The following is a 72,089-nucleotide window of genomic DNA, read 5'->3' as shown; positions in this document are numbered from 1 at the left end:
CTGGGGATCAGAAATGGGATCCTTCTTGCCCAAGCTTTGATCCATTCTTACCTAAACACCATTGAAAGGATAATCTTGAGGATTTCTTGAGAAATCGAGCTTCAATTCTGATTTTGTTTTAGAAGTGAAACTCCAAGAGTCCAAGTTTTTTAACCATGCAAATCATCTCATGCAAGCTTCTAGAGTCAAGCCAAGCCAAATTGGAAACAAGATCAAGATAATTTGAAGCTCCTCGAAGGTGAGATTTCATAAACTTTTCATCTTCGATTCTCCCTCATTTCTCATCCATTTTGATTGATTGTTGGTTTATTGAAGTCCTACCAATATAGGCAACAAGATTGAGTTGTTTTGAGGTCAAATCGAAGTAACTCAGTTCATGATCCTCAAAATTCAAATCCATGTATCTTTCAATATACTTGAAATTGGAGAAAAATTAGGCCAGATTCGAGCTCCTGAGCATTTTTTTCTTTAAAATCATGTCCTTGTTTTTCATTTTGGTGAGGGTTGGTGGTCATCTAGTCCGGTGAGGTTCACCAGAGGAGATGACCAGAGCCCTAACTCCAATGGTGTGTTTCCAACCATTTAATCCATTCAAAATGTTTTAATCTAGGCCCTTGGTTCTAATTACCATTGGTGTGACGTGTTTGACTTGGTCTATTGTGGATAGTGCACGCGTGACCATCATATCTGCCACCTCAATTAATGAGGGAGATCTGATGATCCTTGTTTTTTTTAATCTCATTTTATTTTCTGAATTTCCATTTAATCCACTTATTTTATTTTATTCATAGAAATTTCATTTTTAATCCAAAAAATATGGGATTTTCACCCAAAATCTCTAAATATTTTTATCTTCCATATTCTGAATTAAAATTATTTTTTTGGATTAATTTTGGTATTTTTCGTGAATTAAATGTTTTTTATGCATATTTTTAATTATTTAAAAATATTTCCGACTTTTTAAAAATCATGAATTTTTTTGTCTAAGGTCCTTTGACTTTGTTTGACCTAGGATAAATCCCTTGGCCATTTATTTGGTGTTTTGAAGGGATTTTAGGTTTTGACCAAAATAAAATGTATTTTAATTCATTTTTAATGTGATTTTTAATTGATTAAATGTTTAAAAATTATGTAGAGCCATTTTTATGGTCTTGTGATGTTTGACTTTCTGTTTGGGCTATGGTCAAGGTTGATTTGACTCTTGTTGGATCAAAACCAATTGATTTAGGGGATTGATTAAATGTACATTTCATCTTCCAAAATGAATGGATGGTTTTGATTTGATGAACTTTCTCTCATGATCAATTTATGTTTCTATCTCCCCCTCCCACTTCATCTTCATCCATATTCTTTCTCATTCCCTCATTGGACCAATGAAATCTGTAATGTCTAAAGGCTAATTGATTCATCAATGACCTTGTGTCAGATGAATTAATACAAGTATGACTGAGATAAGTCTCTTCCTTTTGATTTTTCTTTTAGTGTGTGGTATGTTTTAAGAGTTTGGTTCTTTGTACCAAATCTCTAGCATGCATTAACACCTATACTTTTATTGCCCGACCTCAGATAGTTGTGACTTCTACATAAGTCCAATTACGATTGCTTAACATAAAGCTAAATTTGACCCTTAAGGCGTAGCTGTCATACGGTGAACTGACTTGGGGTGTTTTGCTTTTTAACGCAATGTCGCGGATAGCAAGAGTCGCCACCGACTTTTCTTTTATCCAATAAGGAAAGGTGGAAAAGAACAGGAAAGACCTCAATAGATTTTGGGTTCGGGAGGTACATTATACAAAGGGAAGGTGTTAGCACCCTTTGTATCCATGGTTATCCATGGGCTCTTAATTGCTGGATCACTTATATTTTTGTCTGAAAAAGTGTTCGTGAATTGTTAAAAAAATGTTTCGAAAAGAGAGTTAACTTTGTAATGATTCTCGTATGAATGTATACAAAGTGTTTATCTCGTTTGATTTTGAAAACGGTTTAGAAAAATATAACTTGGTAATGATTCTAGTATGAATGTATACCAAGTGGTGATTTTCTAGGATTTGCAAAGTGTGAGGGGTGGAAAATGTTTTAGGTTATGATCCAGCAATTGAGAGTTATACCTTCCTAAGGTCATTATGAACGTTTCCTATCCTTATGAGGGTAAAACTGTCCTTACTATTGAGAAGTAAGTAATTTTACCCTTTGGATGTTTAAGGGTCATCGTAGGGTCGTCGATAGGTCATTGAAGGCAACAGTTGTAAGGATACCTTAGCATTCGAAGGGACTATCATCATTTAACCGTAGGCTACACCGAAAGGTCATCGAGGGACAAAATCGTATTTTCGAAGGCAACATCCGAGGGACCGTGATTTATTTTATGATGATTTAACCGAAGGGTCTTTGCTAAGTGTATCCCTACATTCGCGGGACATGACCGTAATACCGTAATACCGTAAGGCAGCAAAGAGAGGTCCAAGATCACTTATTTAAAGGTCATATTTTAAAGTCAATTAAGTAATTAAGTCCATACTAAAATCAATACATTAAAATTAATACATTAAAATTAACACATTAAAATTAATTAGGCAATTTAGGGTGAGTCTCCACAAGGGTATCCCACAAATAAAGTGGAAGACCTAACGGCAATCTTTTCCTGGGACATATGAACCTTTGCAAAATTCAACAAACGGGTTAGCATACCAAATCAGGGTGCAATCGAGGATTACACCGCAAAAGAAAATACAGCAGCATGAATGTCAGGCAAAACAGTGCATAATTAACATAGAATAGATCAGGTTACGCATAGAACACAACAAATATCAATGGCTGTCCCGTTCGCCTCTGCCTCGCCTAGCGAGGTCCTAGCGAATGCTCGCTACATGCTCGCTTAGCGATGTGCTAGCGAGCGGCTACGGGTTTTGAATTTCAGAACAGTATGACTTCAACCTGCGGCATGGCTTATGGCATTCAACACATAATTACATGGTTCAGCATTCACAATATTCAGGCACACTTAAATTCACATGCAAAACCTCAAATATGTTTATGAATTCAATTATAATATCACATGCAAGTTAAGAACATAAAGCGGTATCACATGCAAATTAAGAAAATAAAGCGATAATAGTAATGCAAACCTGTTTGCAATCGAATTGTAACCTTGAGTTGGCCGATCGGATCGAATCGAGTGGAAGTGACCTTGCTGCCGCCGGCTTTTCCTTCAGGGTTTCCTTTAGGGTTTTCCGTCTGTGAGCGCTAGGGTTTGCTTGATAGGGTTCTCCTTTCCTCCCTCTTTCTCGTCCTCTTTCATTACTGAAGTGCTGGTATTTATAATGCCTTTTTCCATGACCTAATGGGCTCGGAGTGAAGCCCGAAATTTTCTGTTGTCTGTCAGCTTCGCTAGGCGAGCTGGTAGCGAACCCGTAGCGAACGTTCGCTAGGCGAGCGTGTAGCGAACGTAACGTTCGCTAGGCGAGCGCGTAGCGAACAGGCCAGTTTGGGCCATTTTCTAGATTGGGCCATTCGTGAGCTGGGCCTTGGTTCTTTTAAGATCAGTGTCATAAAAATGAGTCGGAATGCCTTGAAAAATGTCTTGAAATATTAATGGGCAAATTTTGGGGTATGACAGCTGCCCCTGTTCAATATTCTTGAACCGAGAGAGTTAGAATGGTGTGTGCCGTTCGTGGTCTGGAGGTGAAAGATTATTGAACACTAGAATGCCCCAAAAATTTGCACTTGCCAATTAGTCTTGGTGGAGATGGGCTTAAAGATGCCATCCAGGGAACTTGATGATGAGAACTTCAGAGTGCGCCGTTCATTAGACGATATCTGAAGACATGGATGTCGTACCGAGTCATATGGTAGACCGGATAGTGAGTCATCCATTATGCTATCGACTTCGCTGGGGAGTCAGAGTGTGTTATACGCTGCTGGGGATAAGGGATCAGAATGGATCATATGCTGGACCGCATCTGAATACCAGAGTGAGTTGTTCATTAGGCGGATGACTTTGCCGGGGATGAAAGATCAGAACGGATCGTACGCTGGATCGGTTCTGAGTTGCAGAATGAGCCGTCCGTTAGGCTGAATCTGCTTGAAGAGGGAGTAGTCGTATACCAGACTACCATTCAGAAATGTAGCATCTGAGCCAGGGAGTAGCCGTATACCAGACTACCATTCAGGAATGTACCTGTCCGAAGGTAGCACCTGAGCAAGGGAGTAGCCGTATACCAGACTACCATTCAGGAATGTACCTGTCCGAAGGTAGCACCTGAGCAAGGGAGTAGCCGTATACCAGACTACCATTCAGGAATGTACCTGTCCGAAGGTAGCACCTGAGCAAGGGAGTAGCCGTATACCAGACTACCATTCAGGAATGTACCTGTCCGAAGGTAGCACCTGAGCAAGGGAGTAGCCGTATACCAGACTACCATTCAGGAATGTACCTGTCCGAAGGTAGCAACTGAGCAAGGGAGTAGCCGTATATCAGACTACCATTCAGGAATGTACCTGTCCGAAGGTAGCACCTGAGCAAGGGAGTAGTCGTATACCAGACTACCATTCAGGAATGTACCTGTCCGAAGGTAGCACCTGAGCAAGGGAGTAGTCGTATACTAGACTACCATTCAGGAATGTACCTGTCCGAAGGTAGCACCTGAGCAAGGGAGTAGTCGTATACTAGACTACCATTCAGGAATGTACCTGTCCGAAGGTAGCACCTGAGCAAGGGAGTAGCCGTATACCCGACTACCATTCAGGAATGTACCTGTCCGAAGGTAGCACCTGAGCAAGGGAGTAGCCGTATACCAGACTACCATTCAGGAATGTACCTGTCCGAAGGTAGCACCTGAGCAAGGGAGTAGCCGTATACCCGACTACCATTCAGGAATGTACCTGTCCGAAGGTAGCACCAGAGTAAGGAAGTGAAGGTCTAACTTGGTCGTACATTAGACCGTATCTGAGCAGACTGAGCCGTCCATTAGGCTGAATCTGATGATAAAAAGGGGGTAGTCGTACACTAGACTACACTTCAGGAATGTACCGTACACTAGGTAACATCTGAGGAGACGAAGGTCAAATTGGGTCGTACATTAGACCGTATCTGAGCAGACTGAGCCGTCCATTAGGCTGAATCTGATGATAAAAGGGGGTAGTCGTACACTAGACTACACTTCAGAAATGTACCGTACACTAGGTAGCATCTGAGGAGACGAAGGTCAAATTGGGTCGTACATTAGACCGTATCTGAGCAGAATGAGCCGTCCATTAGGCTGAATCTGATGATAAAAGGGGGTAGTCGTACACTAGACTACACTTCAGAAATGTACCATACACTAGGTAACATCTGAGGAGACGAAGGTCAAATTGGGTCGTATATTAGACCGTATCTGAGCAGACTGAGTCGTCCATTAGGCTGAATCTGATGATAAAAAGGGGGTAGTCGTACACTAGACTACACTTCAGAAATGTACCGTACACTAGGTAACATCTGATGATAAAAGGGGGTAGTCGTACACTAGACTACACTTCAGAAATGTACCGTACACTAGGTAACATCTGATGATAAAAGGGGGTAGTCGTACACTAGACTACACTTCAGAAATGTACCGTACACTAGGTAACATCTGATGATAAAAGGGGGTAGTCGTACACTAGACTACACTTCAGAAATGTACCGTACACTAGGTAACATCTGATGATAAAAGGGGGTAGTCGTACACTAGACTACACTTCAGAAATGTACCGTACACTAGGTAACATCTGATGATAAAAGGGGGTAGTCGTACACTAGACTACATTTCAGAAATGTACCGTACACTAGGTAACATCTGATGATAAAAGGGGGTAGTCGTACACTAGACTACACTTCAGAAATGTACCGTACACTAGGTAACATCTGATGATAAAAGGGGGTAGTCGTACACTAGACTACACTTCAGAAATGTACCGTACACTAGGTAACATCTGGTCTAACTTGATCGTACATTAGACTGTATCTGGGCAGAATCCGAGGACTTGACGGTCTAACTTGGTCGTACATTAGACTGTCACTGAGCAGAATCTGGTCTAACTTGATCGTACATTAGACTGTATCTGGGCAGAATCCGAGGACTTGACGGTCTAACTTGGTCATACATTAGACTGTCACTAAGCAGAATCTGGTCTAACTTGGTCGTACATTAGACTGTATCTGGGCAGAATCCGAGGACTTGACGGTCTAACTTGGTCGTACATTAGACTGTCACTAAGCAGAATCTGGTCTAACTTGGTCGTACATTAGACTATATTTGAGTGGTATTTGAAGATTTGAAGGTCAGAATGGATCGTACGTTAGATCGTATCTGAGTTGTTGAAGCTCAGAATGGATCGTACATTAGATCGTATCTGAGTTGTTGAAGGTCAGAATGGATAGTACGTTAGATCGTATCTGAGTTGTTGAAGGTCAGAATGGATCGTACGCTAGATCGTATCTGAGTTGAAAGAGTCATATGTTGAGCTGAATCAGAGTGAACCGTACGTTAGGCTGTATCTGTTGTATTTGCAATAAATTTCTGGGGATGGGCTTATAGATGCCATCGTTAGGAGGATGTCAAAATGAATATTGTCATGGAGTGTATCTGAAAGATGTAGTTGAATCCTGAATGTAATTGATAAGGATGTCCGTCTGAATGGACCTTTGTTTTGATTGTATCAAGAGGATAATTAACCTGAAAAATAAAGTTAGCTTCATGCCATGTCATGATGCATGAGATGCAAATGTTGTATGCATGCGTATGCTGTGAAATGATGTAATGAGTGAATTATGCGCCTGGAATAAATGAGAGCATTGTATACATGTATATGTTATGAAATGATGTAACGTATATGATGCGGAACGAAAATTGTATGTAGGTATGTGATGTGAAATGATGTAATGAATGCACTATGTGTCTGAAACGTTCTTCCAGGGGATTCTACTGGGGAAATAAATCTCAGTCTTCTGGTCGGAGATATTTGTATTGATGACCCTTCCTTAGCTAGGGGTATTTGACCTTTATCTGATGGCAGAGATATTCAACGGAGCCTGGCTGGGGGTAGAAGAGATGACCAGTCTAGTGATGCCCATTTCTTCTGGGGAATAACTGGCTTAGTCGGGGAATAGAATTGGCAACAGATTCATTGGAAAGCCTGGTTAGACCTTCTCCTCGATCCTGAAGTCCTTCAGTAATTGTCATTGTTATTTTATGCATGTATTTTGATAAACATTGATCATATTCAAATGCATATATCAATTCAAGTTAAATCAACGGACGTTTACGCAAACAAAACAGCAAAGTAAAAACAACAGCATCTTTTTGGAAATGAAATTGTATTGATTTTGAAAGAGGGCCTATAAATAGGCAATTCGAGTACAAGGAGACAGAAATCCTAGTAAGAGGAAATTGTCAAGAGAACAAAGAGAAGCTATGAGGAAAAAAAAACCTGTTGATTTTAACTCCACTACTGTCATTATGTCTTCAAGCATCTCATCTCCTGTTGTCGGATAGAAGTGATTGGCTTGTTCAGTCCCTTGGGCTTGGTTGAAGCAGACAGAGAACGGGGCATAGTCATACGCTTTAATCCCTAATTTTTGCCTGGACCGCCTTTTCAGGTTTTCAGTCCACCGGGATACCCTTTTTTGCTCAAGCCGCCTTTTCAGGTTTTCGACTTGCCGGGTGTACGTCTTTATATGTTTATCCCTAATTTTTGCCCGAACCCTTTTGGTTCGCCGGGATGCCCTTACTTTTGCCAAGGTACGTCGACCTAGCGGGTCTCTTTTATGCGTAGTATTTTTTAACTATGTCAGCGTCCACAGGATGCGGGAAATCCTCGCCATCCATCGTAGCAAGCATCATGGCTCCACCGGAGAATACTTTCTTAACCACAAATGGCCCTTCGTATGTGGGAGTCCATTTGCCCCTGGGATCACCTTGTGGTAGAATGATACGCTTGATACCTAAGTCGACGATTTGGTACCCTCGTCTCTTGACCTTTTTGTTGAATGCCTGGGTCATGCGCTTCTGATATATTTGCCCATGACAAATAGCCGCAAGTCTCTTCTCATCAATCAAGTTTATCTGGTCGTGTCGAGTCTGACTCCATCTAAGCCTGCATCTTTCATAATTCTTAGAGAGGGAATCTGAACTTCCACTGGTAAAACGGCTTCCATTCCATAGACTAAAGAGAACGGAGTTGCCCCCTGTCGAAGTGCGCACTGAAGTGCGATAACCATAAAAAGCAAAGGGTAACATCTCATGCCAGTCTTTGTATGTTACTGTCATTTCTTGCATGACCTTCTTGATATTGTTAGCAGTCCCCACGGCGCCGTTCATCTTTGGCCGGTACGGAGAAGAGTTGTGATGTTTTATTTTGAACTGCGTGTAGAGTTCAGTTTAGTACCATTATCAGTGATAACTCTTTCAGGAGACAGCAGGTTTCTCGAATGTATATTTGATGAGATCCATCTTAGAAATCAATAAAGTGGTATGATTCAACATATACTGTCTTAGTCGGCGAGCAGCCCAAGCCAAAGCGCAGCAAGCTTTCTCGAGCTGTGAGTATCTTGTTTCACAGTCGGCACCTTTTGCTAAGGCAGTGTATGACATGCTCTTTTCGACCAGACTCGTCATGTTGCCCCAGCACACCCTATTGAATTTTCTAACACGGTCAAATACATAGTTAGAGGTCTTCCTTCAACTGGTAGCATCAGAATTGGAGGTTCTTGGAGATATTTCCTGATTTTGTTATTCATCATTCCATGCCATCTCTTGATTTTTCCTTTTTAGTAATTTGGAGATGGGTTTGCAGGTAGCAGTCAAGTGTGGAATGAATCGGGCAATGTAATTCAAGTGTCCCAAGAAACCTCTGACTTCTTTCTTGTCTATTTCAGTACCCAGATTTACAATTTCAATTGATTCCTCATGCGGCTGTATGGTCTTTTCTTCTTATAGTACCAATCTGGCAAGTTCTCCAGGGACTTCACAATCTTCCTCACTTCCATCCTCGGCTTGGTAGATCGGATTTTCAAAGTCATAATGAACAGTAGCAGAGTTACTACCAACAGGATCCAGAGTGGATATGGATCGGTAAATTGTTACGTGAGTGTGTGCAAGAAAACATAGCTTTGTTTAAAAGATGACAGGAAAGATAAAGAGCGCAATATTTGAATGCAAAAAGTCCATTGATTCATTGAATGTGAATATGCTTATGAAAATGACAAAACCCTTGAAAAAAATTAGCTATTGTGCCCCGGGCATAGACACAATGCCTTAAAAATGCTAAAATAGCAATAACAATTACTCCTGACTAAAGGAAATCGGAATAGTGTCTTCAGCCTTCCAATTGTCGAGTCCGTCACCAATTGTTGGGAAAATCCAGTTATCCAAGTCATAATCGTTATTGGCATCTTCCACAGCATTAACAGTCTCGTCAGGATTAGACAGAGGAGCAGTGATGACATTAGGAGTCTCCGGAGGATCAGAGGTAACTGCCTGTATCTTTCCACTTCGAATGCCGCTTTCAACATGTTCACCTGTTAATATAAGTTCAGTGAAACCCAATGAGGAACTCCTCAATAGATGGCTATAGAATGGGCCAGTCAGTGTGCTCATAAACATGTCTACTAATTCTCGATCAGTCATAGGGGGTTTGACTCTGCCAGCCAAATCTCTCCATTTTTGAGCATATTCTTTGAAGCCTTCTTTAGATCCCATGGTCATATTCTGCAACTGTAGCCGAGTAGGCGCTAGTTCAGCGTTATACTGGTAGTGCTTGTAGAAAGCTGTCGCTAAATCAGTCCAGGTGCGGATGTCAGAGCTCTCGAGCTGATAGTACCATTCCAACTGTGTGCCGGACAGACTCTCTTGGAAGAAATGGATCCATAGTTTCCTATTGGTGGTATACGGCTGAATCTTTCTCACATAAGCTCTCAGATGCATCTGAGGACAAGATGCCCCATCATACTTAGTGAAAACGGGGATCTTGAATTTGCGGGGAACAACCACATCAGAGACTAGACCCAAGCTTTCGAAATCCAGACCGGGCACCTTCTGACCTTCCATAGCTAGCATACGTTCTTCCAGCAACTTGTACTTATCATCTCTTGGAGAGTACTGTTCATTCTCATAATCTTCATCGTCGTCCTCAGGGTTGAAGAGATCAACATTCTCATCCTCTGAATCTGTCCCCTCTTCTTGATCCTTCGGAATTCTTATCTTGACTCCTGCGGCTTGTCCTTTAAGCCTTCTTCCCGGGTTAATGTAACTCACAGCTTTCTTGTCTTTCTTCTGCTCGAGCAAGAGAGCCTTCAGTTCCTCCTGCCCCTTGGATAAGTTCAAGATCATCTCCTGGAGTTGAGCATTTTGAGCCTGGAGATCCTTGACAATTTGTTCGAGGTCCATTTTTCTGTTTGGAGGAAAACCGTGAGAACACTGATCCCTTTAGAGTACCTGTTATGCTATGTTATGCTATGCAATGCATGAAATGTTTTCAAGGCCTTTTGGAATTTAACTTTGCATAAACTACCGAAAAGGGAAACTTTTTTTTTGTTTTTTTTTTTTGTTTTTTTTGTTTTTTTTTTCATACAAAACAGAGCAAAGTTAAATCCCTAAGTCCTTGAAATGGTTAGTACAAGGTTATGATGTTATGATGTTAAGTAAATAACAAGCACAAGGAAGTCACACAATCGTCATTCCTAGGTTTTAAGGCTTGCATGAGTTCCATAGGTAAGTACCCTCCCCACTGAAGTTTGGTTGGTTCAACCTGTCCTAGAATAGTAACCGGGTTCTAGAAGGATCTCAAATCATCGACCTTCCTTTAAGTCCACTTCAGTGCAACACCAAGTGGTTGACCAAAGCTTCCCTAAAGTCCAATCTCAAAGAGTGTAGCATCGAGTCTCAACCAACCCCAGTCGGAACCGAAGTCAGTTATCTCACTACTTTCTAATGGCCAGGATGAGTCAATTAGGGTTCTAAAGGTCTGGTTAATGCTTTGATGACACCACGCGGAAGCCAAATTTTTCCTCAAATAACATGAGGACCATCAGGACAACCAAAGTGTCACATTAACCGTAGCCATCATTTTAACCATTCCAGTATACGCCGGATAGTCGCGATGATCTATTGCTACTTACCTAAGGTACACTAGATCCGGGTGTAGGATCTTTCACTCAAGAATACCCAAGTAATCCCTTAAAAGTAAATCAGACAATTTTAAATAAGTGATCTTGTTTTTTTAAGGTAACCTCTCTTGAGATCTATTTCCCCAGCAGAGTCGCCAGTTCTGTCATACGGTGAACTGACTTGGGGTGTTTTGCTTTTTAACGCAATGTCGCGGATAGCAAGAGTCGCCACCGACTTTTCTTTTATCCAATAAGGAAAGGTGGAAAAGAACAGGAAAGACCTCAATAGATTTTGGGTTCGGGAGGTACATTATACAAAGGGAAGGTGTTAGCACCCTTTGTATCCATGGTTATCCATGGGCTCTTAATTGCTGGATCACTTATATTTTTGTCTGAAAAAGTGTTCGTGAATTGTTAAAAAAATGTTTCGAAAAGAGAGTTAACTTTGTAATGATTCTCGTATGAATGTATACAAAGTGTTTATCTCGTTTGATTTTGAAAACGGTTTAGAAAAATATAACTTGGTAATGATTCTAGTATGAATGTATACCAAGTGGTGATTTTCTAGGATTTGCAAAGTGTGAGGGGTGGAAAATGTTTTAGGTTATGATCCAGCAATTGAGAGTTATACCTTCCTAAGGTCATTATGAACGTTTCCTATCCTTATGAGGGTAAAACTGTCCTTACTATTGAGAAGTAAGTAATTTTACCCTTTGGATGTTTAAGGGTCATCGTAGGGTCGTCGATAGGTCATTGAAGGCAACAGTTGTAAGGATACCTTAGCATTCGAAGGGACTATCATCATTTAACCGTAGGCTACACCGAAAGGTCATCGAGGGACAAAATCGTATTTTCGAAGGCAACATCCGAGGGACCGTGATTTATTTTATGATGATTTAACCGAAGGGTCTTTGCTAAGTGTATCCCTACATTCGCGGGACATGACCGTAATACCGTAATACCGTAAGGCAGCAAAGAGAGGTCCAAGATCACTTATTTAAAGGTCATATTTTAAAGTCAATTAAGTAATTAAGTCCATACTAAAATCAATACATTAAAATTAATACATTAAAATTAATACATTAAAATTAACACATTAAAATTAATTAGGCAATTTAGGGTGAGTCTCCACAAGGGTATCCCACAAATAAAGTGGAAGACCTAACGGCAATCTTTTCCTGGGACATATGAACCTTTGCAAAATTCAACAAACGGGTTAGCATACCAAATCAGGGTGCAATCGAGGATTACACCGCAAAAGAAAATACAGCAGCATGAATGTCAGGCAAAACAGTGCATAATTAACATAGAATAGATCAGGTTACGCATAGAACACAACAAATATCAATGGCTGTCCCGTTCGCCTCTGCCTCGCCTAGCGAGGTCCTAGCGAATGCTCGCTACATGCTCGCTTAGCGATGTGCTAGCGAGCGGCTGCGGGTTTTGAATTTCAGAACAGTATGACTTCAACCTGCGGCATGGCTTATGGCATTCAACACATAATTACATGGTTCAGCATTCACAATATTCAGGCACACTTAAATTCACATGCAAAACCTCAAATATGTTTATGAATTCAATTATAATATCACATGCAAGTTAAGAACATAAAGCGGTATCACATGCAAATTAAGAAAATAAAGCGATAATAGTAATGCAAACCTGTTTGCAATCGAATTGTAACCTTGAGTTGGCCGATCGGATCGAATCGAGTGGAAGTGACCTTGCTGCCGCCGGCTTTTCCTTCAGGGTTTCCTTTAGGGTTTTCCGTCTGTGAGCGCTAGGGTTTGCTTGATAGGGTTCTCCTTTCCTCCCTCTTTCTCGTCCTCTTTCATTACCGAAGTGCTGGTATTTATAATGCCTTTTTCCATGACCTAATGGGCTCGGAGTGAAGCCCGAAATTTTCTGTTGTCTGTCAGCTTCGCTAGGCGAGCTGGTAGCGAACCCGTAGCGAACGTTCGCTAGGCGAGCGTGTAGCGAACGTAACGTTCGCTAGGCGAGCGCGTAGCGAACAGGCCAGTTTGGGCCATTTTCTGGATTGGGCCATTCGTGAGCTGGGCCTTGGTTCTTTTAAGATCAGTGTCATAAAAATGAGTCGGAATGCCTTGAAAAATGTCTTGAAATATTAATGGGCAAATTTTGGGGTATGACAGTAGCATTCTAGTAAGTGAGATTGTAAGTCTCCCATTCTTCATAGAATTGTGTGGAGACTTGACCTTTTTTCCTTTTATGAGAGTTATTGGCATACTTGTTGAATTATCCAAGTTGGAGCCCTTCTCATGGAAGATGTCTAAGCGACATTCCAAGCAGAAGAAAATCCCCTCTTTCCATTCATTATAAGTTGTTTAAGGGAAGTCATGTAAATGATGTTGTCATGACATCTGCCAGAAGAGAGCCTGCATCTCAAGGAAGCTTAATTGATCAACTGAAAGATACCTGCAAGGAACTGGATAATGGAATAAGAATAGACAAGGCAAGAAAAGAAGCTATGGAAGTCCTTATCTGCAACATGGAAAAGAAAGAAATGGAGAAGGCTGTAAAAAATTCAGATGCAAAAGCACAATCCAGTGGCAGCTCTGGAAGCTCTGAGGGTTCTGAAGATGAAGATGAAGGTGAAGGTGATACTTCTTCTTCTGATTAATGGTTCCTGCCTGAATTGAAGACTGGGAGGTATGGTGAAAGCTGGGCTGCTGTTTGGAAGGTTGTTGTCTTTACTATTTTTTTAGTATGTATCTTGTGGCAGTCCCTATTGATGCCTGTTATGTAATATTTAGGGCTCTTAAAGAGTTCCTTGGATTTGTTCATTATTCCAGCTATCACAGCTGTGTTTAATGATGGTGTGTACTTCCTGAATATTTTGTTTTAACATGCTTAATATTATAACATCTGATCTAACATTCTCTGCTAGGCTAATAGACATTTATTTTGTCTAATTGGCCACCTTTGGTCAATTTTGACTAAAAAGGGGGAGAAGTGCTGATGTGGAAGTTGTATGTGGCTGGACAGAAGGATAACTATTATTGAAAGAAGTGCACAGGTGTTAAAATAGAATGGTGTTCTGTTTACAGATGTCAAAGAGGATGTCTGATATGGTGCACATGTGTTGATGTTGAAGCAGATGTCAGTATGACATTCTGGCTGGTACAGGTACTGGAGTTCAGTAGCCGTTATGATTGTTGTGTGCATAGATTTAGGGGGAGAAGGAGTACCCTTGTGCATTTGTGTGTCTTACTAGTTGCATCCATAACTAGTAATTATGTTTGTTGCATATATTTAGGGGGAGGAGAAGTACCCTTGTGCATATGTGTATTACTAGTAGCCATAGCTAGTAATTGTTTTGCTTCTGCTGCTGATTAAACTTCTGTTATGTTGTTTAATTGCTGATAGTTTACCTTGTGAACAAAAAGGACAGATATGTGTTTTAGCCAAAATTTGCCAAATGGGGAGTTTGTTGATTCTAAGTGTTGGCAACAATTTTGGTAAAACAAAGTGTGTTCACAAGATGTCATGTGTGATGTCTTAACATGAGATATCCTATGTACCTGCTGGAGTTTAAGAACATGTGCATGCAGGATTGTTTCAGAATGCCACATACAATGACAAGACTTCTGATATTGGATGTACCTGCTGGAGCTTAAATGAAAGACATGTTCATGCAGGATTGTTTCAGATGACATACACAATGTCATGACATCTGATATAGCTGTACCTGCTGGAAGTTATAAAAGGAATTATTGGATTATGCGGGATTTTTCCAGGATGTCAGACCCGATGTCATGACATCCTGTACAAAGAATATTCAGTATGAATGTCTGGTGTTTTGTGATTGCACAATTAATGGAAATCTTTGGATGATTGAAGATATGGCTAGCTGGCGCATTCAATCATGGATTACAACCAGATTTACTTATTTTCCAAGGAGATCTAAACAGCTGTTATAAAAAGATTTGATTGGAAAATAGATTTAGGGTTTTCAAGATATCCAAGCCCAACTGGATGCTTCTATAAAAAGGGACTTAGAAAACCTGTTTGAATACACAACCAAGACTGAGAGAAATATAGAGAGAGAGCTAGGGTTTGTGTCTGTTTAGTCGTAAGACTTGTAGGTCATTCAAGTCATCCATTGATGATTGAATTGGACTGATTTGTGGTTGTAATTTGTCACTCTAAAGCTGTTAAGCAAGAGTGTGTGTCTTCTTGATCAAAGCTTTGAAGCAAGATCAAGAGTGTGTCTTCTTGATTGAAACTGTGAAGTAAAATCAAGAGTGTGTAATTGAAAAGTATTTTCTTTTCACAAGGGATTGTTGTTTAAAATCACTGGTGTGTGATTGTAGGGAAGTGAGTGGGTTCTCATATCTAAGAGTGCTTAGGTAGAAATTGCACGGGTAGAGATTAGGTGAGAAAGATTGTAACTTGTTGAAGTGTACGGAGAGTCTTTGAAATAATTCTATTTTAGTGAATTTCCTTCCTGGCTTGGTAGCCCCCAGACGTAGGTGAGTTGCACCGAACTGGGTTAACAATTGCTTGTGTTATTCGCTTTACCATTCTGTTTTTGTTTATCCATTGTGTGTTAACAGATATTAGTGTCGTAACATTATCTTCGACATCTTATATCTTATACCAGAATTTCACCTACCTTGCACAATAAACTTAAGGAAATAAAACATATTCTTGCTATTTTGGTTAGTGGTTAGATAAGTAATTAATCATATAAACACAAAGGTAAAACAAATCAACAAAAAGGTGTTTGGTGATCCCTGCAAAAAAGCAAACCCAAAGATTGATAGAGGAAAGACCAAAATGTGATCTTGTTTGTGTGCAATGATGCAAATGATATGTGAGATTTTAAGGTTAAAAATTAGGGTATGACAATGTCACATTAAAATTATTGATTACAAATGATCAGACTTTTTGAATCTATGATTAATTGGTAATGTTTATTTAAAATGAAGGTTCATATATAAGCAAATCATGCAACTTGCTAAAAAATATTTGTTTAAATTCTATAATTTCAACGTGTAATTGGGGTATTTTACAAGCTCTAGTTACATAATCTAAACACAAAATGATTTTTTTTTCCAAACCATATAGGTGGTGTCTTTGTTTCAATTTGGATAGTAAAATCTGAGTGTATAAACGTTCAAATTATAATATTTAAACTTGCTTAAGAAATAAATTTCTAATGTGTCGTCTAGATTGCTCTGAATATTTGTATGGACCTGTAGTATCAAAACACTTCTAAAAATTGATGGATTTGATTCATTTTTATTCACAACACATAACAACTAACTCTTATTAATATCTAGTTGAAAATAAACTCTCACATAAAAATAATTGACTACAACAGAGAATTTTTTTTTTAATGATAAATATTGATGTTATATTATGTGATTTCAAGAACCAAATAGATTGAATAAATAGTCGTCTTGACTATTGTGATAAAAGAAGGATTGTGGTGTTAAGTATTATCGTCTATCAATTAACTCATATCGACACATTCGAGTCATCGACATGCAACTTTAAAAATCGCAACTTACATGTTTCAGAAACTATTTTGTCTTTTCCATAATCTTATTTGCTTTTAATTGATAACTTTAATTTATAATTGTTGTTGTTGATTATTTTTTTATAAGATGTTGTTTGTTGAATTTAGAACGAGCCTTGTGTAGACGGCCCATTGAATAATATATCTAAACCCGTTTTTGAATCGGGTCATATGCACCCGAATCATTGCCAAACTTTTCTTCTTTTTTGATCAATGAATTCTGTTACTTCGTCTTCTTCCTCCAGCTCTTCTTAGCAACCAAATGACTGTAACTTCAACATCTATAACAATGAGACAAAGACGCCAAAGTTACAAAGATGAATACACCAAACAAACACTCCAAACTCCAAATTTCCCCAAATCAGTTTCAGATAAACAAATCTTCGCTTTCTGCTTAGCATTCCGAATGTTGAATTCACTTTTAGTGCAGAGTTACTTCAATCCCGATGAACACTGGCAAGGTCCCGAAGTTGCACATCGCATCGCATTCGGGTAACAACACTTCGATCCATTCTTCTTTTTTCACCTTCTTTTCTTTCACCATCAAATTCCACGCTAATTTCGCAGGTACGGTCACCTAACATGGGAATGGAAACAGGGTATCCGAAGCTACTTCCATCCATTGATCTTTCTTCCTCTTTACAAAATTCTAGCATTATTGCATCTTGATACCCCTTGGTTCATGGTAATTAATTATCTATTTATTGTTAATTAGGGTTTTATTTTTTTTTACTTAGACTCTGTTTGATAGAAAATACTTGTTCCTTATAAGGTACTTGATAGTTTATGATTTATGAGTTTTCATCTCATCAACACCCAAGATCCATTGAGTTTGATAAGACTTAAGGTCCAAACCATCATGATCCAAGGCCAACAAAAGTTCACAAAGGTCACACAAATATAAAATGTAATTAAATGAAATAAAAATGCACCAAAAGTATTTTTAAATGAATTTTAAAATAGAAGTAAAATGAAAAATCCATAAAGTCCTTCAAAACACCAAATAAATGACCAAGAAAATTATGGAAGGTTGAAAATAAAATAAGAAGCATATAATAAATTTTTCAGAATTTAAAAAACAGAAGAAAAAAAATTTAACCAATTAAAACAAAGGAGAAAAGAGAAAATTCATGAAAAATAGAAAATCAGTGAAATAAAATATGAAAAAGTAAAAATCAGATAAAAAAAATAAAAGAGAATTTTAGAAATTATTTTGGGATTTTTTGGATGAAAAATGGAATTACTATGAATTTTAAAAGAAAAAGCAATTAAAAATAATAAAAGAAAAATAATTAAAATTAGAAAAAACACAAAGTGTTGGATCACGCCTCATTAATTGATGTGGTAGATCCAACACTCCTAAGGTTAAGACGCACGATGGAACATGCTAGCAGCACACAGAATCCAATTCAAATCCAACCAATTAGAACATTTCATTTGTCCAACGTGTCTGGCCAAACTCAGACGACCTGGGACACTCTGACGAGCTCTCATCGGAGTTTCATCGTTTGATAAATTCAGAACACAAGACCACCACCATTGTGATCCTCTTCTCATCCTGAATTCAACCTTATGTCCCAAATTCATTTATATAAACTGAGCAAAGGGAATTTCAAAGAAGTTTCAAAAATAAGCAAACCACAAAAAGTAAAATTAAATTATGAACATGATCAATCAACACCAGATAAGTTTGGGGAAAACAACGGAGAGTGAATGACTACATTGCGGTAACTTGTTTGAGTTCAAATGATGCTCAGAACTACCTTGTCCAGATGGTGATCAGAAGTTGATGAAACTCGATCTGGTTAGAGCAATTCAACAGGTCTCAGAGCTTAGGAATTGTTGCAAAAATTTCAAAGGATGCCGAAGATGCTAATAGAATCAAGAAATTGGATTGAAACAAGCTGAAACTCAAAACATGATAGTTTGATTTTTCTAGAAAATTTCAAGTTGCAGTAGGGATTTCTTGGCTCTCAAAAGTTTGGAAATGAATGAAGTAGCTTCCTCTATTTATAGGAAATGTGTTTGGATCCAAATATGTGTGGAATGATGCTGAATTCGTGCAAAACGAATTTGACCCGAATGTGAGAAAAGTGTGACTTGCAACTCATCAAAACTCAGTCAAATGATGCGTTTCAAAGGTCAATGGCAATTTCTTCAGTTACAACTCACCATGTTCAATCCAATGGGGCATCCTACTCACGAGTCTTTTTTATCCCATTATTTTTGCAATGTATTGACATCATAGTAAAGATTACAATGTGCCAAGAAATGATGCATTTGGATATTTGAGCATAAAGTTATGTAATATTGAAGTTGGTAAGAAAAACTGATCACATAACTTAGAAAAATTCGAGTGCTCCATGGTTGAAAATGACTTGTAATGTCTCAATGAATTTTATGGCCTTCCAAACATATTTTTGTTGGTGTAAGCCCTAGAGGCCAATACTTTTGGTACTTGTATCGAATTAATTATTAATAATAAAAGGCATTTTCTTTATTATGGTTGATTAATAAAGTCCCTAGAATAGATAGTCCGTTTAATGTATTAAGTGTGACTTAATCATGAGAACACATTAAACATAAGGGCACTATTCTTAAAGTATCCGTAGTCGAGCTTTAGTGTGAAGTGGGATAACATTAAAGCATTAAGACTATTATGTTTGTAGACTGATGATCACATCTCATGGATCATGGATAAAGAGTTATCAAGTCTTAAACATAGGTATGAATATTAGGAGTAATATTTATACCGGATTGAGCCGCTATGAGAATACTATATAGAAAGTTATGCAAAGTGTCATAAGTTATTCTCATGGTGATAATAGTGTATACCACTCTTCGACCTAAAACCACTATGGATCCTAGATGTAGAGTCGAGTGCTTTATTGCTGATCCAACGTTGTCCGTAACTGGATAACCATAAAGACAGTTGATGGGTACTCCACGAAGCATGCTGAGGGACATGAGTGTCCTAGATGAAATTTGCCAATCCTGCGTAACAGGATAAATGTCTATGGGCCCAATATTGAACTGGACAAGGGTGACACGGTCTATACCTTGTGTTCAATATAGACATAAGGGCAAAGAGGTAATTATACATATAATTATTATCACAGGAGGTTTTGTCAGATCACATGACATTTTCGTGACTTGGGTAGCAGTGATGTGTTGCTAGATACCGCTCACTGTTTATCATGTTAAATGCGTGATTTAATATAATTGTCAACGTCGCGAAAACCTATAGGGTCACACACAAAGGACGGATTTGATGAGAAATATAGTAACTAAGGAACACCGTAAGGTACGGTGCACTTAAGTGGAAACGAAATATGGTAAGGTACCAAATACTTAAGTGATTTTGGCATATTGTGAGATATGGGCAAAATACACTTAAGTGGGCTTTTTAGCTTGAAGCCCACACAAGTGGTTCTATAAATAGAACCCCTTGGGTAGAAGCATTGTCACCCCACTCAGACTGAAATTCAAGTAGAGACTTAGAATTTCGTTTCCCTCTTTCTCTCACTCAAAGCCTTCATTCATAACAGCTAGCACTGCGATTGAAGGAATCCGTTCGTGTGGACTGAGTAGAGACGTTGTCATCGTTCAATGTTCGTGATCGCCCCGTGGATCTGTATCAAAGGTTTTGACCATTATCAGATATCTGCACCAAAGGTTTGAATCGCCACAAGAGGTAACGATTCTATCACTGATCATGCCCATTCGTAAGGATCACTAAATGGAGAAATTTTTAAATTCCGCTGCGCCTTGGATGACAATTCTCCTTCAATTTTGACCTTGATCCTCGAAGCAAATTTGTAGAGGGCGTCACAAATGACACTGTGCAAAAATAATCAGGCTCAAATGTTGAAAATTGAAGAAATTATGATCTTTGAAAGTTGAGAAAAAGTCACTTAAAAAATAGGTCAAATTTCATTAAGTCCACAAATGACCTATAATGTCTCCAAATTTTTGATGATCCTCCTAACACAATTGGCTCTTGTCATGTAAAGAGAAGTTGTGGAGGAGATTGAGAAGAGTCATATGCAAAAAGAAGCATTAAAAAATGTTGACAATTGAAAGAGTTGTGATCCTTGGAACCCTGACTTCAAAATGTTGACTTTTTGGTCAAACCACTTGGAACAAGCTTGTGTACTTGGACTTTCATTGTATTTCAAAGCACATGGGTGACCATATGGACTTAAATAAGGTGTCATTGATTGCCTCTTGATTAAATTACTCAAAGCTTGAAGTTGCTTGTTGAAGAAGGTATGGAAATAAACACATGAATCTTTGACTTTCCTTGAGAAGTAAACAACAAAACTTTAAGATGCTCTTGATTGAAAAGTCATACCTTGCACAATAAACTTAAGGAAATAAAACATATTCTTGTTATTTTGATTAGTGGTTAGATAAGGAATTAATCATATAAACACAAAGATAAAACAAATCAACAAAGAGATGCTTGATGATCCCTACAAAAAAGCAAATCCAAAGATGGATAGAGAAAAGACCAAGATGTGATCTTGTTTGTGTGCAATGATGCAAATGATATGTGAGATTTTAGGATTAAAAATTAGGGTATGACAATGTCACATTAAAATTATTGATTACAAATGATCAGACTTTTTGAATCTATGGTTAGTTGGTAATGTTTGTTTAAAATGAAGGTTCATATATAAGTAAATCATGCAATTTGCTAAAAAATATTGGTTTAAATTCTATAACTTCAACGTGTAATTGGGGTATTTTACAGGCTTTAATTACATAATCTAAACACAAAATGAGTTTTTTTTCCAAACCTTATAGGTGGTGTGTTTGTTTCAATTTGGATAGTAAAATCTGAATGTGTAAACGTTCAAATTATAATATTTAAACTTGCTGAAGAAATAAATTTCTAATGTGTGGTCTAGATTGCTCTGAATACCTAGTTGATTCATTTTTATTCACACCACATTACAACTAACTCTTATTAATACCTAGTTGAAAATAAACTCTCATATAAAAATAATTGACTACAACATATAAATTCTTTTTTTTTAATGATAAATATTGATGTTATATTATGTGATTTCAAGAACCAATTAGATTGAATAAATAGTCGTCTTGACTATTGTGATAAAAGAAGGATTGTGGTGTTAAGTATTATCGTCTATCAATTAACTCATATCGACACATTCGGATCATCGACATGCAACTTTAAAAATCGCAACTTACATGTTTCAATCCGATGAAGAAACTCTTTTGTCTTTTCCATAATATTGTTTGTTTTTAATTGATAATTTTAATTTATAATGATGTATTGTTGTTGTTGATTTTTTTATTTGATAAGATGTTGTTGTTGAATTTAAAACGGGCCTTCAATCCACGGCCCATTGAATAATATATTAAACCCGTTTTTGAATCGGGTCATATGCACCCGATTCATTGCCAAACTTTTCTTCTTTCTTTGATCAATGAATTCTGTAACTTCATCTTCTTCCTCCAGCTCTTCTTAGCAACCAAATGACTGTAACTTCAACATCTGTAACAATGAGACAAAGACGCCAAAGTTACAAAGATGAATACACCAAACAAACACTCCAAACTCCAAATTTCCCCAAATCAGTTTCAGATAAACAAATCTTCGCTTTCTGCTTAGCATTCCGAATGCTGAATTCCCTTTTAGTGCAGAGTTACTTCAATCCCGATGAGCACTGGCAAGGTCCCGAAGTTGCACATCGCATCGCATTCGGGTAACAGCACTTCGATCCATTCTTCTTTTTTCACCTTCTTTTCTTTCACCATCAAATCCCACGCTAATTTCGCAGGTACGGTCACCTAACATGGGAGTGGAAACAGGGTATCCGAAGCTACTTCCATCCATTGATCTTTCTTCCTCTTTACAAAATTCTAGCATTATTGCATCTTGATACCCCTTGGTTCATGGTAATTAATTATCTATTTATTGTTAATTAGGGTTTTATTTTTTTTACTTAGACTCTGTTTGATAGAAAATACTTGTTCCTTATAAGGTAGTTGATAGCTTATGATTTATGACTTATAATTTATAGTCGATAATCGATAGCTGAAGTGTTCGGTAAATCAACCGTTCAATTATATGATAAATTTAAAATTACATAATTATTTGGTATTCTTTGTATTTTATTTTAAATTAAAATAAATTATAAAGAATAAAATTGGATTTTAGTTAAAATAATAAGGGGTAAAAAAGTAGAAGAAAAAATAATACTCTCTCCGTTTCAAAATCACTGTCATTTAGTAAGATTTTTGTACTGAGATTAAAAAATGTAATGATATTGTCGTAAGATTAGAAAATGACTGTCATATTGATGTGTTGGAAGTAGTGTAAAGAGTAATAATCAAATGACATAATTGGAAAAATAATTTTGCATTGAAAATAGAGAATCTCAGTCATTTTGAAACAAATTTTATTTGGTAGAAAGACAGTCATTTTGAAACGGAGGAAGTAAAGTATAAGCCTGAAACGGTATTTAAAATAGGGTATGGAAAATAAGTTATAAGATATTAAAATAAGCTATAAACTTATTATGAAAATATAATAGGTAGTCTTTTATTGATATATGAACTTATTTTAATTCAGTGTATTGTTTTTCTTAGATGAGAGCTCCAAGGTTATTACAATCAGTGTTCTCTGCAGTTGGTGATTTGTACTTGTACAAACTATCTGCAGTTCTCTTTGGAGATTCCGTTGCAAAATGGGCAGTATCCTTTGTTTTTTTCATGTTTGAAGTTCTTGTTTGTTGCATTATTGTATACAGAAAGAAACATGTTACTGTTACTTTAACTATATCTCAGCTTTTTTCCCAGTTGTCGAATTGGTTTATGTTTTATTGCTTTTCTCGTACATTATCTAATAGCTTGGAGACCGTTCTTACGCTGGTGTCTTTATACTTTTGGCCTTGTATGAGAACTTCTTCAGGCAAAAGTTCCTGTGTTTCTAGGAAGTGGGGTTTAGTTCTGGCAGCATTAGCTTGTGCTATCCGCCCAACAAGTGCAGTCACATGGATGTATGTTGGTGGCATTGAGCTTTTTAACGCACGTGATAAATTGAAGTTTGTTTTTTTGGAGGTGGCTCCTATTGGGTATGTTTTCAAACCATTTATTACCAATGTGTGCAAATAGCTGTTATACTTTAGTGAAATTTGGTAAACCGTTAATATATTGCGATACACAAACTAAGTGTTGTCAAATAACGGCTATATTTTACTGTAGTATAGCAGAGTTTGAACAAACCGCTACTTTTTGCGATCTATGATTGATAATACTAATTATTACACACTCTAATTCGATTTTGACTTCTGAAGTTTTTCACTTATGTACTCAGAGAGCTTCATAACATTTGGGGAAGGATCTAAAGATGGCTGAATTTTGTGTTATTCTCTTTTTGTCTCCAAATAATAGCCATTGAATTGAAGAGTTCCATTTAGCTAATAAATATGCCTGGGAATTTATTTTATTGCACTTACTAAAATTTCATCGGTTTGACAGTTAGCCTTTGATATTTCTATTGAAAAGTTAGCTGATATTTCGTGTCAGAAAATAGTACTAGTAACTAAAAAATAAGGGTGAATTTAAATTTTATTCAATTTGAATATCTTTGTAAATTCTCATAACTGCTGCATCTAATTACATACGAAAAACATAAAAAATGTATTTCTATGGAAAAATGAACTCTGTTGATGTCCGACTCGGAAGCATTCTTCTTGGCTTTAGTCTTTCCTATGATATCTCCGATAGCTGAGTCAATAGCACTGAAGGCACAGGGGGTATACAGTGAGTAGGCAAGCGAAGCAAAGTCAAGCAGTAAAGAAGAAGGCGTTGCATCGAAAGAATGCCTGGACATTGACTTACCTTTCCTTTACTTTAGGCATAGCATTCGGCTATTTCTGCAAAAGCCTGATCCATGCACTGGATCCCTCTCTCTATAGTAGGAAGACAAGATCGCAAGGGAATCACAAGCTCTACATTCTAAGTGCCCAGAAAATTTACTGTTTTAATTCTGTATGGCTTTTCTTCCGCATGAATTTAGATAACTCCATTGGATGGAAACTCAACCATTTTACGAATTATCATTATGTAAAAATCTTAAATTATTACTTGTGATTTCAGAGAATTCTATATCACTGGGTAATTTTCATATTTCTGTTTCATTCTATCAGGACCTTGGTACTTGGCCTTACCTGCTTATTAGATCGTTTTATGTATGGCACATGGGTTCTAGTACCACTAAATTTTCTAAAATTCAATTTTCTTTCCTCGGGCGGAGACTATTATGGAACTCACAAGTGGCACTGGTACTTCACTCAGGGATTTACAGTCATGGTCTTCTCTCATATACCATTTTGTATAGCTGGTATCATTTATTCCAAACAGTGGAAGTTTACTGGCCTCCTTGCTTGGGTGTTAGGTTTCTACAGTATCTTAGGTCACAAGGAATTCAGGTATTTCAATTCGAAAAAATTTACATTTATGCATTTTTACATGCACCTGGCTTATCGCTTTGACTTGATTAATGATAATAATTACTGAGATACAGGTTTGTCTTGCCAGTTCTTCCCATAGCTCTGATATTCTCTGGTTATTCTTTGGCTATGATAGAAGATCCTAGTGTCAGTTCCCCGCCGCATAAAGAAAAAGAGTTTTCAAAAAAGCATAACAAATATCCTCCCAAGATGACAGCTGCCATATTGTTTTTGCTTGCTACCAATATACCAATGGCTTTGTATATGAGTTTGGTTCATCAGGTATCTTATTCTCTCTTCACCAAGTATTGAGAATATTTATTTTTCTTGTTACTTTTTGTTCTTGTATCCTTAAAAATCTAGACAGAAATGTTTATTATATGTTGTTTATTTTCTCAACAGAGAGGACCAGAGGATGTCATGAACCATCTTGCTAAAGAAGCTTTTCAAGGGAAAGTGAAAAGTATCCTATTCCTAACACCTTGCCATGCTACTCCATACTATTCCATGTTGCATTGTAACCTACCAATGCAATTTCTTGACTGCACGCCAAGGTTTGAAATTAATAATTTTGGAATGTCCTCTAATGTTAATCGAAACTGAATAAAGTTCATAATCGATGTTAATTTATCATTTTCAGCAGTGAAGAGAAAGGAGTCCTAGATGAGTCTGACCGTTTCATGACGGACCCTGTTTCTTTCATGTCAAAATTTGCAAATAATTCGTCTTTTCCCAGCCACATTGTTTTATTTGAGTCAGAAGAGCAAAAGTTGAGAAGCTCCTTAATTTCATTTGATTATAGAGAGGTAGTTTACAAGACTGTCCTGAGTTAATCATTGCTATAAATACCGGTAATTTGTTCTAATTTGACATTCCTTCTTCAGGAGAAAAGGTTTTTTAATGCTCACTTCAAGGTAGATCGTGATCTTCAAGCTTCAGTAGTTGTATATGTTCGAATAATATATAGCTTAATCTGATCTGCAGAAAATGGCAGAATCTTGTGACAGTTCTTTGTTGGTTGCTCCAAATGTTAATTTTGGTAACTAAGGTCTCTTAAATGACTTCATAGTGATTGTAAATGTTTCTATAACATGTTTTAGATATCAACATTTTCTTTTAAGAAAGATGACCCACATTTCTCAGGATAGCTCTCTGATTTGACATCAGTAGGGTAATGATAATTCACTGTCTATCAGACCAAATATATAATGGCAAAATCTTTAGTTGAGCTAAGTATTCAACTTGGAATATACACACTCAAACATATTCAGAATCAAATTTCTAGTAAAAGGAGTTTATATAGGATGAAATATCCTCCATCCCTAATTATAAATCCTCTCTAGAAAAATTTGTGTTCTTAAATATAAACTTCTATGCAATTTATTAGATTCATTTTTTATTTATTTTTCAAAGATGTCCTTTATTAATGCTACTACACCTTAGTACATGAAAAGTTAGAAATAGTACATTAATATGATAAGGGTATTTTAGAAATATTAAAATTCAAAAATAAATTATTAGATCTTACACGATCATGGAAGAAAAAGTGAGAATCATTCAAGATTGGAAGCAAGGAATTGACAAAGAGCATTATGCTCTCAATTCTCAAATGATTCAATTATCAAACAGTCAGTTACAGTCAAGAGCTTTTTCCAATTTATGCATCAGCTATGATAGAGTAGTTACAATCAAGAGCTTTTTCCCATTTATACATCAGCTCTGATAGAAAAAACAGTTAGTTACAGTGAAGAGCTTTTTCCCATTTATACATCAGCTCTAATAGAAAAAAAAGTGGATATTGTCTCACACGCTTTTTCCTATTTGTAGTTAGCCTCATGGATGGATGGATGGATGAATAACAACAGCAATCATAAAGTCTTATTCCACTAAGTAGAAACCCATATGGATCAACTTCCGTTATAATACTTTATCAAAGTCATATTTTTATCTAAATTATTAATCTCGAGGTCTTTCTTAATAACTTTTCTTTTAGTTTTTTAAAGTTTTCTTTTACTTTTAACTATTTGACTTCTCTCCATATGATTTATTATCCTTATCATGAAATCTATACGTCTTCTCTCTATATGCTAAAATCACCGAAGTCTATTTTTCACCATCATTTCTATTATAGGTGGTATCAAAACACTCTTTAATTTGTCATTTATAATCTTATCATGTTTATTCTTACCACACATCCAATGCAATATCATTATCTATGCTACTCTTACTTTATTCTCATGTTGATTCTTAAGTGCTCGATATTTTGTCTCATACAACGTCACATGTCTTACTGCAATCCGATCAAATTTTTCATTCAACTTGAGTGATATCTTTTTGTCACATAAAATCCCTGAAGCCCTCCTCCATTTCAACCGCACAACTTGAATTTGATGGTTTCCATCTCCTTCAACTTCTCCATCATTATGTTACGGACCCAAAATATTTAAATCGTATGACTTGTGGGATGATATGGTTTTCAACTTTCACCTCTAGGTTATAAACACTTCTCCTTTTGATGAACTTACATTACATATAATATGTCTTACTTCTACTTAGGCGTAAACCATGTGTTTCTAAAACTCGTCTCCAAGTCTCCGACCTTTCATTTAAATTCTCATTCGATTCACCAAGTATGACTATATTATATGAAAAAAAAACATGAATCTCGGTACTAGCTCTTGGATGTCCTCCGTAAGTACATCCAAAATCTATGAAGCACGGACTCTGACACGGACATCGTGACACGGACATGGACACTCTAACACCGATAATATAAAATTATAGGTTACGGATACCATTATGTATATGATAGTATTTGAGTTTCATTTATTCCTCTATCATTAAAAGAATTAATAACATTCTAATCAAAATTAATAATTTTAATTCTTCATTGATATCATCGTTTCAAAACATGTTTAACTCTTTCACAAGTGTATGAGATTTGGCCAAAAAATGTATAAGGTATGATGAAGCAAAAAGAAAAACAAGTTTTTTTGAAAAACTTGTCTGAATTGGGTGACACGTGTTGTATGAGTGTCATACAGGTGTCGGACACCGGCTCAACAAGTGTCAAATCATATAAAAAAACCATTTTTTATGAAACTTGTTTAACTTTTTCGACACGTGTCGTACGGGTGTCATACTAGTGTCGAACACCTACACGTCTCGGACACCCCGACACACCCACGCTTAGAGGTAAGGGCTTACGATTGAACCTTGGTGCAAACCTATTGTAATGGGGAAATCTTTTGTTTCTCCACCATTTATATGTACACTAATCGATACTCCTTCATACATATCTTAGATAACTTGAATATATGAAATCCTGACCCCTTTCTTCTCTAAGCTTTCCACAAAATCGCTCTAGGTATTCTAACATACATTTTCACCAAGTCAATAAAAATTAAATGCAAGTCTTGTTGGTTCACCTGATACTGCTTCATCATCTGTCTTAATAGATAGATCACTTCAATGGTCGACCTCCTGGACATAAGACCAAACTTGAGTCTCTTTTCTTAGTCTTTGTTTAATCACTTTTTTCCATAACTTCATGGTCACAAGTTTAATCCCCTATAATTTTCATAATTTTGCATATCTCCCTTATTCTTATAGATTGGGACTAAAGTGTTTCTCCTCCATTCATCTTTGCATATCTCTCTTATTCTTATAGATTGGACTAAAGTGTTTCTCCTCCATTCATCTGACATTTGCTTTGACCTCATAATCTTGTAAAGAGTTTTGTGAGTCACTAAATACCTCTATCTCCAAGAACTTTCTACACTTCAATAGGTATGTTGTCTGACTCAACCGTCTTATTGTTATTCTTCCTTTTCAACGCTTCTTTTACCTCTTGTTTCTGAATCCGGCGGTAGTAATTATAGTTTTGCTTTTCTTCTCTAATGTCGAGTTTGCTTGAGTCTAGTGAGATATCATATCCTTAATTAAATAAGTTGTAAAAATATGTCTTCCACATATCCTTTATATCTTTTTACTAAACCAAGACGTTGACATCTTCATCTTTAACACACTTCACTTGATCCAAATCTTTTGTCTTTCTTTCTCTTCCCTTAACAAGTATATACTGTCAAATATTTCTACCTCATTGGTTCCTAAAAATTGGTATAATCCCTCAAAAGTTTGGGCTCTTGCTTCACTCATCGCCTTCTTGGTCTCGTTCATAATTTTCTTATACTTTTCCCAAGTTTCATCATTTTTACACCTAGACCATTCTTTAAAAGAGTTCTTTTTTAACTCTAACTTTACTCTAAACACTTTTATTCCACCACTGTGATTCTTTACCCATGGGTCCAAAACCTCTTTATTCTTCCAACGTCTCTTTAAATACTTTTCTAATCTCTTGGGTCATCTTGTTCCACATATCATTTGTACTTTTTGTAGTTGTTCAAAACCTCCCTCCAAGATCTTATGTTGGAAACTTCCTTATTTTTTACACTTCAAATGTCACCACTTGATTTGTAACGCTCCCATGTGACTTCTTCTCTTAGCTCTCATCTTGATTCTTACATCCATAACCAATATTATGTTGGGTAGTCAAGGTCTCTTCCAGAATTGTTGGAACAAAATTGGTTTATCCCATATCCCTTGGGTCTTGATGATAACAAAGTATTTAAAGAACAATTGGGTATATTAATATTTGTTCAAGTGTGCGGGACGATATACTAAAATTTCATATAGAATCCAAGTATTAGTGGTGACTATAAACATCTAAAGAGAAGCTTAAAGGCCAAAGTCTGATGGATCGGAAGTTAAAGACCAAACTCTGAAGAGGTCAACGTCTGAAGGCCAGAGTCTAAAGGAGTTAACCTCTGAAGATCATATTTTGAAAAAGTCTACTTCTGATGATCAAAACTTGAGACAGTCAAAGTGCAAGAACCAAGGTGACTCTGATAGGTCACTATCAACCTTTGAGTCTATTTTGTCACATGAAGACCTAAGCTCTATTTTTTTCATAGAGTCTGTTGGCATGCAACTACTAATTCCTTTTGTAGCAAAGGAATTTCAAACTAGCTTTCACCAACCTTGACTATTTGGTGAAACATCCCAACGTCTCTTTTGAAGTTTCTCAAAGACTCATTTGTGTTGGATCTTCAACGACTCTTTTCCTCTCTATTTAAGGAGATGGAGACTTGAAGAAAAATACACCATTTAGCACTCAAAGAGAAATTACTATGTCAATACAAAAGCACAAGTTGAACTTAGGATTTCTTATCCTTGTATATTTTAGAAATCCCTACGTCTTAAAAGAGTCTATTTACATTGTATTCTTTATACATCTCGGATTGTATATCAAGTGTATTATCCCAACAATCATTTATCTGTTAGGTTGATTGTTAGAAGTCTCTTACTAAGTGTTTGAGCATTTTAAAGTCTCTTGCTTGTGTGCTTGAGCATAGAAGTCTCTTACTTTTATGCATGAGCATTGAAAGTCTCTTGCTTGTGTGCTTGAGCATAGAAGTCTCTTGCTTGTGTGCTTGAGTATTAGAAGTCTCTTTCTTGTGTGCTTAAGCATAAAAGTATCTTACTTTAGTGTTCGAGCATTGAAAAAGTCTCTTGCTTATGGTCTCGAGCAAATTGTAATCTTGTGTGATTTTAGTGAAAAGCTCTTGTTAGTACAAGGGGACTGGATTACTTTCAAATTGTAAAAGGAACCAGGATAACTTTGTGTGTCACTCTTCTTTATTTCATTTCATATTTGTTGTCTACCTCTGATTGAATCTGATTTTATACCTTGTGTTTAGAATTTGACCAAAGAGTTTTAAAAAGAAAGAAAAAGTTAACACAATTCAACCCCCCTTCTTGTATTTTTCTCACCTTCAAGAATAACTTTGCACCCCAAGCAAATATACTTATCACGCTTCTGAATAAGAAAAAAATCTATCTGAGAACATGTCACCCCACTCTTATATGTGATAAAATGTTCATCTCTTTTTCTAAACAGGTATTAGCTATAAAAAGATCAGAGGCCGAAGAAAACTCCAAGTTGGATTTACCATCCGCATTTACCTTCCCGAGGCAGTACCTCATGCACGCCCTTACAACCTCTTGCTACAATCCCTACATGTTCATTTAGATCTCCTCCTAGAAAGAGTTTATCTCCTTGGGGTATATCTTGGAGTAATCCTTCTAAATCCTTCTAAAAATTTATCTTAAGGTGTTCTTCCAACTCAAAATGAGCTACGTAAGCACTAATAACATTAAAGGTGTCTTGTTCCACTAAAAATGTCAACGCTATAATTCGATCTCCTACTCTTTTCACATCCACAATATCCTTCTTCCACCCTTTGTCCATAATAATCCTCATCCCATTTCTCGATCTAACTTTTTTGGTGTACCAAATCTTAAATCTCGAGTTGTCTAATTCCCTCGCATTTTCACATGTCCACTTAGTTTCTTATAGGCACATAACATTGATCTTCCTCCTAACCATAGTGTCCACCACTTCTATATATTTTCTAGTAAGTGTGCATATATTCCATGATCCAAAACGAATCCTACTCTCATGAACTAACTTCTTTATCCACTCCCGTTCACAGAAGTGTGGCAACTCTTGCATATTTTTCATTGCATCCAGGCGGCGATGCAGCGACTCTTGCTCTTTTAACAACACTACACTCGAGTCATACAACGAATTGGTTACAGACAACAGCCTAACATTCACGTTGACTACAACCTATCACACTTCTAAGTTTCACCTCTCTCATTGACTACTTAAGTGTCAGAGTGATAATTTTGCAAGTACCCTCCCCCAATCTCTAATCACCAAATACTTCTACCACCGCACCGTTAGACCTTATACGGTGGTCATCTTCAACCTACCATTATTTTTTTGTTCTAGTATGAAATTAAAAGATTATGTGAAATCAACTTAGTAAAAAAGTGGTGCCTATTGCAGAAATAAAACACTCTATCATTAGAAGGTAAGGTAATAAACTTATTAGACAAAGACCTTATATAAGGTAAACATATGGAAAAAAAATGAATTATATTTAACATGGCTACTGAATCAACTATCCAAGAAGAGGCCTAAGGGTATTCATTGTGATGAAGTAAAAATTATACCAACAATATCACCTTTATTAATAGATGATCCAAAAGAAGATTGGTGTGCCGTCTATATTTGAATGTAATTAATTAATTGTTGATATTGCTTTGTGTTTAATGGAGTGTCAACTGAATCAATATACATAGTAACAGCAGTAACACACTAATATGTAAACGTCTTTCCTTTCTTGTATTCTGGTGGATAACTATGGAGTTTGAAGCATTTATCCTTATTATTCCCTATAGCACCACACTGGTTGAACTTTCATTTGTACCTAGCAATAAAGTCAATACATATTCACGATTGATATGATCAACCAAAGGGTTAACTCCAACATGAACGCAATTATGAATTGAACGAAATTCAGCCAATTCCTCCCAAAGTCCTTTCATCACTTGAGGAGATTTGGTTTTGATGATAAGTGGAGGGGTTGCATATGTGCATGTGTCTTTTCTGGCAGTCTTTCAGGTTTTGGTGAATGGTTGCTCAATTGAGGATATTAGTATTCATAAGAGTTTGAATTAAGAAATGAAAATCTGCATTAATAAATGAAAATTACAATCATTTTAAAATACTATATTTATCAAAGTGACACTCATTGTAAAACAAAATGACTTATGTTTCTTACGTTAAGGACATAAAATAGTTCTTTCTTAAAATATCAGGATCAACTCATCTGTGACATGATCATATTTGTATATGATTACTGGTATTTGTCGTAAAAATAATCATCAAAAGAAATTTACCATATGTTTCATGATTCTTTTCTTACAATGGATCTTTGATTGTCAGCCGCCCGATTTATTTACGGCTTAGAAATGAAAGGAAGGAAAGTAATGAGGCAATGAGGGAATGTTCTGAAAATAACTTAAAAAGAATAGACCATATTAACGCAGGATACCCGACAACACCGTCAAGTTAGGAGATTGAAAGACCCATCCATAGCAGAAGTCTTCGCGGTCGATCAAGAAACCTGGCCTGCCATGCAGGTTCATCACTCTCGTAAACAAACCCACTCTTCATGTACAATTTCTTTGCTGGTTCATTGTCATCGGCAACATGGACGTATAAATCTGTTATGCCTGAAAGACACACAGTAAATTTAGCCACTCTTTACTTTAAGAAATGTCGAATATTTTATCACGTAGAAACCCGGGTTCTCCTGAATCATAGAATCAAGAATATGCAGATAACTTATAGAGTGCTTTGCTTTTAATTCCGACTCTACATAGATCACAACAAGTATATCTACAATTCATATAAAACATATTAAGACAGTAACCAACATTGTATCTCATGATGTCATGTTCTTCTCGGCACAAACTTAAAAAGAAAAACTAATCAACCGCGGGATGTGATTAGAATTTAGAATGGTGTTTGGCTTTCAAATTCCGAACATGAGATTTCTATCCCTAAGGACAATATTTGGAACCTGAGGACAATTGCTAGAGTCATATATCATTGTTGACCAACTTGGAAGTCATCCATTATGTTCAAGACCAAGATCATACAGAATCTGGTTGGTAGACATTAAAGAAATTATAAACATCAAGACATGATGTATGTTTAACAACGTGAGGCATCTAAAATGAGCAAACATAACTAGAGCAACCTCGTAAGGTTAAGATTAGGGATGGGAATAGGCCAAGCCGGCTTACAGAGGACCTATAGACCTATTTAAGTCTGACATGTCCTGACTCGTTTAATAAAAAAGATCAGGTTTAGACTATTAAAAAGTCTATGAAGCTTGATAACTCGGCCTATATATTCATATCTATTAGAAAATATGCTAAATAATATATAAAATATCGTGTTGTCTATTTAAAAATAGGTAAAACGGACTATTTATAAGCCTTAATGTGAAACATGCTTTTTAAAAAGACTTTCAGGTCAGGTCAGGACAGGCTTTTAAAAAGTTCAGACCAGGCAAAAACAAAATCTATAATAGGCATACGCCAGACTCAGGCCTTAAAAATTTATCGTAGGCCAGACTCAAACTTTATAGGGTCTGTCCTACTCCCACCCCTACTTAAGATCTACAACAACAAAAAACTGGTTGTTTTCTTTCCATGCCTATGATAGTTAACATACTATTTATAGAAAAACTAAGTTGGTTACTTCGAATTGATTGAACAACACCATTAGTGCCAACGCCAACATTTCCCGGATATCAAATCATGTTCAACGACAAAGTGCCAAAGCCTTATAAAGACACAAGATCAACATTTATAAGCACCATTGAATTTCCTATTCCTGATATCTAATTGGTAATGGTAGTGGAACTTGAAAAAAAAGTATAGCAGTTAAGTGCTACACTGTTTCTTACCCCAATTCCGAGCAACTAACTTCGACTTTTCAAGAAGTTCATAGGCCAAGCCATTCCTATGCAACTCTCTAGCAACACACACATTACTCAGGTAAGCCCTTGTCGTATCAGCTCCGCTAACCTGACAGTTAAACATTAAACAATTTGACGGAGGAGGCATTATACAAAAATAGCCATCAATCACTATAGAAAAGCTATCAATTTTCATATCAAGACGTGAGCATTTAGAGCAAGCTAGAACATATAAACAAACACATCCGCACCCACTTCATACTTTAGGCCGTGTTTGCGTAAACAACTTAATCAATAAGTTATAGTCAAACTATTTATACCTAAATTATAAGCTGTTTTCATAAGCTATATCGAAGAGCTTACAGAAATAAGCATCAAACAAGACGTTTCAATAGGCTCTTCCAAGTGCTTATGCGAGTAGATAAACTCAAAGAAACTAATCCAAACCGGCCCTCAAAATCTAGAATACATGAAAACTAAAAAATACCTCTGGCTTCATTCCTACAATTTCATCCGGAAGACTCAAGCACTGATTAAGATCGAGAGAACCAACTACTATCCTGTCTTCTCCATAAGTAGAAAACTACAAAAGTTCAATTGATTTTCTCAACAATAAACCAATGACCAACAAACAAATCTATATTGTCATTGAATGAATCCATGAAATAAACAAACCTTACATGAAGAACATAAATCATCATAGATGTTAGATATATGAGACACAGGAAGAGAAGCATTTATGCAAGAGACTCTTCTAAAGCCAATCCTCTTCCCTGAAATGCGCTCTTTCAATGCTTCAAACTCACGTTCAGCCAAGTACTTCACATGATCCTAACACAACTTGACAAACACGAAAAACGCTTCGTATAAACTATAAATTTCACTCTTTTATCACAAATCAAGCATACCCTTTTGAAACTCAGTATCTAAAAACAATAAATCTAGCTGAAATCGAAACTCTTTCTGATTGAATTTGAATAAAAAACAGAAATAGAAAGAAGAATTGGAGTGGAAGACTAACTCACTTGGACTCCGTAAGTTCCGGGACGGAATTGATTGAAGGAACGAACACGGAGGGAAGAAGCTGCCCAGAGTTCATCATCGTAGAAAGATTCGGCGATGGTGATCAAAGATGTGTCGATTTTTTAGGTGCAAATGTTTGTGGAAGAAGGTGAGGATTGGACTTGAGTTCTGGTGTTGTAATTAGCGAATGTTAATGCAGAATTTGGAAAGGTAGAAGAAGAAGAGTGAATTGAAGGGAAGGAACAGAGCGAAGAAATTAGCGTCATTTTTTGTTAGGTGTGTTGTTTGTTGTATTATTCGTGGTTGCATATGCATCTTGTTCTTGTTTTTGATAAGTTCTTTTTTGTTTTTTTATTTCTTTATATTTCTTCCATATTTTCTATTTTCCCTTCCACTTTTGTTATTTCTTTTATACATACATTTAATATCTTTTATCTTTATTCCCCCTTAATATTCTACTTTCCATTTATAGCCATCAAAACGGATTATTAATTCTCGAAGTCAAAAAATTAGAGAATTTTTTAACGCATTCTATATATTATTTATTATTTATGCATCACGTAAAAATATTAAAATGTTTTTAAAATTTTGATATGTATTTTCAGACGCACTCATATATACACACAATTTATGTCATTATAAGTGACATTCTATTAGTTGAGTTTTTTTAATTTTAAGATGCATCTTTGACATTTATCCGTAGATGCATATCCGGAACATATGTGCAACAGAATCAGAAGCAGAAATTCAAAACTTATATTTTGACAAAATAAAATTATCATTCATAACATAAAATAAGCATTACATATGTGATTTCAACATAAAATGAAACATTACGTTTCAATATCCAGGTGGACGCTTCAACATCTTCACAATATCTTCGACCGATCTTGAAAACGTCGCTTCCAACTCGAACGTAACTTTTGTTTTGACACAGAAAAATGTATTCTATATAACCCTTACATCTGCATCAGTCTTGAGCTCAAAGTTGTTGAACTCAATCTTCCCTTCGTTGTCTATCGATGGTGAATGGTACTCGAGCTTGACAATTTTTCGATTGTCTCTATAAGGTATAAGATTATGGACTTTGTATTTCAGATCCGCAAAAGAGGTGTAGTCGTTGAGCTTTCAACATATTTCAACAAATGAGGATATTTCTCACACATTTTCCTAAAATACATAACAAAATCGGCATATAACTCTTTAGTAGAAGAATTTATTCCATGAATCCATTATTTTTCCACAACTACGCCCTCTTTCACCATTTTTCCATCTTTCGACTTTATTTTTTTCGTCCCTACCACGGGTTTAACCCGGCTTCTCACATTCTTTGTTATGTGATACCTACAAAGTAATGCATAAGAAGTAGGAAATACCTTTACAACCGAATTCATCAACGCGGTATCGCAGTCAGTAACAATCACTTTAGGCATTCCTTCTAGGTTCTTTAACATTGTCTGACACACCTCCAAGGTCCAAGTAACATTCTCCTCTTTTTCGCTCTCTAGAAATGCAAACCCTACAGAGTAGGTCTTCTCAGTAAAGGTAATACCAACCATCTCCAATAATGTAAGTCTATACTTGTTGGTCTTGCTCGTTGAATCAATTATAAGCATAGTAGAAAATGTATTGAACAACTTGATGGAATCAAGATGATTTTGTCGTACTTCGGAAAATGAGAACATAAAGCTCGCGAAGAGCAATCACAAGCTCGTGGGATGGATTTAACAGAGTCGCCACCGAATTTTATTTATTCCCAAAGAAGGAAAGGGAAATATCGATAAAACCCCTAAAAGAAAGACAATGATATTGGTTGTCGCAATCAAATCAGGGTTCGGGAGTAAGTAACACAAGGGGAAGGTATTAGCACCCCTCACATCCGTTGTACTCAATGGAAACCTTTTAGTTAGTTGTGCGTGTTAGTGTTAGTTTAGAAAAGTTAGGTTTCTTGAGTTGTTTAAAAAGGGAAAAGAATATGACAAAAAGGTTTACTTTTTATTGGGGTGCCTGACGAGACTTTGAATCTCGCTTCTACGTATCTTTGAGTGCAATAGAGAACTCAGGGCTTATGTAGTTCTGGGTACAAAATGTTTGTTTGTTGGTCGATTTTAGCGAAAACTATTTTGTATCAATCGACGGAAAACATTGTCTTACACAAAACAGGTGAGGAGCAGGTGTTTGCATCACATTGAAGGGATTTATACATATAAATATTCACAGGAAAATATCACTTATCTCAACTCAACGATTGTGGATGAAGCATTGCTTTGCATCATCTCGAGACAAAATATCTTTTGTTTTTGAAAAGGTTTTGAAAGTGTGCCATGAGGCAAAAAGGTTTGAATGTGTTTGATGTATTTTTGGGTTTGAAAGACGAGGATTTATGATTTGTAAGCTCTTACAACTTGAGTCTAATACTCGGGACTACAACTGAGCCTTTTACCAAGGTAGTCTTTTTATTTCAATTTTTTAAGAAAAGGGGTTTGAATATTTATAAGTGTTTTAAAGGTAAGATGAATGCTTATGGCTTGCAAGCTCTTACAACTTGGGCCTAGCAATCGGGACTACGACTGGACCTTTCACCCAGGTAGTCTTTTATTTCAAATTAGTTAAGAAAATGATTTGAAAAGATTTGAATGATTAAAATAAAATGGTGGGATCTTTTGAAAACTAATTGATATTGCTCAAAGTTTGAATCTTATCTTAAAAAATTGATCTTATTATGCATCCCCTTTACCACCTTATTTAATGATTTAAGATCCACATACATGATTAAGCAAATCATGGGCCAAATACAAGTTTTCATACAAACAAAGATCAATCCAAATGAAACATCCAATGAATCAAGGTCATGTCTAAGACTAATTAAAAAAAAATGGTGCTTTTTAAAAATATCATAAGGTTAAAAACCTAAGTCAAACATCTAAAAAAAAACTTAGAATAAAAATTAATCTTTGATTAAAATATTAAATTAGAAATAAAAAGAAAATAAATATTTACATAAAAACAAAAGCCTTTTTTTATATTTAGAATATTTGTTTTAAAACTTAAACTAATTGTTTAAAGAAAGGAAGAAAATAAATAAATAAGTTTATATCTTAAACAACACAAAAAAAAAACACAAAAAAACATGGGCCTAGGGGGTGACGACATAATGGCAGGGGTGTGAGGGCCCAACATGGATATGAGAGGAGAGGGCCCTATATGGAGATATGGCGCAGGTCAGAAGATTCAGGTTGGACCTCAACCGACCCGACTCCAATACAAACAAAATAGAAGGAACATTAGAAAAAACCCTAGCATCGTGAAACAGTTGTAAGACCCCAATTTTGACCCTAAGATCCCTCATGTTATCTCATCATATGCATTGGCTTTGGGATCACACCTTGGCATCCTTCTTATCCCTCATTCATTGGATTTGCATTGGGAGAGATCACCAAGCACATTTGATTGTATCATACTTTGTTTTTCTTTGTTTACTAACCAAAATACCAAAAACATGTCTATGTATAGCTTTATTTCTTTTGTAGGTAATGTGTGCATCCATTTATGCCTCATCAAGCTCATATCTAGGATTTAAGACCCTCAATACAAAGATATCAATCAAGAAATGGTTCCCATTGGTTCTATACATCATATATGGATCCCCGTGTTTTTCATTTATCATTTTGATCAAGAAATCACCAAGAGTTTGAAGCTTGTTTGCCTTGGAAGCCCTAGTTCATCTACATATCTTTGTGTGACTTCTTCAACAAGTTTCTTCAAAAATTGATCAAATATTTCAAGGGATACTTCATATTACATCATCTTATACATATATGATTCTCCATGAGTCCAAAATATCAAGATAACTTCAGGTTTGGAAGTTGGTTCAAGGTAGTTGACCAGAGAAAGTCAATAGGTTAAAATTGGGTTTCCCTAGACCTTATCTCCAACAATTTTTAGCATATTAAAATTATTACAAGATTAAAGTCACTCCTTATGACATTATAAACAACTTTCATGTTTAGGCAAAGAGCTAGTTTTTCTTGTAAAGTCATTTTTCATGGTGAAAGATTATAGGTCATTTTGTTTGTGCCCTAGTTGGAAGGTCAACTTCCGAGGACCATAACTTGCTCAATTTTTATGATATGAAGACCATCCAAGTTTCATGATACATTTCAATATGTCCTCTCCAACTTTTATTCTTTGATAAATGTCAAATTCAACTTGAAAAAGCATGTGCCAAGAGGAAACATTATAGGTCATTTTGGGCAATTACCATTGAACAAGTAATTTTCCTCAACTTCTAAAATGTATAACTCCTTCATGCCAAATCCAAATGAGGTCAAATGTGTGACCAAATTTAAGAGGACTGAAAGGGCTACAACTTTTATGAAGGAACTTTTTCCATTTGAAGCTCATAGAAACAGTTATTCAAGGTGGAAGAAGTGGTCATTTGACTTGGTACTTAGAAAATTTTCAAATATGTTTGATTTTCCAAACTTCCACCTCAAAATTAATCATGATCCAAGCTTAAAATGGAAATATGTTCAACACGAAAGTTGTTTCCCTTGATCTCACCTTTCCAAAATGTCCAAAATCACTTCATTTGGACAAGGTTTGAATGACTTGCGCATGGTTACACTTCGTGGTTCCATTTGGATGAACGTCATGATCACTCTTCAATTACAAATGCATGGCTTCATGTTACACTTTCAGCATCACTTATGATCATTTTTGGACTTAATTACATCATCTCATGGGCCTATCACACACCCATGCAAGCATGCATCTCACCTTTCCAATTTTGGCCAATTTTTGAAGTGTGCAAAAAACAATAAGCATGGCTATAAATTTATGACACTGGTGATCAGAAATGGGATCCTTCTTGCCCAAGCTTCGACCCATTCTTACCTAAAAACCATTGAAAGGATAATCTTGAAGATTTCTTGAGAAATCGAGTTTTAATTCTCATTTTGTTTTGGAACTGAAACTCCAAGAGTCCAGGCTTTTTAACCATGCAAATCATCTCCTGCAAGCTTCTAGAGTCAAGCCAAGCCAAATTGGAAACAAGATCAAGATGATTTGAAGCTCCTCGAAGGTGAGATTTCAGAAACTTTTCATCTTCGATTCTCCCTCATTTCTCATCCATTTTGATTGATTGTTGGTTTGCTGAAGTCCTACCAATGTAGGCAACAAGATTGAGTTGCTTTAAGGTCAAATCAAAGCAACTCAGTTCATGATCCTCAAAATTCAAATCCATGTATCTTTCAATATACTTGCAATTGGAGAAATTTTAGGATAGATTCGAGCTCCTGGGCATTTTTTTTTAAATCATGTCTTTGTTTTTCATTTTGGTGAGGGTTGGTGGTCATCTAGTCCGGTGAGGTTCACCGGAGAAAATGATCGGAGCCCTAACTCCGATGGTGTGTTGGCATGTTCCCAACCCTTTGATCCATTCAAAATGTTTTAATCTAGACCCTTGGTCCTGATTACCATTGGTGTGACGCGTTTGACTTGGTCTATTGTGGATAGTGCGCGCGTGACTATCAGATCTGCCACCTCAATTAATGAAGGAGATTTGATGATCCTTGTTTTTTTGAATTTTATTTTATTTTTTGAATTTCCATTTAATCCACTTATTTTATTTAATTCATAGAAATTTCATTTTTAATCCAAAAAATATGGGATTTTCACCCAAAATCTCTAATATTTTTATCTTCCATATTTTGAATTAAAAAAAATTGGATTAATTTTGGTATTTTTCATGAATTAAATGTTTTTGTGCATATTTTTAATTATTTAAAAATATTTCTGACTTTTTAAAAATCATGAATTTTTTTGTCTAAGGTTCTTTGACCTAGGATAAATCCCTTGGCCATTTATTTGGTGTTTTGAAGGGATTTTAGGTTTTGACCAAAATAAAATATATTTTAATTCATTTTTAATGTGATTTTTAATTGATTAAATGTTTAAAAATTATGTAGAGCCATTTTTATGGTCTTGTGATGTTTGACTTTCTGTTTGGGCCATGGTCAAGATTGATTTGACTCTTGTTGGATCAAAACCATTGGATTTAGGGGATTGATGAAATGTACATTTCATCTCCCAAAATGAATGGATGGTTTTGATTTGATGAAATTTCTCTCATGATCAATTTGTGTTTCTATCTCCCCCTCCCTCTTCATCTTCATCCCTATTCTTTCTCATTCACTCATCGGACCAATGAAATCTATAATGTCTAAAGGCTAATTGATTCATCAATGACCTTGTGTCAGATGAATCAATACAAGTATGATTGAGATAAGTCTCTTCCTTTTGATTTTTCTTTTAGTGTGTGGTATGTTTTAAGAGTTTGGTTCTTTGTACCAAATCTCTAACATGCATTAACACCTATAATTTTATTGCCCGACCTCAGATAGTTGTGACTTCTACATAAGTCTAATTACGATAGCTTAACATAGAGCTAAATTTGACCCTCAAGGCATAGCATTCTAGTAAGTGAGATTGTAAGTCTCTCATTCTTCATGGCATTGTGTGGAGACTTGACCTTTTTTCCTTTTATGAGAGCTAGTGGCATACTTGTTGAATTATCCAAGTTGGAGCCCTTCTCATGGAAGATATCTTGGTTTAAGGATTCATACTTGTGAATGAATGGTTGAGAGTTCTCCAAAGAATGACTTAATCAATTAAAATCACCTCTAACACCACTAACTTTTGACTAACATTTGACTAATTCTTACTCCTCATGCTTTTACTTTTAAGTCATTTACTTTATGCAATTTAAATTTCAGTCATTTATCATTCATTGCCATTTATATTTCATATAACTTGTTTATGTTTAAGTCTTTTTCTTTTTGCTTATTTGAGTCATATCTTGTGATTGTATATACTTGTTTGTGTGTTTTGATTTTTTGTGTGGTCTTAGGATCCTAAAACACCTAATAACAACAAAAACCCTAAAAAAACATTTGGTGAACTGTTGTACTTGATTTGAGCTTCTGGACTTAGAATTAGGTAACATTCCCTGTGCTAAAGGACTTGACCAATGCCAACACTCTGAAACTGAGTTATCTCTGATTTTGACTTCATCTTATGCAAGACTTGGGAATTTCTTGGATTCATCTGCTACTCTATCTTTGTGCTTAAGTGTTACTTTGATCTTGTGTCTGATGTTTTGTTCTAAGTTGATCAAGGAATATTTCATCTGGTACATAGAAAGACAATGAAAACTGCTAGCTATTGGAGTTCTTGCTTGGATGTGGCTATATTTATTTGATGCCTTGATCTTCATGATGTTTGGATATTGCTCATTGCTTATTGATCATTGCTTGATTAAAGTCCAAACGAAAATGGGTGTCTATATGTCATTCTTGTCTGTTGGATTGCATCCCATTGGTCAGATCTTTTCAACTCTTAACTTTTAATTTGGGCTTAGGATAGCCTCTTTATTTCCTCTCACTTCTTAAATTTCAAAATCTCTCTCCCTCTTTTCAGAACTTTTCTTTGCTTGTGATTTCAAATTTAGACATTGTTTTAATGATTAGAAACTTTGGCCTTATGTCATTGAGTTTTTGAACTTCTTTTCTTAAATCAAACTTGTAAATAAACTTAACCATATTGACTTAAATTTCAAAAGACAAAAAGAACTAATAACCCCTTTCAAAAAAATTGGCCCTTTGTGCCTTTTCTTATTAAACTTTTGTTAAAAGAAATTCACCAACTCATTTGAAATTTTTACCACGAACTACGAGGTTTTGATCCCTCATTTTTATGTTGGTACGTAGGCACAAGACCGAAGATCTTGTCAAACACAAAAAGATAATCAATGAATTCTTTTCTCATCCCCACACTCTATTTTTCTCAAACATCATTTATACCAAAAACACATGCACACATAAAAAAAGGCTCCCTAGGAGTATCTAGGATACTTTAGATGCTAACACCTTCCCTCTGTGTAACCAACCCTCTTACCTGTAATCTTTGACATTTTATTAGTTTTGATTTGAAAACTTCTTATATTTGGGTTTTGTTCATACTTTTTCATTTCCCTTTGGAAACAATAAAAGCGCGATGGCGACTCTGGTTTTATTGATGTCAAGTTTATCCATAGCTTGATAGTCATGAATTTATCGTTACATAAATTATGTATATTTGATGTTTGTATATTATTTGTATGATATAATTTGTCTGTTGTGCTTGGTGATCTCTGAGTGGTGAGATAAGTTCTACCCCGAACTTGAGTGCAATTAAGATAGGAGGATAGTATAGTCATGTTCAACTTGTGTGGAGTAGTCCTTAACAAGTTGGCTTGAGACCCATATACTAAGTGGATACCTCTTTGGAGTTACTGATGTCACACAAGTTATTTGTGGATGGGCATTACTTTCTCTGATTTGGGGTCTGATATAGTCCTGAAAAGTTGAACCAGCACGAAGAAAATAGATCTGACTCTAAACAAGAACGCTTCTAAGAAGCAATCACATACAAAATCTGACGCTGCAGTTCAACTCTGATATTTGAAGACTCTACAACTAAAGACTGTTTAACTCTACATCTGAAGACTATTCAAGATAACATCTGAAGACTATTTAAGAGAATATATCTGAAGACTATTCAAGCGAATATCTGAAGACTGCAAGACTCTTCTCAAAGACTCTGACTCCGTTCACTCTAATTCACGCTCAACACTCTATCTGACATCACTGGATCAGAAAACTTAATCAAGAAGCATTCTAAGTATAGTACAATTCTCTCTAAGGAAATTATGGATTATGTTTCAAGACTGCTATAGAAAGGACGAGGAAGTTAATACCTTTAATTCCTATAGTTGGCAAGAAAGCTCCAATGATTCACCTCCAACGGTATCATCCCAAAATACTATATAAAGACCTCATCACAACATGCTGAACACAACTGACTCCATAACACATTGATCTACAAATCTCAATCCATAACATATATTCATATCTCTCATTGTAATATTCAATAATCACATAAGACTTGTTGCTAATATTGTGTGGTCATTGTATCATTGTTCTTAACTTGTCTTCATACTGCTTATCTAGAAGCATTAAGATAAAACTCTTATAATTCTCCAAATTTATTGATATTCCTCAAGTAACTTGTTTAAGTTTGTAGACTTGAGAGGGCTAAAAGACTGTTAAAGTCTTAGACGTTTTTATAATCTATTGAGATTATTAGATTAAGTCCTTATTGAAGGCGAAATCACCTTGGCCGGGTGGACTGGAGTAACTTGATTTTCAAGCGAACCAGGATAAACTCCTTGTGTTGTTAGCATTTATCTTTGTATGTGTGGTATTGCAAATAGTTTTTAATTATTGTGAAAACAATTCAAAGCCCCATTTCTTGTTTTTCTCTACCTTCACTTTATGGTTAACACCATACCTTTTTAGGGACACGCCTTTATGGTTAACCCCTACCTTTTCAGGGACTCACCTTTGTGGTTAACCCCCTGCATTTTCAGGGAAACACCTTTATGGTTAACCCCCTATCTTTTTAGGGACACACCTTTATGGTTAACCCCTTATCCTTTTCAGGGACACACCTTTATGATTAACCCCTATCCTTTTCAGGGACACACCTTTATGGTCAACCCATTATCCTTTTCAGGGACACACCTTTATGGTTAACCCCATATCCTTTTTAGGAAGACACATTTATGGTTAACCCCCTATCCTTTTCAGAGACACACATTTATGGTTAACCACTTACCCTTTTCTTTTGGGACACACCTTTATGGTTAACCCCTGTTTCTTGGTTTTAACACCATCTTCTCCCTTTGGTTTAAACACCACCCATAATCATTTCTTTTTCCCAATCTTTTTCATCTAAACTACGGAGCTCTGACTTCCTTATTGCACTATGAGGATACGTAGGCATGAGGATGCAAATCCTTGGCGAGCACCTTTCTTCATCCTTCTTTCCTCTCCCCCCTTTTCAGTATTTATCCCATGAATTACGAGGCTCTGATTTTCTCATTGCACCATGAGAATACGTAGGCATGAGGGTCACAATCCTCCTCGAGCACTCTTTTCCTAACCCTTTCTTTTTCGCAGGTACATGAAGATTATAACATCCATCCAAGCAAGAGCATTCAAAATGATTTTCACGGAGTACCATGGATGTGAGGGATGCTAATAACTTTCCCTTGCATAATCGATTCCCTTACCCGTTTCTTTGCCTCCCCTTGGATTTTATCGATATTTTCCATTTCCTCTCTTATGGGATAAATAAAGTTTGATGGCGGTTTTGTTGTACCTTCGAGCGTGTGATACGTTTGGTGGGCATATTTCAGCTAACTTCAGTCAGGGACACGACTCTGTGGCCCATGTAATCATGAACAAATGGGGAATGTGAATAGGGAAATTCCCTCATTCCCATAATGGAAGAAACATTACTCTCAGAATCACTAGCTACGCAAATAAGACTGTCACTTATCTTAACCAAAGAAAAAAAATGTTGAAGGTAAAAACATGAGTTAAGAAGGGTACATGGGAAGTCAGGGATGAGGAAACAAAAGGAATTAAGAAAGGCAGAAGCTTTGAGCTAAGAACTACAACCACTCTAATAGGTTCTTTCACGAAGGAATAGAAGAAGGCACTTGTTGATAAGAAACACTTATGAATGAAACTGAATGTCAAGGATTATGAAAGGTTTCTTTGGTGCTTAACCGCTCCTATATATAGGAGAATATAATTGAATGAACCAGATCAATTGTAAAAAGAAGTTACAAAATAAACAGTTGGGTTTTCCCTTGCAAATGCAAAAAAAAACTCGAGTGCACTATAAGCAACGTCATGCCTTAACTAGTCACTTTAGCCCACATGTCAAAAAGAAGCAGCAAAATGTTTCATTGATATAAATGTATTTGATGCGCTTGTTCCCCACTACCTTTTTAATTGAATCCAAACATTTCACTTCTAGTTCGAATTGGACGACAATCTTAGAGGTTGAACACGACCGCTAAAGATTTTCCCGGATCCCTAAGCGTCTGACAAGCCTTGGGGGGCAATTGTTCTAGGTCGGCGAAAGGCCCATATTAGCTCAAATTCACTCCACATGACCCAAGGTATAAAAGTTCTTTCACGTGGAAAGCAACGTACATGCTTCTGATCTCCACTTTTCACTACAATCATCTTGAATCTTGAACTGACTTGGACGTTAGAGTGTTAACCTTGCAGGTTTACCCATGCACATTAGAGATTTGCACCACCGGTTCAGGATTCCTTACCATTTACTTCAACTATTTATGGTTCCTAGACGAAACACCACACAAGATGACCGGAAACTCGAACTGTCATGGATCGACCCAAACCTTCACTTGCCACTCGCATGTCGAAGGCCGCCACTGATTTCCAATTTCCAAAGGCAACCTTCTATCGTCGTTGGCCACCTCCGTTGGACCGCCTCCCTGAAGTTCCTACGCCTTTTGTGGACCTTCTAGATGCTTTTACGTCTTTTTGGTTTTTGAAATCTCGAAATATATTTTATTTGTCTTCATCACTTAAGGTTTAAAGAGATACTTTAACATTTGATTGTTTTTTTTTATGTATTTTACTTTAGTATTTATAATGTATGTTAGTGTTTGTTAGGATGATATATGTTATCGGTTTGGGGCGGATTATGGATTCATAGAGAATTACTATTTATATTTTAAAATTTGATTCCAATGCAAGGATTGATGAGGGTGGAGTAAGAATATCTAACTTGTTTGTGACATGTTTCTGATTCAATCAATCATTCATGTTGGACATTGAGGCATTCCATGATGATTTATCGAAGAGTTGTGCTTAGACGTGAGAAATGTAGAATTCACCCTCGCTTAGGGATGACAATGGGCATGGTACTATAGTACTCATCCCCATACCTGCGATTTGAAAAAATTCTCGTACCCGAGTCCATACCCTCTTGGACGCCAAAGTTAGCACTCGTACCCGATCCATATGGTATGTAAGTATCCATATCCATACCCGTTACCCACATTCCTATTAAAAATAAATAGATCAATTATAAATAATCATATCATATCATTTAAAGTTTTTTAAATTATTAAAAAGCTTTCAAAAAAAAATTTGTTGAAATAAAAAAATACTTATTTTTGATACACAATGAATTAAATTAATAGACATACATTTTTATATAATAATATAAATTTAAATATATAAATATAAATTAAAATGCATAAATATATATTGTGCGGGTATGAGATAGAGTGGATATCAATGCGCTCATACCCGCACTTATACCCACTTATTTTTGTGGGTAATTACCTAAGTTTGTGTCCGTATCCATTTTTGTGAATTTTTATCTTACTCGTTGTTGATAATTTTGCGGGTGTCCAGTGGGAATGAGTCAAATTGTCATTTTTATATTCGTCATACCTCGTTGTGAGCCGATAACTTAGAGATGATTTATATTTAATTTAAAAAATACTTAGAAAGGATAAATTATAGATTCTCTTAAAATTTATGAATAAATATGACTAAGTTAAATTCCATTTTGACTTCATCTCCTAGAAAATCAATATATATATATATATATATATATATATATATATATATATATATATATATATATATATATATATATATATATATATAATATTAAAAAAATATTATATTTAGAAAAGAATAGAGTATATTTTGAAACCAAAAATGATATTGATGCTATAATACGACAAAAAAACCTAGTTATGATTCGAATATTGATGAGCAAATTGTAGAAGCTCCCTTGCAAAAATGGCAAAGTGTGTGTAGCAACTTAGCATATATAGGTCATAGCCCAATAGCATCATCGTTTACAGATCCTCCATATATAGATAGTACTGTGCCTACTCTCTCTCTCTGTTTCCCTTTCAATCAAAGTTTTCTACCATGCATCAGTCAATTGGTCACTTCTTAGCCAGCTCGTGAGTAGTGGTAGGAGTAGTAGAAAACTGAATTGATTCTTATCGTTATCGAACAACACACAAAAACAGTTGAAATGAATTAATTGGAGAAAATAAACACAAAAACTGATAAGATACGATTTGATTAACTTTACGTAAAGAAACATTAAAATAGCAAGCTAGACTTTAATTGTATAAAAAAGTGTAACATGGAAATAGCAAAGTTTCTGATCAACACAAGACAAAGATCAAGGTTGGTTCACACACACACGACACATGCATGTTGGTATCAAATGTTTGTCTTACGTAGGCAGTTGCAACATGCAAGCATTGAGGAGGGAGAGAGATGACTTATGAGAATGTGTTGTCCCATCACTAATTGTTATCGAAATAAGATCTCTATATGTTCACCTTCTTGACCCACTCCCATATTTGCTCATTCTATTCATATTTCACATCCTCCACTCTCTCCCTATATAGTATTACCATGCAATATATGAAGACTACTCATGAAAGATTGGTGTTGGTAGGTGAGGTCGATCACTCTCTTCAATAGAGCTTTGGAAGAAAGAATTCAAGGATTGGTTTTCCATAAATAGAATATGTTTATGCTGTGTCACTCATGAAAGATAGATAGCTCCTTTTGACATACATTATTATTTTATTTAGAAAGACGACCAAAAATATCGAGGAATTTATTTAATATAATATAAATGTATTTTATTTAAATATTCATGTAAATTTTTAATAAAATATTTAATTTTAAAATAAATAATAGTAATAATATAAGTTAAATTATATTAAATATCATACAATAAAAAGCGTTAAATAAAGTAAGGAAAAAAATGAAGATTTTTTACATTTAAAAACAAAATTATATATTTTAGTAAAAGTAAGTTTTAATTAAAATAAAATAGATATTTTATTTCGTAAAATAAAAAATTAGTTGTTTACACAATTATTAAATATTATTCAATTTGATAATTTTTTTATTTTATTAAAATTTAAAAATTAATTTTAATTAATATTTTTAGTAACATTAGTTAATATGCATAAAAGTAACTCGTAAAATGAAAAATATTTTTTAATATACATAACAGTATAAAAATATTCTATTTTATTGATAATTTAAAAAGTAATTATATTCAATTATTTTGTCTACTTGTATATTATAATATTCTTTTAAAAGAAATTAAAAAAATATCTTCATTTTACAAGTGAAAACAATAACAAACTTAAAAAAAAAAAAAAAAAGGTAAATTTATTTATATTTAAATTTTATTTTGTTAAAACTTGTTTGTATTTATGCGTGATCTTTTATTTTACTTTTTTATTTTTTTTTCTTCATTTACATTGTTGATAGATTTGAAAAACAAAAAATAACTATAAAAATTGTAAAATATTTGTTTGTACTCTCGTCAGTATTTTTTTTACTTCTTCATATGTTTTTAATAATATTAATTAATATACATAAAAGTGATTCGTGAAATGAAAAATAATTTTTAATATTATTTTATTACTAATATAACAAATATTTTTATATAATTATTTTATCTACTTGTATATTATAATATTTTTTTAAAAAATAATAAGAAAATAATTGAAAGTAGAGTGAATTAATTAAAAGATGAGAAAATATGAGATGTACTGTGTAAAATAATTTTACATCGTTATCCAATGAATGATTTGTATCCCGCCATAGTATATTGATAATTTAAAATAACTTAAACGATTTTCAGATTGGTAGTTTTCTATTGAAAAATCGTGTAAAATTTATTTACATTGACGGTGCATGTCCATTAAATTTTTAAAATATTAACTTTTTATTATTTTAATCTTTTATAAATAAAAATATTTTAAAAGTAAAGGGCAATATTAGAAGTTTGTATGTATGTTTTATTTCTGGTAGATATTAATTTTTTTACTATTTTAATATTTTACGAATAAAAATAATTTTAAAGTGAAGAGCAATATTGAGAATTTTTTTTTAAATATCCAGAAATTTTAAAAAAATTTCAAAATTAATCATTTTTTCAAAAATATTACACAAATGGGCAAATTTTGCCCTAAATTACTACATAGGCGCCACCCTAGTTGGCGCCTACCCTTAATGGGTAGGGCAAGTCGCCACTAGGAGTGACGCCTACACCCATTCTATTTTTTTTTTTTTATATGTTATATTTTTTTATTTTTTTTTAAATATTTGATATTTGATAAAAATATTTTTTTATAAATTATATTAATTTATATTAACACAAATATATAAATAAAATTATTTATAAGATATATATATATATTAATTTATATATATATATTAATTTAATTATAAACAATTAATATTATACACATGTAAATTAATATATATAAATATTTATTTACAAGATATATATATATATATAATATATATATATATATATATATATTATATATATATATTATATATATATATATATATATATATATATATATATATATATATATATATATATATATTATATAAATTTATATATATAATAATTTATTTATAAGTAAATATTATTATTTATAAATTGTTGGGAGAATTAGGGTTAATCGTGTTAAGGTTAATTTATCAATTATAATTAGGGTTTATTGATCGGTTATAATCAGAGTTTGTTAGTTATGACCTAATTGAAACCCTAATTAATCAAGTGCGACACTAATTAGGGGTAAGTAGATTGGTGTACAACCCAGATCTTTTCCTATAAATAAAGTGTTATTTCCTTGCATTTTCTTCACCACTATTTCTTATCACTTTCTCTATCAAGTTGAGTTCATGGCATCTCCAAGACCGTCGTCATGGCAGCGAACATCATCAAGGCGCCCGGATCCTGAACAAGTAATTTTAAAAAGGGATGGGCATGTTATTTTTTCGCCTTTGAAACCCCCAATGGAGATGAAATTTTGGAACATCCGTTCGTTGGACCAACTAAAAAGGTCCTTGATGTCTTGGTTAGAGGGAGATTACCAACCTGGTGAAGTCATTAGAAGGATTCAGAGGCTTAGAACAAGGTTCTCATTTGAAACTGGAGAAACAATACGTTGGTGGGTTGAAGTTGAAAGCGACATTGATTGCATCCAAATGATGCATGGATCAGATGATATAGTGTTAACTGTTGTAATTTCTTAGATTTTAATGGTTGTCTGTCATGTTGTTGTTGTATTTGTTATTGTTCTAGTACTTGTTCTTGTTTTAGTACTTGTTTTTGTTCCAGTGTTTGTTTTTGTTTCTCAGGTAATTGGTGTTGTAATGTTAGATGTTTGTGTTTGTTGTTCAAGTGTCATCTTCTATTTGGAATAAAAAGTAAACTTTAATGATAAATAACATTGGTACACAGATTTATGAATATGAAAACTAAGTTGTGGAAGTAGATCCACGATATGGACATTTGTTCTTATTATGCCCTAGTTGTCTACATATGCTACACTTCCTCTGCATTTTCTCTGTGACGTCCATTTCAGTTCTAATGCGCCTGCTATTTGGGCGACCACTTTTATTCCGCCGCATCGATTCGTTGTGCCAAACAATTTCCCCGTCATACTCTGGCCAATACGCCTCCAATGCTACCACCGGAAAGGGATTGTCGTATACATTGAGCAATGTTGCAACTTTGTAGATGGGAGACACTAGCGATAATGCATCGAAGTGGCTGTGTGAACACGCTGCAATGACATGGGAACAAGGCATACGATAGGCCTGAAATTGACCACAGTCGCACCAACGGTCTGGTATTAGGACCCTATACTCTTGTCTGGGCAGCCCTTGGTTGTGGTCAATTGTTTCCTTGACACTAAAAGTTTGGCCATGGCGGTCGAATTCCGTAACCCGATGGCTGCTGGCTTTGGCAGATTCCTGCCTCATAAACTTCATGCAGGCATCACTATATACCTGACTCGTCTGCAACACTTCATGCCAGCGCCTGCCTCTTGTTACGAACAACGTTGCCATCCGAAAATAGGTCGCACTCACCAATGCGGTTACCGGGAGGTTACGTATGCCCTTAAAGACGCCGTTCATTGATTCCACAAGATTTGTTGTCATGTGGCCCCACCTCACCCCATCGTCGTATGATCTAGTCCACTTCGCTCTGTCGATATTATCAATCCACCTCCCTGCATCAGAATTTGCCAACCTGATTATTTTAAACAACCTGATTATTTATTTTAAATAATATTCTCACGCATGCCTTACACGTGTCACACCTTTGCATCATCAGATTCCACCAAGTCTTCCCCAAGACAAGACAACTCCCACCTAGTCTGCACCAATGCATGCCAACACTACCACCTAGCCTGCACCTATTCTGCAGGATTCCCACGCATGCCTTCCACGTGTCACACCTTTGCATCATCAGATTCCACCAAGTCTTCCCCAAGACAAGACAACTCCCACCTAGTCTGCACCAATGCATGCCAACACTACCACCTAGCCTGCACCTATTCTGCAGGATTCTCACGCATGCCTTACACTTGTCACACCTTTGCATCATCAGATTCCACCAAGTCTTCCCCAAGACAAGACAACTCCCACCTAGTCTGCACCAATGCATGCCAACACTACCACCTAGCCTGCACCTATTCTGCAAGATTCCCACGCATGCCTTCCACGTGTCACACCTTTGCATCATCAGATTCCACCAAGTCTTCCCCAAGACAAGACAACTCCCACCTAGTCTGCACCAATGCATGCCAACACTACCACCTAGCCTGCACCTATTCTGCAGGATTCTCACGCATGCCTTACACTTGTCACATTTTTGCATCATCAGATTCCACCAAGTCTTCCCCAAGACAAGACAACTCCCACCTAGTCTGCACCAATGCATGCCAACACTACCACCTAGCCTGCACCTATTCTGCAGGATTCTCACGCATGCCTTACACTTGTCACATTTTTGCATCATCAGATTCCACCAAGTCTTCCCCAAGACAAGACAACTCCCACCTAGTCTGCACCAATGCATGCCAACACTACCACGCATGCCTTACACTTGTCACATTTTTGCATATTCAGTCTACTTGAAAACAAGTATAAATAGAGGGTCATTCTTGCAAGTTTTCATCAACCACTAACACTTTTATTCAGAGAACTCCGGTGAAACTTCTCATCCACCAAGTTTCGTTCTACATTGCAGTCATGTCTCTTCTTACCATGGGCCAAGAACACAGAGGCACTAGGGCAAACATTGCCTCATTCGTAAGTTTTTCTTGAACATTGCCTCTTTCGTATGTTTGTAATTAGTTTTTTAAAAGTCCAATCTAATGATTGTTTATATTGTTTGTTTTTAAAGGATCCCAAGAAATTTCGTCAACGTTCACACCCAATGCCTTATCCAGACCCATGGTGCGTACCTTACATAGAGCGTGCGGGTTTCGGTCATGTTATGCATGTCGTAAATGCCACAATTGATGTCAAATTCATTTTGGCTCTGTGTGAACGTTGGAGACCTGAGACACACACTTTTCACCTACCAACTGGTGAATGTACCGTCACATTAGAGGACGTGTACATGCTTTTGGGTCTTAGAATAGATGGTAAGCCTGTGACCGGAAATGTTCAACAGCCTAACCAAATATGTGTTCAAATGTTGGGGGTAGATCTGGTCGAGGGTGAGGGGTCTGCCAAAGCAAGGGGTCAGGGTATTAAATTATCTAGCCTACAATTGTACCACGACTCCATAACTTTGACTGAGGAATCCTCCGAACAAGAAAAAGTCATAAAAACCCGGGTTTACATTATGCTATTGTTTGGGAACTTGCTATTTCCCGAAGGGACGGGAAATAGCATAAACTTTATGTACTTGAGTTTGCTCGGGGACAATGATAGAATAAGCACATATAGTTGGGGTTCTGCAGTATTAGCATTCCTATATAGCTCTTTGTGTAAAAATGCACAAAATGAGCATTGTACATTTTCTGGATGTGCTTTTTTGCTCCAAACATAGGGGTGGTGGAGATTGCCGAGGCTAGCCCCAGAAAATCCTAATGTCTACTCCTTCCCCTACGCAACTAGGTAAATTTATGATGTTATTTCATTTTGTATATTTATTTTATAAATATTTTTAAATAATATTATTTATCTTTTTTTGTTTAGGTTCATTACAACCGGACTGGATTACAGTCTTACCCCCAAAAATAAAATTATATTTTATCGTCAACTCTTGGATCGTCTCCGAGCACAAGATGTATTACCACTAAATCACTCAGCTTCTAACTGATTTATTAATATCATGCATTCTCGATAAATAACATATTTACTTTTTTCTTTGCAGTTTATTTGGAGGCCATATTTGGGATTGGAACATCAACCCAACCCCGAAGATGCAGCTGTTTGGACAGCAAAAACGGCCATAATGCGGTTCACCACTGTGGAGATGCACCAAAGTGACCGTGTCAAGCTTCAATTCGGAATGCATCAAGAAATCCCAGGCCCCCCAATGTCTATGGAACCTTGGCATCTAAAAAAAGTCAGCCACCAGTGGTATGCCCAAAATTGGAAGGAATTTGCTAAGGAGTTTCGTAAAATGTGGAAAGACCGTGCCCACTATGTTCTACAATTTCCGGTGGCGCCCAACGAAATGAAGCCGACAAGGGAATATGTGGATTGGTATAGAGCAAATACAAATCCAGAAATGATTGTGTCTGACCCGTTCTATTTGGACGATCCCCGGATGCAACAGCCATATTTCCAACAACAACAACCACCACAGTATTCCCAACAACAACAACCACCACCTTATTACCAACAACAACCACCACCACCATTTTACCAACAACAACCACCACCACCTTATTACCAACAACAACCACCACCACCATATTACCAACAACAACCACCACAACACATGTCCACCCCCCAACCAAATCAACAATACATACCACAAACTCAACCCCAATACCATGAAGACTACCAACAACAAACTCAACATTCCCACCACCATCAACAGTCCCAACACCTACCACAATATCAATCCCCCCACTTCCACCAATCCCAACACTTCCATCACGACAATGTCCCGAGCTCTTCCAGTCCTCCACCTAGCCCCGACACGGGTATACAAGAGGACTACCAACAGGACTACTACACACCACAACAAACATTGTACTTTGGCAAACCCGATTCAACCCTAAACTACCAAAAACCACAATTCGAGGGCGCACCCAGCAGTAGTCAGTTTGTCCCACCAAGACAAAGCTTTGAGGGCGCAGAGGGGACCCGTCTTTCCTACAGCACTGAAGGGACTTCGACCCAACCACAACGGCAAACGGCAAGGGGACGCGTTAGGGCAAGGGGTGGTAATAGGGAAGCACCACCACCACGTGAACCGTCTAGGCGAGTAATTAAACCTCCCCCGTGCGGATCGTACCAGAGACCGCATCATATGTGATTAATCATATCTTTGTAATATTTGTCTTGTCTATTATTATAATAAAAATATTTTCTGTTTTATTATCTTTATATCTTTATCTTTATCTTTAAAGATATTGTCTATCATATATATATATATAATATATATATATATAAATATATATATATATATATATATATATATATATATATAATATATATATTAATTAATGTGTATAAATATTTATTTACACGTATATTAATTAATTTTTTTTCCAAAAATTTACAAATAATATTAATTACTTATAAATTAATTTAATATATATATATATATATAATATATATATATATATATATATATATAAATTAATATATATATAAATTAATATATATATATATATATATATAATATATATATATATATATATATCTTGTAAATAATTTATTTATATATATATGTGTTAATATAAAATAATATAATTAATAAAAAATATAAATTTATAAATTAAAAAAATTAAAAAAAAAATATAACATATAAAAAAAAATGAAATGGGTGTAGGCGCCACTCCTAGTGGCGACTTGCCCTACCCATTAAGGGTAGGCGCCAACTAGGGTGGCGCCTATGTAGGAATTTTGGCCAAAAATGGCCATTTGTGTAATATTTTTGAAAAAATGGTTAATTTTGAAAAAATTTTAAAATTTCTGGATATTTAAAAAAAAAATTCCAATATTGATACAAGTAGTTTGTATTTTTATTGATAAATATATAGGTAACAACAAATAGAGAATGAAAGGTTCTATTAACACGGTTTTTTATACATTATTTTCAACACTCTTTTTGTTTACTTGAAATTTAAATAAGTTTCACTAATTTTGAGACCTAGCATTCGATGGAATTTTGAAAAATTTGAAGAGATTGTCTTAGAGAATATTCTTAACACTCTTCAAATAAAATTAAAATATGAATGTATTGAATTCAAATTTACCAATACAAACATTTATGAGAAAGATAACTTGAGAATATAACATGTGAAATACAGAGCATTATTTACTAAGTACTAAGTACTGTGTAACCGTCCGTTAATCTTAGACGTTGAAATAAGTTTGACTTTTATTTACAAATGATAAATCAACAATGTATAATAATTAATCTCAAAAAAAATACATAAACTTGAATTACAAAGCAATAAAAATTTAAGACATTGTTCGAAAAAATTAGTCTACTGCTAATGAAATACTAGTAATAAAAACGAGATTGAGTGACTAAATACTAACAAGAACTAAGGTTAAAAGTTGGAATTGAATTAGAAAATATAAATTATATTTATCCATTTCTGATACACTTTAAATCATGTTATGACGAATTTTGATATATTTAAAATTTGTGTTTAGTAGTAGATCCGTACACGCACGAATAAGTTCATTCGTATCATAAATCATTCGATAAAAAAATCTGAATATTTGTGTCTCTTTTTTAATACATCTAATACATCTTTACGTGTATTAAAAATAAATGATAAAGTTTGAATTAAAAAAATATCAAGAATAATCATCTCAAAAATAGTTATTTAATTATAGTAATGATTCAGCATACATATGGATCCGTACGAATAAATTTATCTAATATGATATAAAATTTATTTAAATATATATATAAATTTTTAAAAATAAATAGGTATTATCATAATAATGACCCGTGAGGATTTGAATAAGTATTTTAGAAAATACAATTTTTTTACAAATATACGGGATCAAAATAATTTTATACTATAGAATTGTACTCAAATATATATTAATAGTATATGTATAAAAATTTGTACTATAGAATATGTGATATATATTCATATGATATATATTTTTATACATATACTTTTATATTATAGAATTGTACTCAAATATATATTGATCGCAATATTTATGCATGCTTTGTTATCTTGATCTAATAGGTTGTGTCCAATATCACTTCCTAAAAAAAATTATATCTGACTAAATAACATTTATGCATGTTTTATTTCCTGAATCTAATTGGTTGGTTGTGTCCTGTATATTGCAATGTCATTTATAATATTACATATAATAAAAATTAATACAGAAGTATATGTATAAAAATATATATCACATGAATACCACCATGTAAAAAGTATATGTAAAAGAAGTATAATTTGTTTTTTCTGAAATGCTTCAATGTAACCATAAATAATGATTATACTTCTGGACCAAAAGTATGTCACGTATTAAAAGTCTATAATTCATTTTCAATGACCCTATCTAATGCGTTTACTTCCTAGAAACCCCTACCAAAATAATGTGAAGACAGAAACTTAACTTAACAAAGAATATGACATACAAAGTGTTTTTTTATGAATATATTAATAGTGGTTACAAGATATATTTCACTCCAATATCTCTATGTAGCAAAGTTTCCCCCATAGGGAACGCTGAAAATGATTGCCAATCAAGAGGACCCTGTAATATAATGAAAACTACATAACTTAGATAGCATATATAGAAATGTGTCTAAAATAGCATGCAAACTACATGATAGATTAAAGTAGTTATAAAGTAGTTATAAAGTAGTAAAAAGAGAGAGAGAAGATTTTAGAGTACTTTTTTTCTTCAACAAGTGAGTTTCTGAAAAATTCCAAATTTGAAAGAGTTTTTTTTTTATAAGAAAAAAGATATTACCCTTAAATTACTAATTCTTTTATCATAATTATAAGCTTCCCCTAATTAGAAAAAAAAGAGATGTTTTAAATCTCATCACTAAATATTAGATATACTATCAAAATTTAAATTCCACAAAAAATAATAATTTTATTTTACTTATGTCTGACTTTTATTATTAGATTTGTTCACAACCTTATTATTTTTATCCATATAGAAATCAAGAATAAAACTCTAAAATAGTCCTTATGAGTCGATAATCCATATCAGAATTCAAATAAAGAATAAAAGCGAAAACATGCATGAGTTTGCCATTGTGAATCACTAAAGGTTTGCGGGTATTTGATCTTTCAATTTGTAGAATTTTCTTATGACTCCTTGAATCTCTTTTGATGGGGACGAAGAAAGAATTTTTCTGATGAGCCGTTTTCACATTGTCTACAAATGGGGTCCACATCCCCCGTAAATAACCTTAGGGTTATTTTTTAATTTTCAATATTCTAATTTGGTCTCTCATCAAATTAGATATTGATTTATGGTATCTACACAATAATCTCATATTTCATTACATTTATGCTTTTAACCACATGCTTAATATTAATTAGACCACTACAGTTTTTACTAATTAAATAATGGCCCTAACACATGTAATATTACAATTTTGATCCAAAAATTCTAACAATCTCTCATTGGCCACATATATAATCATACACATGTGTTAGACTTTATGAGCTCAAAATTCGCCATCATATTCCTTAAGCATATCCAAATTATCTTGTCCGTTAGTTATGTCAATATACATAATCAAGGTAATTTTCGTTATATCAATTATAACTAAACCCATCAATCATCACCAATAGTGACACAACTAAATGACATAAATCTATCATGAAATATGCAGTATAAAAATCACATGAAGTTGGTATGTATATGTCGATTTTCAACCGGTCTTACTGTACTTTATTGAGATCATTCAATAACTTTATCATACAAAATATAAACTATTAAATATTAAACTTTATTAATTGAAAAAATCAAAAATCATAGTACACATACATAATATCAAACACAAAATATAAAATTCATAATCGACTAACTCTCATTAAACCAAAGACTCATCTAACGGTAAAACATTCATGCGAGCAGTGTGCTCATGAAAGACCTTAGGTGGAAGACCTTTTGTAAGAGGATCTTCTATCATAGAGTTTGTCCCCAAGTGTTCTATGAAAATATGTCCACTTTGTACCATTTTCTTAATAACTAGGAACTTGATGTCAATATTTTTGACTTGGTCGAGCTTCGATTATTGTTGGAATGCGGGATGGATGATTTGTTGTCACAATATAACTTAAGTAGTCTTTCAATTCCTTTAACAATTCACAACCCAGTGGAAAGATTCCTCATCCAAATCCCATGGTTGGATGTCTCATAACATGTTATAAACTTTGTTGACATGGTGGATGAAGCCATAAGATTTTGCTTAGCATTGCGCCAAGAAACTGCACCACCAGCCAACATGTAGATGTAGCTTGAAGTGGATCTTTTCCTATCTTGGCATCCAGCAAAATTTGAGTTAGAGTATATAGTGATCTCTAAGTGGTATGGCCTCCTATATTTGATGGTGAGAAATTTGTTTATTAGAAAGATAGAATCGAAAGTTTCTTTCTTGGTTACAATGTTAATCTCTGGGATCTTATAGTCGATGGCTACGTTCACCCAATTAATGCTTAAGGAAATAATATAGTAAGAAGTGTTATGACTGATCAACAGAAGAAGGATTTTAAAAATCATCACAAGGCTAGAACTATGCTGCTAAATGATATTTCTTATACTGAGTATGAGAAGATAATAAATAGAGATTCTGCAAAATCCATTTCCGACTCTCTGAGGATGAATCATGAGGGGGTGCTCAAGTAAAGGATACAAAGACCTTATCCTTAATCCAGAAGTACGAGGCATTCAGAATGGAAGATGATGAAACAGTTGAGACTATGTTCTCAAGATTTCAGATGATTGTTGCATGACTAAAAGTTTTGGACAAAGGATACTCTACAACTTACCATGTCAAGAAGATAATTAGAAGTCTCCCTAAAACATGGATACATATGGTAACTGCTTTGAAGCTAGCAAAGGGTCTTAATAGTATTAGTCTTGAAGAACCTGTTAGTTATTTGAGAAGCCAAGAGATTAAACTCGAGGAAGATGAACCTCAGAAGCGAGGTAAATCTGTTACTTTAAAGTCTAAGCCTAAGAAGACAAGAGCTTATCAAGTTGAGGAAGAATCGGGAGGTTCTGATGAAGACTCAGAAGATGATGATGAGTTGTCTCTAATTTCAAAGAGTGTCAACATACTCTGGAAGCGCATGCATAATGGTCAAGGAAAGTTCAGAGGAGCTAGAATGACTGTTAGTCGTTCTGATTCTTCGTTTGGGCAGAAGAAGCAAGGTTCTGGTAAGAAGGTTATCTGCTTTTAGTGCAAGGAGTCAGGCCACTACAAGAATGAATGTCCTAAGCTGAAAAAGGACAAAAGTCCTAAGAAGAATGTTTCTAAAGGCGAGAAGGGGCTAATGGCTACATGGGACGACTTAGAATCAGAAGAAGAAGATTCTGACGAGGAATAAGCTAATGTTGAATTGATGGCAACAACGACTGATCTAAAAGGTTCTAAAGAACCAAAAGACAAGGTGTTGTCAGAATCAGAATCAAACTTTAATTTTGAAGATGTATTTCCTAATCTATCTCCTTCTGATTTAGAATCATCTCTCTTTGAAATACTGGAAAAGTACCAGAGTCTTCAGAGTAGGTACAATGACCTTAAACAAGTCCAAGTAATTGCTTATGAAACTCGTAATGAGCTTGAGAAAGATATTTATTCCCTAAATGGAAAATCATTTTCTTTAGAAAGTAACAACTCTGCTTTGAAAAGTAAAATTTCAAAACTAGAGGAAGAAATAGTCTCAGAAGTTGCTGGTACTGATTGCATCATCAGATATGACAAAGCATTCACGTACTTCTTGGATAAAAGCAAATAGATAAAAGCAAAATGGCTTCTTTGATCTATGAAGTAAGCAGAAATGGCAAGAAATGTTTAGGTTGTACATAAAATTTAAAACCTGACGAAAGTCAAAAGGTTAAACCGAAACTTCTATATGAGCATTTCGTGTCTGCTGACACTAAGGTTGATTTTTCTGCACAGACACAGAAACCTACAAAAGGTAAGAACTTAGTTCTGAAACCTAAATATCATGCACAAATTCCCCGTGATTATACTTCTCGAGTGCTCGCACACTCAAGATGATAACAGAGTCGCCACCTAAGTTTATTCATTCCAGAAGGAAAGAGAAAATATCGATAAAACACATACAAGAAAAAGAAAATGGTCGTTGCAACCAAATTCGGGTTTGAGATTCGGTTATGCGAGGGGAGGGTATTAGCATCCCTCACATCTGTTGTACTCAACAAGAACCATTTAACTAGCTTTGAAAATATGCGTGTTAGATTTAGTTTTGTTTCTTCCAAATATTAAAAGTTTGAAAATAGAAAATGACTAAAAATATATTTTTTATTAGGTTTCCTGACGAGATGTTAAATCTCGCTTCTATGTATCCCTGGGTGTGATGGGGAACTCAAGGCTACGTAGTTCTGGGTAGAAAATATTTAATAGATGAAACATGCATGGGAAAAAACACATAGGCGCCACACATACTGGGACATCCTTTATAAATTTCACATAGGCGGCAGTTTATGTGGCGCATCTCTTTATGCATGCATGCAGACTGCACACTGTCATACAGACGCTGAAACTACATGCGCCACATTGAATGGTGCATCCCTTTATGCATACATACTGACTTTCATGCTTCCACCCTACCATATAGCCACCTTGTCATGTAGACTGCTATGTAGACGATGTCATGTTGCGACAATGCATGCGACACTTTGAACGACACATATGTGTAAAATACAATGTATGTGTCAGTAGCTATGGCGCCAAGGAGAAAAATTGCATGTAGAATTTTCAACTTATGCATTAAACACATAACTTTACTTATCTTCGCTATAAATACCACCTTCAATCACTTCATTTTCATCATCATCAAGCACGCAAATTTTACTCATTTTCATCATCAATAATGGCGCTCTTGACAATGAGTGATACACATAGAGGAACAATCAACAACATTGCGAGTTTTGTAAGTTTTTATTTCGTAAGAATATATGTTTTTCTTTTCCTTAATAGTTTTTTAAATAAATTTATGTATGTTTTTTTGTTAGGATCCAAAGATATTTCATTATTGCATACATGAATATGTCTGACACGACATGTTGATAGAACCGTATTTACAACTTGTCGATTTTAGTAATCTCCTCAAGATCTTTTCCTACTCAGTTGATTATAAATTTATCCTCGTATTACTAGAAAGAGGGAGACCCGAAACACACATATTTCATCTTCCTACCGGTGAATGTACCTTTGCACTAGAGGTCGTGTACATGTTGTTGGGTTTACATATCGAAGGTAAGGTTGTTAATGGAAAAGTTAACCAAGACAATGCAATATGCGAGGAACGTTTGGGTGTCGAATTGTTTGAATAAGCGGTGATGGGCCATGGTATTTAACTTAGGCACCTTAAAGATAATTATAAAATTTGGTATGAACAAAAATAATTAAAATTAGATGTTATATTATAATACTATTTGGTCATTTTTTATTTCCTGAAACTATCGGTAATACTGTAAATATTATTTATTTACCTTTGTTAAGAGACATAAATAAAATAGAAACATATATTTGAGGTTCATCCATTTGTCCCATATATATATATATATATATATATATATATATATATATATATTATATATATATATATATATATATAATAATATATATATATATATATTATATTATTGTGTTTTTTTAAAACGCACATAAAGGTACTTGTTCATTTTATTCTTGCGCTCGTTTGCTCTAAGCATGCGGTTGGTCGAGAATGTCGTCCCTAGCCTCTGTAAAAAATAATGACTTCACATTCCCCTACGCGACAAAGTAAGTTTATAACATTATTCTCATTTACTTACTTTATACTATAAATAACTTTAAATTATTTATTTTCACTCTTTTTGGTTTAGGTGGTCTACTTGAGGGATGAACTACAACAAATGTCATAAACACTGTATAACGGTCTATCAAAATATTTTTGATCACCTTAGACCAAACAATGTATTACAACTAACTATTCACCCTCTCGAAAGTTTAGTTTTAATATTCACAATTTTCTAATCTAATAATATATTTTTCTCTACAGTTTATTTGGAGGTCATATTTGAGTATGAAACATGAAATTAACTCTGAAGATGCTATAGTTTGGACTGCAAAAACAACAATGATTAGGTTCACTACTGTGGAGATGCTCCATAGTGACTGTGTTAAAATGCAGTTCGACATGCATCAACAAGTCCCAGATTCTCCGACTTGTTTGGGACAATGACATCAACTTAGAGTCGATGCCTAATGGAATTTTACCGATTGGAGAGACTTTGCTATGGATGTGTCTTCAGTGGAAGCGTCATCATTAGAGGGTCATAAACAAAGCTATCTTACAATACGAATCTAAACCAACTCAAAATTATATGAATTGATATATATCAGTTACAACAACACAATTTATGTCTAACCCGAGGTATTTGACCAACCCACACCTACGAGCTTTGTCATCGAACGCCCAACATGATTACCAACACACCTACACAGAACAACTAACCCAACAAAATTTGTCAACACACCTACACCCAACAACCAACCCTACATGATAACCAGCTCACCTACACCCAACAACCAACCCAACAATATTACTAAATCACATACACATCAACCAATCAAACATGATTATCAAACCACATACACCCAAACCCGCGACCAATTCGTGCCACACGCCCAAACATAAAATCAAGAACATGATCCATACCACCAACAAACATATGTATCCACCACATCTTACCATAACATCGATGAGGCGTATGATACCATCACATCCTACCATAGCACACAACCAACATATATAAAAATATCACATCACCAAAGCGCTCAAACATCACACTACCAAAGCCCCCAACCAACACATGTCTACCAAACACCACAACAACTATTACTTAGTTTTAAAAAATAATCAATGTCCTAATTTATCCGACCATCCCGCCTACCTATATCCCAACCAACACGACCAAACTACGATAACATGGACACCAAACTCAATTACGGTAACACGTCCCTATATGGCAAGAGATGCATGGATAACACTAATATCTCAGGGATCTCGCACCAAACACCTCAGGTGAATCCCAGGAGACAGCAAACACCTTAGGGAAATCGTGGGAGACCTCAACGGCAAAGGGCAGCGCCGAGGTGTAAAATCGGTGGCCGTTATGACCAAACGGGTCATTAAAATATGTGTAAAAAAAAATTCGCATGTCATTTTATTTTAATTAAATAATATTAGTATTTAATTTTTTTATTTCACAATTTTTTTATTATTTAGTTGTTAGTTTAGTTTTAAAAAAACCAATACACATATGCGCCAAATCTACTGCGCCTCCCCTTTATGCAATAACACATGCGCTAGGCGCATTGACGTATAGGCGGTGCAGTCACCAATGTGTGTAGCGCCTATGTTTCATTTTTAGTGTATGGGTTATTATGAATGACACCTCTTATTTGTTGCGATTTTTTATTTAAAACATGAGTATTTTGATTAATTGTAGGTAAAGATGATTATTATAGTATTTTAATTGAAAAACATGATTATTTAAAAAGAAGAATCTAATAAATGGAAGAAAATTGTGAATTTCATGTGTGAAACAATTAAATATTAATTTGGTGAGAAGCAAGTTGAAAATTTAATATAAATGTTTTTAATCTTGTTTGATTGATGAGAGGCAATGTTTAGTCAACCATCTCCGATAAAATTAAATTAAATCATCAATTTTTTGTATGTAGTGTGTATTTAGGAATGACAATATATAGGGTTTGAGTAGAGTACTATAATATCCTTTTTCATATTTGCTTATTTAAAAAAAATCTCGTACTCAAGCTCATATCCGTTTGGGCATCAAAATTAACACTCATATCTGTGTCTTATAGGTATGTAAGTATCCATACCCGTATTCGTTATCTGTATTTCTATTAAAAATAAATAGATCAATTATAAAATATTAAATTATTTTAAAATTTTAAAGATATTAAAAAAATTTCAAAAATAATTATTATTGAAACAAACAAATATTTATATTAAATACGAACTTATTTAACATTGATATACTTTTTAAAATTGATACATACATTTTATATAATAATATAAATTAAAATATATAAATATAAATTAAAATATATAAATATATACTATGCGTATATGAGGCGGGATAGGTACGGTGTCCATAGATACCCGTTAATTTTTGTGGATAATTACTCAAACTTATATTTCTATCTATTTTTGCAAATTTTTAACATATATCTATTATGGATAATTTTACGGATATATATGATCAAATTATCATCCTAAATATATTGTTATTTTAATAATAGTTATTAATGATGTGATACTTGCTTTTTCTTTTAATTAAATAATCTTATAGATCACAACTTTATAAATTTATTCTAAAAAATGTACAAACATACGATATAACATAAAAATAACTAAACATCACAGTCAGAAATTTAGTATATTGATATGCAAAGAAAGAATAAAATATAAATAAAGCTGTGTGAAGTGAGAAAACTCAATATAATATTTTTTTAATTAATTTACATAAATATTAATATAATTTTTAAAATTTATAATTATAAATATTAAACTGGAATGTGATTAAAGTTCGGAATGAGTCGAGTTGAGTCGAACTCACGTTGATTTATTTTGACTCGATAAGAATTGTTCAACTCAAAATTCAATTTGAATTCGACACAAACTTTTTTTAAAAATTCAAATTCGATTTGTTTTAAATTTACGAAAAACTCAGATCAACTCATTAGGTACATCTCGTTTGCTTTACATTTTTATAAGTCTTTTTTTTTTATAAATTTAACATTTTAAATTAGTAGTTTTTAAAAAAAATATTAAAATAAAAATTAAAATTAGAAGATTAGAAGAAAATAGAGGACTAAGATTTGGAGTAAGCATGTAAAACCTACTTTTGAAATCAATATATATAATCGAGTTAACTCATAAACCTAATAAATTGAATTATACATAATTCAATTTTATCTTATTTAGTTAACAAACTTAATTTTTTTCCTCATATTCAACTTATTTGAGTCATAAATCAAATTCAACGATTTAATTACTGAATCAAATTTCAAATTATATTCGAATTATTTCGATTCATTATCATCCTTATATATAATAATCTTAATTGATAGGCATTTTTTCTAGACATGCCTAAAACTAAAATAAGATTTCATTCATATATTGATTTAAATATATATTTGATTATTTATTTAAATAATTCAACAAAAAATAAACTCTTAATTTTTTTTATAATCAAAATATATAAATTTGAACAATTACACAGAGATATAAATAAAGTCCTAAGTATGAGAATACATGTGAATAAATGCCAAATTCAAACATACAAATAACCTTAAACCATGTATGAGAATTAAAGGTTGAATTTATTTTCTAGAAAGGAAAACATGAAGAAAGAAGATTAAAGAGTTGAGAAAAATTAAAATTGATTGCATTGCAGAGAGGCAGGTCCCATACTGTCATGGAAATTCGAGTCCTACTCCCCATGCATGCTTTTGTATTTACGTGACTAAGGAGTTAAAAGATCACTACAAGGACACAACACACAGACACACAGATCAAATTGTTATGTCACATTACTTGTCACTGCTTCTGTACTTTATCCTTTCTTCACTCATTTTCAATCAAACATGACTTCTCCCTGCCCCAAACCAAACCATAACACACACACACACACTTTTTTGTTTTTACTACTACCAACATTTTTTTATATTTTTTATTATTTTTTAATATTAATAACTTCACTTGCCTATATAATATACCATCATCATAACACTTTCTCTATAACTTTCAGTTTCTTCATACTTGTCAACATGCTTTTGGTTGGAACTGCTCAACAAGAGTCTCTCTCTAATGCCACCAACCATCTTCATCTTTTGTCTCAGTTTTGTGTAATAAGATTCATTGCTTTTCACTCTTGCAAATGGAGGTAGTGTTCTCATGGCGATATCCTCACTGAGCTTTATTATCGTTTTTATTTTATTTCTTAGTTTTTTATTTTTTTTTCTTGACCTTGCAAGGCCTTTTTCTTTTTAATTTCTTGATAGTTTCTTTTACTTTCGTTTGTTTACGTAGAATTCATATTAGGCCTCTGAAGCACGGACATGCAGTGTTTGACACGTCTCACAGGATCAACATGACAAATACAGTATCATTCTAAACATGCATTGAATTGGTATTTTTTAATTTCTAGAGTTTTTTTTTGGGTTTTAATCAGTGGCATTATTTTGCCAATAAAATACAAAGAGGTAGATGACAAAAGCAATGGTGTAAAATTTGTAAACCAATATAGGTTGAAGAGAAAAGGCTATGACTGTGCAAGTGCATTAACTCCTTATAAAAAACAAACACTGCAAAATCCATTTCTCTCTATGGCTCTATTCCTTCACATTTGATTCAAAGGTTGTCAATACCAAAAGAGAATCATGGTAGTATGTTTTTTTCCTTTGTTTTTGGTGTGTGAACATGTGCTGTCACCTTTACTTTTTAATTATTTCCTCTTATTATTTCACAGATTCATACCATTTGTAGAAAACATGAAAAGACTCTTTTGGTCAATTCAAATTGAAAAGACTATATATTGTAAATAGAACATTTTGATTTTTGAGAATATCAACTCTGAATGTAATTTCTGGTAATATGAGACTAACTTTCTTAACATTGCAATTGTTGCATACCAAAAGTTTAAGCATACAAAAAAGCCAAATCAATTTTCATGTAAAAGCATCTATATCAGCAGCATTGAGTGTGTTAGAAAAGGGTGTTATACCTTCTACAGCGACCATACATTTTCTTTCCAAACAAACTGCACACGGATCTAAGCATATCGGTGCGAAGTCGCTTGTCCTCCATCCGCATTCTCTGTTAGCAATATACCAATTGAAGTAAGAAAGAAAGAAAGAGTAATGTTAGTAACCTTTGAAATACATAAAGGCTTTCGAGTGCAGGTATAACGATACTGATTGTGGTCGTCACAGTGTGAATTAATTGTAACTTGTTCTGTAACATAAAAACGGTGAATAGTGTACGGTTATCGGTATTGACACCTGCTGATACCGTGTTGTCGCGGCCGTTTTCATGGTCAAGATAAGTACTTGAATTGAGAAACATGATAATCACAAATGAAGATATAATTGGTTCTGAAAAACACACTACCTAGCAATTTTCACGATGCTCATAAATGGAAGAGATATGTATGGCGAAGGAAGAACTTGTAATTTTCGGCTGGAGGCGTTTTTAAGGTCTCCTCAAGCCAGCTTCTATGCCATGAATGAGCGACCGTTAAGGGAGTCCATCTTCAAAACAAAAATCAAGAGTGTAAACAAAAGAATTTGAAATCCGTCTAAGAAACATAGCACGCGAGACAATAAAAATCTATATTTGATTCGTTTAAGTACGACAAAACACCGTACACAATACTACACTATAAACTTGCTCATAGTTCCAATATAACGATGATTACGTCTAATTTTTATCGCAAAGGTTTAGAATCCTACAGATCAAACTTAACAAATATTTATCGATACATACCCATTTGCATTCTCGGCAGTGAGACTGGCACCCTTGGCAATCAATAGCTGCGAACGGAACAAAAATTTCACAAGAAAAAATCAATAGAACTTCAATGTTAAGAGCAACAATAAAATTTTCTCCGAAAAGAATATCGAAACATACTTGACAACATTGTGCATTTCCACCACATGCAGCATAATGAAGTGGAGTGCTCCCAGAACCTGCAAGAAGCGCGCATGGATATGGAATATAAATGTCGACTTTTCAAAGAAAACATTTGACATCACTTTATCACATGAACTATGAGATAATAAATAATTACCGATTAAATCGATAGTAGTTCCATCCTCTACGGTAACCTCGGACACGGAAGCTCCCAATTCCAAGAGCAACTGCACACTTTCAACATGTCCGTTCAATGCTGCCATATGCAGAGCAGTGATGCCTCCATCCGAAGTTTTGTTAATTATCTCGCAAATACCACTTCGTATGCAACCGATCAAACACAAAATCAACTTACGGAAACAGTTTATAATAGACGATTACAATTTTACAATAGGACTTCTGAGTGTGACTGAGTACCTTTGATCAAATTCTGCGATTGATTTGTAATCGCCCGTCTGCAATACATGCCAAAAGTTAGGAATGCTTGGTATATAGTCTGCGAGAAGGATCCGAATGCACCGAGTATGGCCATTCAAAGCAGCCAAATGGAGGGCAGTACCTCCATTTAGGTAATCTGTTTTATGAATCTGCAATCCAATTTAACAACCAATCTTTTACAATCTCGTTTCACCGATAATTTATCACGTTAAAAAATAGTACAAAATCGGTTCGCAGTAACTATCATACATTCGCTTTGAAAAGGATCAGAGTCTGAACCACCTCCCAGTGACCATGTTGGCAAGCTTGCATCAATGCAGTCTGTTAACGGTATGATAAATAAATCGTAAAGTGAGCAAACAAAAAGTTTAAGACAGTAAAAAAAGTATGCGTTAAATCAATGTTTTCTTCCTCAGATCGTGCATATATCGGTTTGTTCAAATTCTGCTATGCTACAGCATCATGATACCGTTATAGCCGAAATTAGTACTAATTGTGTAACGTGAAACAATACCGGTTTGTCTAAATTCCATTACGCTACAATGCAATAGCCACAATTTGACAACAAAATAATATCGGATTACCTGACCGCGATAATTCCTGAGATTTATATCAACGCCGGATTCAAGCAAGAGATGCACTATCTACATCAACGAAAAAGAAAAACAAAAACATGTTGAGACGAACGGTGAAAAACATGAAACAAAGTAAACAAGGTGCATTGGATGTTGAATTATACCTCATGGTGGCCATGAGCAGCAGAGTAATGCAAAGGAGAATTCCGAACTCCGAACGTCGAATACCTCGCAAGACGAGGATTATATTCCAACAAGGCCTTAGCCTCTTGAACATCACCATCCCTTGCTGCAGAAACTAGTCTTTCCCCAGATGCAGAACACCCAAAGGAATTTCCAACTAAACTTAGAAACTTCATGTCCCTCAGAAATCAATTAATGAACACAACAATTACAACTATAATCAAGAAGGAAAAAATCCCCAATTTCACTTTTTGCAACAAAAGTCCTTGACATGGAATCTTCAAATTTCAAACCTTAATCAGTCCGAAATTCTTATATATAGAATCATTCAATCATTCAATCATTGAATTCACCAAATTAACAACAACCCAATTAAGGTTTCTCAAAGCCTACAAGGAATTAGTTGTAACTGTCAAAGACCACCCTCACATGATTCTTGAGTCTTTCTCCCAAAACCTTCAACCTATGCAACCGTAGAAAAAACCAAACATTAGTACATTTTTCAAAACAATTAAATTGAGGACAAAATCTTTGTAGTACCGTAAAGAAGAATCTGTAATTATTCCCAATTCAAATTCCAATTCCAAGAGCCTGACATGAAACATCAAATAAAAAGTGAAACTATAATCTTCTCGTTATAATTTCGTAATTCCTAATGAAACATTTTGAATGGTACGATGATCAGAAGAAAAAAAAAGGAGAAAAAAAACATAACAACATGGTATAAAAAGGTTAGTGATGATTATTGTGGTTTGTAGGAGAAGATTGTTGAAATTCAAACAACCTCCTCCATTGACCCAAAGGAATGAAAAAAAGTTGAATTACAACGAGGATGACGGGAATGAAATATATCTAAATTGGGAAAATTGCTAAAAAAGTCGAAAAAAGGTGACAGATTGTATTGGAAAAAGAGGGAGAGAGAGAGAGGGGTTATAGAAGAAGATGAAAAGGCATTATTGTTGTTGGGGTTGTGAGCATGATTGGATATAGTAGTAGTAATTAAAAGGAGTCAACTTGGTAGTTGTGTTGTTTTTTTCTTTGTCCCCACTGTAAGCGGAAGAGAAACCGAACACAAACCTCGAGGTTTGATTCACCTAGAAGTAGTGCTTACCTAAGACATAAGTTAGGGGTCAAAAGCCTAATCAATAGTGCTAGTGCTACTACTATCTTCATTTTCATTACACTGATTATTAGTATCACTCAAGTCTATGTTTTGATTGTTGATTCTTGTTAGCAAGTGCCGGCATTAGTTAAAAGAATTGGATTGTTTCGTTGAAAATAAAGTTATCATATGAATGACAAACTCTATCTCTTACTATTGGATTTCTTAGCTTATACCATATTATTGTAATTGCGAAATACAATTGCGAAATACAATGAGGATGAAGGTCATATTTGCAAGAGAGTGTTTATGTTCT

General features: G+C 34.8%; 2 protein-coding genes, 1 long non-coding RNA gene and 2 pseudogenes across 8 annotated transcripts; 3 read left to right on the top strand and 2 right to left on the bottom strand.

Annotated features, from left to right (window-relative positions):
• The first annotated feature begins 16,944 nt into the window (after positions 1–16,944).
• LOC127073737 (mannosyltransferase APTG1) lies at positions 16,945–26,303 on the top strand. 6 transcript variants are annotated; one of them, XM_051014930.1, is made up of 9 exons: positions 16,945–17,162; positions 22,481–22,598; positions 23,292–23,396; positions 23,490–23,776; positions 24,854–25,135; positions 25,231–25,438; positions 25,559–25,710; positions 25,797–25,962; positions 26,041–26,303. In XM_051014930.1, the coding sequence occupies exons 1-9, from the start codon at positions 16,960–16,962 to the stop codon at positions 26,131–26,133; spliced, it is 1,614 nt and encodes a 537-aa protein (XP_050870887.1). In that variant the 5' UTR covers positions 16,945–16,959; the 3' UTR covers positions 26,134–26,303. The 6 variants fall into 6 exon arrangements, with proteins under 6 accessions (XP_050870887.1, XP_050870890.1, XP_050870888.1 ...); XM_051014933.1 differs by lacking the exon at positions 22,481–22,598 and adding an exon at positions 17,238–17,355 and having other exon boundaries at positions 25,800–25,962; XM_051014931.1 differs by lacking the exon at positions 22,481–22,598 and adding an exon at positions 17,238–17,355.
• Positions 26,304–32,944: 6,641 nt separating this feature from the next.
• LOC127073739 (uncharacterized) lies at positions 32,945–35,924 on the bottom strand (annotated as a pseudogene).
• Positions 35,925–46,884: 10,960 nt separating this feature from the next.
• LOC127136222 (protein MAIN-LIKE 2-like) lies at positions 46,885–56,612 on the top strand. The gene is made up of 5 exons (XM_051062811.1): positions 46,885–47,048; positions 47,149–47,158; positions 53,577–53,687; positions 53,782–54,236; positions 56,609–56,612. Exons 1-5 carry the CDS (start codon positions 46,885–46,887, stop codon positions 56,610–56,612), a joined length of 744 nt encoding a protein of 247 aa, XP_050918768.1.
• Positions 56,613–58,015: 1,403 nt separating this feature from the next.
• LOC127073735 (E3 ubiquitin-protein ligase XBAT32-like) lies at positions 58,016–70,892 on the bottom strand (annotated as a pseudogene).
• LOC127073736 (uncharacterized) lies at positions 67,415–68,408 on the top strand. The gene is made up of 2 exons (XR_007785844.1): positions 67,415–67,727; positions 67,874–68,408. It is a non-coding gene; the product is annotated as an uncharacterized LOC127073736 (long non-coding RNA).
• Positions 70,893–72,089: the final 1,197 nt, after the last annotated feature.

This window comes from Lathyrus oleraceus, chromosome 4 (assembly GCF_024323335.1).
Source record: "Lathyrus oleraceus cultivar Zhongwan6 chromosome 4, CAAS_Psat_ZW6_1.0, whole genome shotgun sequence".
Taxonomy (NCBI): Eukaryota; Viridiplantae; Streptophyta; class Magnoliopsida; order Fabales; family Fabaceae; genus Lathyrus; species Lathyrus oleraceus.
Note: the sequence above shows the minus strand (reverse complement) of the source record. Positions and strands in the feature narration are given on the sequence as shown.

What these genes read in the sequence shown, in the direction of transcription:
- LOC127136222 (XM_051062811.1), top strand. Translation starts at nt 46,885, where the DNA reads ATGGATCGACCCAAACCTTCACTTGCCACTCGCATGTCGAAGGCCGCC. An exon ending in GGGCAAACATTGCCTCATTC is followed by an intron (nt 53,688 to 53,781) that starts GTAAGTTTTTCT and finishes TTGTTTTTAAAG; the next exon opens with GATCCCAAGAAATTTCGTCA.
- LOC127073737 (XM_051014928.1), top strand. Translation starts at nt 22,176, where the DNA reads ATGACTGTAACTTCAACATCTGTAACAATGAGACAAAGACGCCAAAGT. An exon ending in GCACATCGCATCGCATTCGG is followed by an intron (nt 22,406 to 22,480) that starts GTAACAGCACTT and finishes CTAATTTCGCAG; the next exon opens with GTACGGTCACCTAACATGGG. An exon ending in ATATGAGTTTGGTTCATCAG is followed by an intron (nt 25,439 to 25,558) that starts GTATCTTATTCT and finishes TTTTCTCAACAG; the next exon opens with AGAGGACCAGAGGATGTCAT.